The following is a 72,089-nucleotide window of genomic DNA, read 5'->3' as shown; positions in this document are numbered from 1 at the left end:
TAACTGCAATCATATGTCTTCAGGTGCAGTCAGTTCGTGAGATGAATCAATGATGATTCATCAAAGTGATGCCTCTACCTCTAAGTGCTCGGGTTATAGATGCACTACTTGCCACCAATGACCCCTGGGTCACTCAGACATTCCAGAATACTCATAAATCTGTTTTTAAAAAAATTCATTTTCCCATCTTTCCTATAGCTCAGCTCATCTCATCTCCACATCAAAACATGGACAAGTCCTAGTAAGATGTATGCTCCTATAATTTCCTGTCATGTGTGCAGTAAGACTGTAGCAGAAAAGCTTCTCCTCTTCCAGCTTCTTCAACCCTGTTACCAAATCCATTTCCTCCCTTGGACAATATGCTCTTTCCTGATTTGGATGGGCTTTGCACACTCTCAAATACAAGTTCTAGCTGTAGTATCAATACTTCTGATTTTTCTGCTGCTTATCTTTCAAATGAATATTCCAGTCCTGCAGTATTGCATTTCCTTGCAATGCCAGTGGAGATATTGAAATTACTCACAGGGGAGGTGTTACAAGGGATTCTTACCTTCCTTTTCTCTTTTATATACAAACTTGAGGCTGATCTAATTTTCAGATTATCTTTCACCACTGGAGAGTAGAACTATAAAATTAATGTCTTTAATAGTGCAAAAATATTAAGTAAAAATTGTAGACCCACTGAGATTCATTATTGATAAACACACAGGGTAACTGAAAATATTTATTTTTTCTTTTTTTGTGGCTGAAATCCTGTTTGGATGAGACTAGGAGGGATGCTGTAAAATGGTATACAGGTAGTGGCTAGCACAAACAAGGATGCTGGGCCACCAAATGAGGTTGGGTTTGTTTGGTTGGGCTTAAACAAGGATAACTGCTTTTTCTCATCAGAGCTGGAATTCCTTTACCTCAGCATGCAGATCTATGAAGCACATAGCTGAAGATAAAATAATCCACTGTTCAATTCCCCTGTAGTCAGTGGAAATGAGGAGTCACTTTCAGAATGTGACCCATCTCACCTACTTTGGCTGTCTGCTTTGGGTGAGACACTTTCAAAGTGCTTGTCCCTCTCCTTGCACTTCAAAGCCAACCTGAGTGACCATCTCTGATCCAATTGTCTGTAGGTTGTTCAGATGGCTCCTATTGCAGGTATCTTACTTCAAACCACTGTCCTGCTTCATGATCTTCTACCAGGAAAAGCATGACTTGCAAATTTATTTTAACTGACTGATATGGCAGCATCAGAGAATGACATATAATAACTGCTCAGAAATATATATCTTCTTCTATGAACATTTTTAAAAAATTGCTCTCTGTATTTTCTTTTTTTCACAAGTTTAAAAAATCCTATTTGTATATTAAGTACCATATTATATATTTTAACTATTTATGTTATTTTAAAATGTAATGTCTACACTTTTTGTGGAAATAATGAGGGGATAATGGGGATGAGTTATTTTTATTGAACTTTCTCAGTATAGCAGTTTTCTCTCAGAAGTTATTTTAAAATAACTGCATAGTACTTCGATAGTATTTTACATGGTAAACTACAAAGCAAGAAAAATATCAAATGAAATTTCATACACAGAAATTAATGATGATAATCCTACATCCAGTCAGTTAGACAGGACTTTATCCTCAGCTCATAATGAAGCACTTATGCTGAAAAAATACACCTCTAAGTATGAAACTGCATCATCACAGCAGACTCCTTAACCTCCTCCTAATTATGAAATGACTCTCAAATTTTACTTGTGACACCCAAATTTTACTTAGCAGCCTTTTGCTGAACATGATGAATAAGATTGTTTTTGCTTTCTGACTTTTCAGTATAAAATTTACTACATGTTTTATTAGGTTTGAGAAGCTTTTTGAAATTAAATTATTAATGAATTGAACTTAGACTAATGCAGGCTAGAATAAGAAAAAAAAATCATTTCACCTGGTAAACTGAAGTAAAAAAGACCTTATGAAAAGATAGGATTTGTGGTTAAGATTTTTTTAGATGCTCACATGTATAGTGATACACACTAACCTATAAGGAGTTTGGCTTATGTTCTCAGTAGATTTGTTCTCATCTTTACTGTATATTTCTTGAAATTCAGAGAAAATCTGGAAATGGATAAATGGATAATCCTTCAGCTATCTAGGAACAGATAACAGATGTTATCCAACCAGTTATAGCCCCACACAGCCCCCAGCAGACTCATTTAGCTGAGAGCTTATTTCAAATAAGTAAAGAGACTAAAAAAATAATGCTTGGTTAAAAGGCATTATTTAAATTATTTTTTATTCTGATTTCATCAATCAGAAGTAGTCTCTCGCTAAAAATATTCCTAATGGAAAATAAATGGTGTTCAGCTTTGTTCATAAGTATGTTCCAATAAAAGTAAGGAAATTATATATTCAAGTCAATTGGAGATGATCACAGCATCACAGAACTGATGATAAATCTAAAGAGTGGGAATTGCTCAGCGGGCCAGTTTCAGGAACACATCTATGAGTATGCCAAATAATATGTACAACTGCTTTCAATGATACACTAAATTTATTGTTTTATTAGTCATTGTTCTTTTATATCAGAATTTTTTAACACTTTATTTACTACTTAAGTATTCAAAATATGCATTTTTGTGAATTTTTGTTGATGATTTTCACAGTTGGTTTCATTTTTTTTACAGGGGTGGGGGACAGTTTGTAATAGGTTCTATAAAAATCTCAGTACAGAAATAAATTGTATGTCTACAGTCTGCCAGATTAACACAACAACATATTTTAAACTGGATTTACTGGGAAAATCTATAAAATTGTGGGTTTAATATTTGCTCTACTTCAGATAAAATCTGAAAGGGGATAAAGCATGACTTTGAGTCTATTAGATTTAGATCAGTTTAAGGGTGATTTTACCCCATTAAGGTTGCCAAGACAGAGGTCAGTTGTCCTTTGGTTTATGAGAAATAAGGAAAAGCATGGCCTGTTAGATAGATAAAACTAAGTTGCAAGCACTGGGAGAAAGAGTTGCTTTGCATGATCTCAGGCTGTGAGTAGTGTCTCTCCTCTTCACTGTCCTTGCTGAAGATAACTCCTGGATACTGACAGTCCCAACATCTGTAAAATGTTAGATGCTGCACAGCTTTGAAAAGGGGAACATCAGTAACTCAGATCCCTCAGCTACTAACTCAGGCTGGGAAAGTGGTTTCACCATGCTTTCCTTATTCTTTTATTTATTTTTTTTTTTTTAATTTTTACACATACAAATCTTGGTAAGGTCTTGAATGAGCAATGTTACAACTCTTACAGTTTTAGAAAAGAAACTATTTGTCTTATTACTTCTAGTCACCTTGAATCCAGGACTATACTTTGAGTGGAAGCACAGGGCATATTTTCAGAGAGTTTCACAAGTGGACACCTTAATCCCATGTGTTGTCAGTACCATGGGTTTAGCAAATAAGCCCTGAGGCTCCTTCTGCACTTGTTCCATGACGAGCTGATACATCCTAATGGCTTGTCTCATCATCTCCCATCTGGTATGTATTTTCTTGGCTAGCTGAGACAGCATGTGGTTTACTTTTGCACATGTTCCTTGTTCTTTTTATATCAATAATGACAGAGTGTCATAATAATAGAAAAAAAAAATAACAGCAATTTGCCCAAAAGTGAGAGCACCGATCTCTTTGCTAATAGACTGTATTGGCTTAATTTAAGACTTTCTGTGGTTTGGTCATGATCACAGTGGTGAAGATTTTCCAGATGCACAGGATTATGAAGCATTAGACAACATTGACATTTCCTGCAGTTTTTACTAGGAAATTTACAGAGCTGGCATCACTAAACAGCACTGGTCTCACAGTCACGTGAAAATCCAGTATTCCATTTCAAAAACTAGTTTCAGCTTTGGAGTAAACATGCAGCACCTTTTAGGGAATGATACGACTTATGTTAAGTTGGCTCAACAACATTTCTTCTTCCCTTTGATTTCTTTTAATAGAAATCAAAAAAACCTGCCTGTAAAAATTAGTTCCACTTTCCAGGTTCAGCACTGCTCAGTGTTACAGTTAACTGGGCAGTGATTTAGTTTCTGACATCTCTTAAAAAAAACCCCAACCAAACAAAAAGCAACCAATGAACAAAAGGCCCCAAAATAATAACCACATAAAATATTTTTTCTTTAAAAATATTGGAGGCTTCACTCAAAATATCATAATTATTTTTTTAGACTTTCTGAAAGTCATGAACTCATGTCACATTGAGTCACCAGGGGAAAACAAAAGTACCAAAGAACAACTTTGTTAAAAGAATGAGTGATGAACAGAAAAAAAAATAAAAATTTAATGTTCATCTTGCTAAATGAAATTCCTATAGATTTTTGTTAGTTTGTACCTCATTCCAGAGGAAGAGACAAAGAATCCTGAAGCTAGGTTTGGGTCTATTAGCCCTTAAAGCATGATGGCTCCAGTTTTCAGTAAGTTCTGAAGTCAGAATTGCATCTGGTGAACACTTTTTTCTCTTCAGTCTTGGAAATATAAATAAAAAAATAACAAACTGCTTGGCTAAACCCTCAAATGCCAAGCAAGGATGGCAGACACTACAAAGCAGTATTTACAATACTAATGAGGCATCAATGACTAATAGCTCAAGGAAGCTTATTTAAGAATCAGTTCACAGCTGGTAATGAATGATTCTACAAAAACAATTATGAACATTGAAATCAAAATTTAGTAGAAATCTTATATTCATGTTTTACAAGCTTCTCGGGAATTACTCTCTTTTTAATTATTTTTCTTAGTGTTCGAGCTTGAGGGCTGATTTTTGTGTTTGTTTAGATTTTGGGGCTTTTTTGCACTGGGTTTCTTGGGCTTCCAGATTCATCTAAACCAAAAATCAGATCTTAATTTGATGTTAAAATAGAGCAAATAAGAATCATATCATGAAATGTTGAAAGTACAGAAATATAGTGCAAGATGAATAGATCTTACTTCTTTTTTTTTTTTTTTGGGGGGGGGTTTTCAAAAGTTGAAGTTCATCTCATAATTATAAAAAAATTCTTTGTCACCTACTCATAGTTAGCTCCTTCATGTTATATTTGCAATTTCTTTTCAAGAAATCACACTAACATAATCATGTCCAGTAAATAACAACTAAAAGGAAGCACGCATAATGAGCTTCCAATCTCACTGTAGCTCAAGTGGAAATGGTTTTAGTCGGGATATTTAAATAATCTGGGAGGAGATAAACTGGAGATAAAGTTGAAACTTTCAATAAAACCTTTACAGATCCACTTTGGTGCCTCTTAAACAGCTGAGATAGTCTCTTTTCCTCTCTTCCTGCTATGTCTTTCACCATTATTGCTGTAAAATAATATTTGATATGTGAGAAATAAACTATTTTCTTCTGTGCTTGAGAAGAAAGGGTGAGAATGATGCCAGAAGAACATCCATGGAAACGAATACCTTAATACCTGCTTATTAATCCACATAGCAGATGCAGACAGGCTGAAATAGGAAACTTAATTCAGTCTCTTACTGTTCCTTTCAAGGGATTAATGCAAAACAACTCAAAAGCCCCTATAAACATAATGTATCAAACTCAAAAAAACCCAAGAATATCTTATTCAGCCATTTACACTTTTAAGAATGTGCAAAAGTTTATGATTTTTTGTTTTTGTTTTAGGTTTTTTGTTTTGTTGGTTTCGGTTTTTTGTTGTTGCTGTTGTTTTTTGTTTTGTTTTGAAGCTCTTTTGACTGGTTCGACAATAAACCTGAGCAGAATTCTTCGGAGCAGCCAGTCTTAGTTGATATTCTCTTTCAGACACATTAAAACCATTATAATTCTACCTTTTAAGGAGTCAAGCTGTGAGCAATATAATTTTCAAAATGGGAAAGAATGGTATACAATGGTTATGGGCAATCTGTTCTCATAAGTTCTATAATCAGCCAAGATGATGATCTATGGCCTTCCTCATTATAACAGAGAATCAGATTTACCTCTGCAAAAAGAAATGGCAACACTTAGCATTTATATAGCCTTTTATCTCTTAAAGCTCTTTAGAAATATTAACTAATTACAGGCAGATAGGCAGAGTTTTGATGCTTACTGAAAAAACTACCACAACCTAAAATTCTATGAAGGGAAATAAAATTCCTACAGGGAAAAGAATCCTGGACATGCATCTCATTTATACTTAGAAAACTACTTGAAGAGAAAAAAAATTAAAAAGAAAAGTATTTCAACAGCATTAAAATCAATTCTTTTACAATAGTGTATTTAATGTTTTTAATTGTTCTTTAATTATTTCCAATGAAAAGAGTTTGGCCATGAAGTTATCAAAAGTGATACCTGACATGGGTAGTTTTACTGTAATCTAATTTGGTCACTTGAGATGTTTTTTCCCCTAAGTCTGTGTTGCATTATTTATGTGTGAGCCATTTTGTTTAGTGAAGAACTACATCTTAACTAGTAAAGCTTAAGGGTGTAACTGCTCTTTTAAATCATTGGTGTGATTTAATATGCTAGGTTGGACAATCCTTTCTAGGAGAAGTGTTAAAGACAGGAGTGAAAATATTAGGGTAGTACCACAATAAAAATTTGCAAGATTTTTAATGTATTTGAACTATTTTCCAGATGACAAGTGTCACCTGTCAGAAATTCTTGAAACGATCAAAAATGTGGAAATGTATTTTACAAAGAAATTCTTGGGTTGGAAGGAAATTTGTTGTGATTACTCTTCCTTTTACACATTGGTAGATTTATATTTCTTATCAGGTCTTTTATCCAGCAATATGTCCTATCTGCCTGCTAAGGGATTGTAATGAGGCAGCTGTCATTTCTCTTCTGTTTGTATAGTGGAGTGATATAAATCTTTTATTTTTTTAATTATTTATACCCTTATGCCTGCTTGAATTCAGGCCAAAGAAATACCACTTACATTTTTACTTCCTCCTCAACTCTCCCACTACAGTATTCTTGTGTTTATATTAAAAATGTGTCTATGTGTAAATTTAAAAAAAAAAATTTAAATCCATTTATTGGACTTTTTAATCATAATTTTCTTCCTGGGGCTTCAGCTGGCTGGAAATTTTGTACTAGAAGTAAGTTCTTCAATTTTTTACTAGATTCAGCAGGTACAGAATGTTTAAATCCAGTACTGCTGAAGCTCACATGCCTGGGAATAGCAGTGTTTATGGCTTGGGTCAGGCTAGCATCCAGTAGAAGGAAGTAATTTTCTACCCTGACAGATGTCTTAATCTTATATGTCGCTATATAAGACAGCAGCATCTGTATCCAGAAACATTTCCAAGACATTAATTCATTGCAAGCCTGTGTCTTCAGCCAAAATAAACTATTATTTTTTGGAAATATCCTTTGCTTGTCACATTAATCTCTCACTTGCTTAGATTAACCCAAATACTCTTTGCTTATGAATCAATCCCATTTTAGCACTACCTCATCCTGGCAATGATGGTAGGGCTGTATCTGGCAGAAGACTGGGAGTCACTTTGCCTTATATATGTCCTTCTGGTATGTTTGTCCATGCATTCAAGGAGATATTTGGTTCATTTTCATAAAGCCAGTGAAAGTCTAGCTAACCTTAGATACTGCAAGAATGAAACTTATGAAACTTTACCATCAGTAGAAGCAACCATACCAAAGTTAAACAAATCCCAGTGTACAATCTATTGGCTTCTTTTCCAGGAATCAAGAAAAAAGAGCCAATCAAAAAAACCATAATGTGTTAATGATAAAATGTCAATATAATTGCTATCCAGATAAAAGGAAGGAAAGGTCTTAGGAAATAAGGGAAGGTTTTTTCCCCCTTTTACTTTATTTCTTAGATAAGAAGTCTGGACAGGAAACTACGCAAATTCTTGGATATTAGATGCTGACAGAGTTTCTGAACATCTTGCAGATGTCAGTAGTTCATATGTTTCCAAAGATACTCATGAAATGAAACTCCCTTTCATCTACTCTGATTTATATTTCTATAATCCTACAGATTATAACTCTGTGTAAATGGAAAATAAAAATTGTGACCAATGTAAAAAAAGCTCTTTAAACTTGCAGACGAGTTACCTTACTGCAGGCCTATGGTTTTCTTTTGTATCATATAAATCTTTCTCAACGATTACTCCTTTACAGAGAATGAAGTAGTTTTGTTTTGGTTTGGTTTTTTTCACTCAGAAAGGCTTAAATTTATCCTCAAGCCATTGACACATTTGCTCAGAGTTGAATCTACACCAAGGAAACACAATATAAGGATATGGAACAGCTGCACCAGGCTTTATTTGGTCTTGATTTTGTAATTGCAGCGGTCAAAAGTGCTACTGGAAACCAAAAAACACTGAATTGGACTGCAAGTTGCAGGAATTATCCCAGCATGAAGCCTGACAGATGCTTCATCTCTTGGTCAGAAGCAGATCTATGGTCTTCAGTGTGAGAAACACTATGTTTTGGCACCATCTAAGTGTTATTCCCATACTCTCAACAGCAAGCTGCACTGGCAGAGAGCTGCAATGTGTTTTATCATGCTTTCTTTGCTACTGCTCTTAATGCTAAAATACCTTATATATCACATGAAATATTTATCCATTGTAATAATTTGGGGAAACATACTTTAAAACTAAAAACATTAGCCAAACCCCATATTTACCTCACAATTTTCCAGTTTGAACACAAAAGAACAAAATAATATATTTCTCAGTGTAAAATTTTCTTCAGAAAATTTATGCATGCAGAAAAATGAGGAAAAAGTGGTTATTTTCATTAATTCCATGGTGCCATGAATATCATTAATTAAATGGTACAAGTTTTCGACTCTAAGTAGCTGTTAATTAGTGGTTTCCAGTTTCTGGCAAAGCTCAAAGCCATTTCTCTTTCTCTAATCTGCTTGTATGATATAGAGGGAAAAGAGTAAAAATCAGAAGACAGTATGCGAATGAACAAGATATGCCATACAGACGACTTTCCCAATCCGATTTAACAACTTCTGTCATAATGTTAATCAGGCCACGTTAGTGCCACTGAAGATAATATCCTTGGGGGTGTTGAGTGTAGAATCCTCCTCCTTTTTCCAGTCTGCTCTTTGCACAGCCTTGCTTTGACTTTGCTGAACACAAAAAAAGAGAGCTAATAATCTGTAAAATAGTTAAAATTCACTGTTATGTAGTTAGCGTCAGATCTCCTAGGACTCAAAGCCGGTTTCACTGAAGTTGCGTGTTCTCTAATCTAGGATGACAGAGAACTTTTGGCGGCATGATCCCGTATGACTCAACTCAGTGGGAGTTTTCAGCGCTGATTTAAATGGGATGGGATCCATGAAAGCAAGTTAGAAACTCACTTTTGAGTGAGTACACCTTTGCCTTTCTTTGGGTAGGAAACAATGCAATTAAAAACTGTTCTTCCTTTTGCGAGGGCAGCTGTCCTGATTTAGGGTGGGTACGTTCACACCAGTACTGACATAAGAAAAGAAACTCCCATGAGTCCATGTCACATTATATTGAGTGTTCAATAAACACATAAGAAATGAACAAAAGCAAACCCACACACCCCGTGCCTGTCCTCAGAGTTTTACAGGATTTCTCCTCATGTTGTAGGTTCTATTGTACAATGTCTCCAGCACATTACTGATGTTAGAGATTGAGGGCACAGACACCTATGAGAGTTCTCAACCTACAAATGCCTATATTTAATTTTCTTTTTCCACTGGTGCTAGGAGCAAAGCTTATCATGATTTGAACAATGAAAACCTACAGAATAAGCTGCCAGGAAAATCAATTTAAATCCCCAAAGTCTGAACAGACTACAACACACAGAAAAGGAAAGAAAAAAGGGAGAAAAATAAAGAAGCCCTAGTCTGGCTTATTTTGTCTGTTTGGTAATGCTGCTATCCAGGTACCATATTCTTCACACAGTTTCAAAAACCTACTGATTATTAGGGAAAGAGACATTTTACAGAAATAACATAATCTAACCCTGTCACATGGGTGTTCTGCTGCACTTATCTGTTTCCAAAAAATACACTTCACTGAACAACTTCCATAAAAATTAAATTACTATTTCTGTTCCCATCCAATTTCACTTCTTCTTCCTTATGTTTTGTTATGTCACGCTATGTTCTGTTATGTCCTGTTACGTTGCTGTGTTACATTATTTTCTATGCTTGCAGCCCTTAAGGGATGTACAATGAGACTACCAGCACAAATGAGAAAGCAGAAAATACAAAGCAGTAAGTGTATATTTAGGTAAAGTGACAGCTGCCATTAAAGATAAGGTAATTCTCCTGACAGACTCCAGCAGAGATTTAAAAACTAGCCCACACTGCCAAGCTGACAAAGAAAGAAAAGGGCTTGTTTCCAGGTATTTTACTATGTTGTTCTTTATTTACCGTTTTGTTTTTTTTTTTAAGGGAAGATTGGTGAAATTCACCAAGTATTTATCCTCATCTTTCACTTACACCTTTCTATAAATAGCTGGGGGAGGAAGGGAAGAAAAATTCTCTTTTACTTTAAGGACTATAGTTTATTATTCCTATAGATCCTCCAAGCCCAACCTGCTCTTACCTCTTCTTGTCACGCTCCACAGAAAAAGAAGGCACAAGGAAGAAATGTGCCCAAACGTGGTGAAGTTGAAAATACACATACAGCCTTCTATGAACATCAGTAACAAAATGACTGGAGTCAATTAAGGTCCACATAAACATAAAAAAAAATATAGTATTAAAGTAAACTAGGAATGGGGAGAATTTAGAAAAGACTTCATCAAAATTTCAGGGGTCACTCAACAGGCTGAACCTGCCTTCTCCCCTGTGGGCGCCTATTGGGTAAGAACCACATTCTGTGGATACTGAATTCTCTCACTGGGGATTAGAACTTGTCTGTGCATTGCTTTGAATGTGTTTTTGCAGTGAGATACTATCACTGACAATTCTTGAACCTTAACCCGTCACAATTTTATGGTAATAAAGAGCCTTATTCCGTAAACTGTTGGTATGAGTCCTTCACATGTGCCAGCCATTGCAGACTCAAAAAAGTGGGGAGACCCACTGAGGGGTCCCAAAGTTCAGTGAAGTGAAGTGTCCCCATAACGGGATGCTAATGGGTTGATGGCACACAAGAGTCTTGTCTTTCCTCTGGGCTCAAAGACTAGTCAAGCTCTAGGGGTTTGAGGAAATCTCCCTTTTTTGTGACACATTCTTATCATGGATTAATAGCCTAGAACTATAAGCTGCAGCAGATAAACATGAAGAAAATAACAAACTGATTAAGTAAATCAGAGCTGATCTACCTATCAGCGCAATTGGCTAGGATTTTCACTTGAAAGGTGGAAAGTTTAAGCAGTCATCTTAAAAGACCAAATTACCTTGGAATAATAATTACTATGAATGCTTCAAACACAATGAAATCCAGCTTTGATCCGATTTGAATACTGTGAAGTTTGATATGAAGGAGCAATTAATACACACTCTAAGGGGCAAACTCGAGGCAACAAAGATGACTGTGCTGCCTGGAATCCTCTTAATTTTAAATCTCTATATATTATTACCTCATAAAGCTCTTGGTTTTGTTTTGTTGGTTCTTTTTTCCTGTGTTTTTCAACTATTCAGACATTTTAGTATTATCTTAGCTTTTATTTATGCTCTGGTATACTTCTGACAATGATGTTCATGTGCTTTGTCTCCCCATCAAAGATGAATGCCACAACTGTGAAATTAATGTGCTTTTTTGTCATTTTTTTAATGCATACTTGGGTTACAAGAAATGTGTATGCATGTGACCATATGGCTCATCCACAGAGAGAACCAACCTGGAGTTCTCCTCAGATGTAAATTTTGACCCATTAGCCAAATAAGCGCGTCCTTTGCATATTCCATGCAGTGTTGGCTAAGGCAGCTATCACATACATCTATACACACTCCCCCCCACAGGGATAGGTGAATTAAAGGTAATTGTAAAAGATAATTTTTTGGTGATGCAAACAGAAAAACAAAATTCAAGGAAATGGAGCTCTTAACTGAAGAGACCAACTTAGCACTCTTGCACTTCAGGAAATCAGCCACTCTACTGCAGCCACTGGAGTAGTTTTCAACTGGACAAACACCTGGCTGGCATGTTTGGAAGGCAAATTTAATTAATATGGCTATCACCTCTCTAAATCCAAGAAAAACACAAACATTTTCCACTTTTTTTATTTATTTTTTCTTAAATACCTGAGTACATTCCTGAAACAACCTGTATGCCTACCTTTGTGTAATAATTCATCTAATGTCAGAGTCACTGTATTATGGTACAAGCTTGTGCTTAGAAGAATTTTATGTCAAAATACAACCTTATGTATTATGCATATGTGATAGTAATATTCTACATTAAATAATGTAGGTACATATACATGTATGTATACATGATTTAATCTGATTCCTAAAATCACAGCTCAGAATCATGCATTTGGTGATAGGACAGTCTCTTCTTTCAAACTTTAGAGAAATTTAGAAGATAGAGAAAAAAGCTGCTGTGGGCAATATCATGGGCAATGTCATCTGCTGAGACACATGATTAGACATCTGACAGACTTGAACTAGAATAGTACCACCAGGCAACCAAACCTATTAACCTTTTTCCAGCAGCTGGCTAAATCTAAAAAGCTCAGCAGTATCAATTTATACGTTTGTACAGTCCTCAATGAAATGGAAGTAGAGTGATTCAAAAGGAAAATCGTGTGCTGATCTACAATAGAATATTAATAGCCAAGCTTGGGAGAAAATTTTGCAGAAATGCCAGCATGAAGCTCCTGAACTAGGAATTTGAAGATAATTAGACAAAAATAGTATTTACATATTGTCAGACATCCTCTCAGATTATGTGAGTGTGTATAGATGGTGGTAGTATGACAAAGGAAAAAAAGATTTAACCTGATGTTTCAGGAATGGAAACACAAAATAGCTAAGAAAATAAGCCAGTGTCACTATATATAAAAAATATGGAGTTAAGAAGTTCTAGACCATTAGATTTAATGACGTAGGAGTAAGCACTTTTAAAATGCTTTACATACTCCAGTGACATGACCATACTTGAGGAAAAAGGTGACTCATGTGTTAAAGGACAAAACCTGGTCCAAATTTTTAATATTACCCTTGTGCCACACCTCACACACAAAAGGAAATACCAGTGAAATGAATCACATGTACTCAAAATTGTACGGTGGTTTAATACTAAGCTTTTTTTTTTCCTGCATACAATTAACTGCTGAAAAGAGACAAATCTATAAATGGTTTTGTTTTCCTTCCTTGTCCAACTTTTCCTTTTCCTTTCCCTTCTTCATTAGTTTCATATCCCTCTGAAAATGAACAGTAAAGTTGAATAAATCCAGCAAAAAGAAAACAATAGTCTTACTCACAATGACAGTCAAACTACTCATGCTTCTGGTATTTTTTGGCAGACTTTTATTGGTCTTTTTCATTATTTTTTTTTTTTTATATGACAGGTGATTATCAGCTCTGATTATCATCTATATTCTTTGCTGTTAGCAGCTGTCAGGCTTCTTATTCTCAGTATGGATGACCTCAAATATATAGAAAAGACCTATGAAATCAGTTTTTGAAGTCTGAAGAGCAAGAGATCTGCATGTGGAACTCACATCTGCAGATATCTGAATAGAGAAATTGATATTTTTCAGAATGTGAGCATGCTGACAGCCAAACCTGAGCAGACAGTATGTTTACCACTGAGCGAGGACTTTCTATCTTTCCACCCCACTGCCAGGACACCAGCCCAATTTTTATTTTTTTTTTTTTACTCTTGAGCAGCCATAAGTACTGCAGCAAAATACAAAGTTTATTCAACTCTGCAATCTGCAGCATCTAGAAACACTGTAAGGAGTCTATCTGAGCTTTAGTTCCTTCAGAGAGAAAAACCTGGGGAAAAGATTCAGGACAAAATGGCTTGGGGAAAATGAATTCCCTTCCAGCCGTCTTACTGTTCACAGGAAAATAATGAGATGTACTGCTGCTGTTGTAGCAAGTCTGTTACATGTTAACAGATACAGCATCACTAGAAGTGCAGTTTGTTCAGCCTGGAAAGAGAAGGCTTTGGGGACACTGCAGACTGCCAGTAAACTTTAGCTAAAGGGGACCTAAAAGATCACTTGAGAGGGGCTTTTCAAGAGGACATGTGGTGATAGCACAAGGAATGGCCGTGAGCTGAAGGTAACTAGGTTTACATTAGACATTAGGAAGAAATTCTTTCCTGTGAGAGTGGTGAGGCTCTGGCACAGATTGCCCAGAGAAGCTGTGGCTGCCCCATCCCTGATAGTGTTTGAGGACTTGTTTGAAGGGCCTTGGAGCAGCCTGGTCTGGTGGAATGCACCCTTGCCCATGGCAGGGCAATTGGAACTAGATGGTCTTTAAAGTCCTTTCCAAACCAAACCATTCTGTGATTCTTGGGTTCTAAGCAGTGCAGAGACCACAGAGATGCTCTGTGTTGTGCAGCTGGTGAAATCCCTACTCTGTCTTGCCATTAGTGTCCTTCAGCAGCACTGTGCACACCTAAGTCTCTGTTGGGTCCCTGCTCACTGTGCACAGCAGTGCAGGTACACTGATGGGTTATTTGTGCAGAGATGCTCTGGCCAGCTCTGCCCCTTCCAGCTCTTCAAGAACATCTGCTTTAAAGCACTTTAAAGTGAAGCTGTCCTAGGTTACAAAGTCTGTTATATTACATATTCATGAAACAGATCAGTACTTTTACACACAACAGTAAGAAAACTAAGTATGAATTTAAGGTGTAAACATTATGTAATATATAAATATTAGATTTAGATTAGCAATATCTTGGCAACTGTACTGATGTTTATAGCTTTGGGTGAAAATGGACTATCACATTTTACCTTTCCTCTGTACTTTGAGTGTTGAATATTTATAATAGATCTAGCAAGCAGCTTAGACTTACATGCTCGCATTCCCTCTAATAATTCCCAGAAGTGACCTCGTACAAGTGATGTATATGAGGTCCTACAGCAAATCAAAACCAATATCAGATGTCAGGTGTTTTCTGTCACTGTTCCCACGTCTAACCCAGTAGATCACTGTGACCTTAGACAAATCATTTAATCTCTGTTTCTATTTCATGTTCACACATTAATGGACCTGAATGAAACTGCAGTGAAACAGAAAATAGTTTGCTATTATTCTGAAATATTCCTGCATTAAAAACATTTAACATAATGATGCTATAAAAGAACTGATGTAGGACTGCTGCAAAGCTGGAACACAGATTTTTGTGATCACATTGCCTGTAGTAGATGATACCTTGAGGGTGCTTCCTGTTTATGAGGTGATAACCATTTCCTAAGCCATATAACTTTCAGGTTTATTATGCAAGGACACAAATATTCCAGCGTTAACAGCAAGAGCTCTTAAGGCATTACATAAAAAATTGGTTCTTCTTTTCATAATCAATCATACCCTTCTTGATGCCAGCATCACTACAACAGGCACTGTGTCCCTATTGTTCAGAGAAGTTAAGCAACACGGACAGGAACAGACAGATTTTATTTTGCATTTGATCTAAGAGGCCCGTGGAACAAGATGCATACTGCTACAGCATGTACAGCATACAAGGTCTGCTAGCAGAAGAAAACCTGTGAATAAAGTCTTATATTATTGAATACAGGCACACTCTAATCCTGAAATAAAAGGATTTGATCCTTTAATGGTGTGAGGGATATTTGCAAAAAAACAACTTTTATGCAGTCTAAGTAGGTAGGACTGATTATAAATTTCCACTTCAAATTTGAGTGTAATTTGATGTAACTTTGATGAATCAAAATTACATTTAATGTTTTAAAAAAAAATTCTATTTGTCTGTGGAGACTATGATGATTTTGGTCTGGAGAAAAAAATGCCTTCCAGAGAGCAATCTATCTTTCCAAAGCATTCAGCTCTTTCCTGTGGCCAACTCTTTTTCTGCTGAGACCAGAAAGTAAGGAAAACCGTCAGTATGATAGAAGGGAAAGAATTCTAAACAGAGGTGTTATAGTGAAACTCCCTTGCTTAGTTTTAAAAAAAGACAGTTTGTACACTTTCTGTCAAAAAAGTTCAAATTGAGATTACTTCAGAATTTCCAAGAAATGTTTTAAACATTCTTTGCCTTTATATATTTAGCTGCCTTCCAGGCTGTAGTTTCAGTGTGCCTATTTTTTATTTTTTAAAAAGTATTTTACTGTTCAGTTTCAGGTGGGAACATTGAAACTAACATGCTGGACAATGCCAATATTGAGTAAATCCGTACTGGACTCCAAACAAAGTACCTTAAAACATCACAGAATATTTGTTATCGCTCCTGGTAGGAAATTCTGAAGGCTGAGGACTCACAAGGTGACATCATCCCATGTCCTCTGTTGTCTTTCTGCTCACAGAAAGGTCTAAACAGGAGACTCATGCTTTATTTGTAAAGCCATTGCACGTCAAATGCCATTCTTATTTTGGAGGTTGTGGTGTAGCTCTGCCTTAGACAAGCACAATATAAGATACAGAGCTCAGCTGCAGCCTGTCAGTTCATTTTAGTACTTAATGTCAAGAGCTTATACAGTGTTTTTCATGTCTAGTACCATGTATAATTATTCAGGCTTTCACTGTGACTATTATACAGGAAAAAAAAAATCCTCCTTCACCATAGTACTGTAGATTCATAGAATGGTTTGGGTTGAAGAGGACCTTAAAGAACATTTAGTTCCAAATCCTTGCCATGGGCTGGGACACGTTCCACTACACCAGATTGCTCAGAGCCCCAGTGAATTGATCTTGAGCACTTCCAGGGATGGGGCATCAACAACTGCTCTGGGCAATATGTATGTATTGCAGTATTTTAAGTTACATCTGTCCACAAAACATTTTTTCTCTTTCCTTCTTTCTTTGAGAACACAGGAGCTAATGTTAAATCTTCTCACCATTTTAGGTTGAAGGACGCGAAAATTTAGTGCGGATATTTGTTCCCATGATAGGCTTCCTTCTCAGCATGCAGTAATGTGAAACCAAACACTCATTTGGTTATAAATCCACTCGGAGGATTTGCAGAAGTAATTCCCCCCAGCAAATGTATGGAAAGCTCAAGATGGCTGAAATTGAAACCTAAATTATTCTCTGTTAACATTAGTATTCCCCTAAGAAATACATCTGCCAGGTTAGCCTGTGTGTGTGTGTGGATCAGCACCAACAGTCACACTCAGCTGCACCACATGCTCTGCTCCTTCGCTTCCTAAGCAGACTGTCAAGACACTTCAGCATCAGAGACAGGATCTGAATCTAAGGCAGACGGGCAAATTTCTATTCCAATTGTCAAAGCCAGTAAAGAAAAACAGAATGGAAAAAATATGTGGAAAGAATGCATAAAAATATTGACATAGTGGAAAAGAATCATAGGATAGTTTGGGTTGGAGGGGACAATAAAGATCATCTAGTTCCACTCCCCTGACATGGGCAGGGATGACACCCATCTAGACCAAGTAGTCTGGGGTCCCATCCAACCTTGCCTCTAACATTTTCAGGGATATGCCATTACAACGTGAACTTGTCCTGATAAAATATGAACTTATCCCTCTCACCTTCTGTTTTATGTTTAAGATTTTTTGGCAAATTTGAAAGAAAGGATAGTGTTCCAAATTTCCTTTATAGAACATTGATACTGTATCTACTAAAATGATTTAAAATAAGAAGGAAGGAGTTTAAATCCTGAAGGTTTTGTAATGTAAGACATCTGAGTTCTGTCTCAGCCAGCTCTGAGTACCATTACACTGAAAAGAACAGGGGAAAAATATTCTTTATTTATAGCATCCAATCTGAGAATTTAGTAGTAAAGAAACCTAGATGTTCATGTTATGCCAGACAAGACAGTCACAAGTCTGTTCTTGTGAACTGGATTAATGAAGAAGACAGAGAGAAGGAAGAAATCTTCATAGAGAGATAAATAATTCCTGTGCTGACATTCTAAATTATAATTGAGCCTGGACAAGAGGATAAAGTAAAATAGAGTTTACATATCCACAGAAATAAGGTGGAATTATGTAATGAGTTGATGACTAATGCAGAAAGTTTTAAGCTGTGATTCATCTAATCATCATATATGCATGTTTACAATAGGTCAGAAAAAATCCCCTAAAGAGTCCAGTTTTCTCCAGAAAATACAACCTAATGGGATTACCACAGATGTAATAATCTCCAGGAAATATAATGAAGATGGCTATTGGTATCTGCCCTGCAAGATGATTTACAGTTTTGGTTTACAGGTATTTGGGGAATTTTTTTCTTCACTTTCCAAAAATTTTATTAGATTCCTTAAGAACAATTTTATTCATAGACTCATGACATAAAATTCCTCAAACAGCTAAATAAAAATATATTTGGGTTTGTGAATGAAAAATTAGTATGAATTACTTCACAAATCTAAAGTAGATTCATTTAAAATAAGAAAATACCTGTCATAGTTATCAGAGGACTACACCACCCAATATAATAAAAAATAAAGACAAAAATATACTTCCTAGCTACGATTGCAAAGACTCTAAAGACATATTAAGGAAATAAGAAAGAGTGTGCAGTTAGTCTCAGAACAGCCATGACTGAAGAAATGCAAAAGTATACAAAAGAATGTCACTTAGAGAAACTGCATATAGGTGTTTTGTGGTTTAGGGTTTTTTTTTTTTTTTTTTTTTTTTTTTTTCCCTTAGTAACAAAAAATAACACCCAAGGTCAAAATCAGGTGAACAGTAGCATCAGATAATAACCATATCCCCTAATAATTTTTGACTATTCTGGACATAGCATGGACCATTCCTATTTTCCTGTCCCTTTCCTTCCTCACACACTAGGAATTCAAATGAGACCTGGATATATCAAGAATATATTCACCCAGTGTATTCACCCAGGCAGCAACAGGAAGGTGATTATAAATCAAAGCATCTTCTGGCAAGTCAGAACACACTTTGGCAAAAGAAATAAGGAAGTTCTAATGCTGCAAAAGGAGGCAGATATGTTCATTGCTGTGACACCAGAGAAATCAACTGTCTATAGATATTGTTATATCACACAGCAGTCAAAGAGGTTCAGTGGCTGGATTAACCTTGACCCAGATTAGTCTGGGTTAATGTCAACTGCAGCAAGGTCTAAGGCTTCAGATTCTCTTTGAAATACCACTCCTGCTCTTGGGGTGTTACAAGAGAATATTGGTGTGAAGTATTTCTGAGGAAATACCAGCTGAAGGTCCCCTGATAGCTCTCAGAGGGCTCACAACCCCTCCTGACCTGCACACAGGCAGCAAGACTATGATTAGCTGCTCCTTTTCCCCAGAGTGCCCCTCTGGATCAGCAGACTAAAACCCCTTCTCACAGCTGATGTCTACAAAACTGAGCACAGACCTGGGATTTCTCTGCCAGCTCTTTCCCTCACCTCGATACAAGTCAGAGTCACAGTAAGCACAAAGCCACAGCTCTGAGTCTGCATCTTGTGGTGTTTCAGTTGAGGGCCAATTGTGTCAGCAGGGGAATTATATTGGGACATTGCCTTTATTGGAAGCAGCAGCCTTGCCCCTGATAAGCTTGAAGCATATAGAAAGGTGCTCTTGTAGGGTGATGCAGATGTATTGGTACTTGAAGGCCTGAATGCTAATTCTTCATACGTGCTGAGCAGATCTACAAGATGAAGAGGTGCCAGCAATGTTCTGTACAGCTTGGGAAGAGATGCAGAGGTTTTAGGGTGCCTGAAAGTGATAAATTAACTACACGGAGGAAATGTCTCTTTCCTTCCAGTTTGTACATGAAGCCATAGGTGACCACATCACAGAAATCTAAAATTTTACTGTATTTATTCCACATCAGCAGTTTTTGAAAGCAGAGCTCCAGATTTTCTTTTTCCTACATGAATTGAAAATATAAACATGGCACTACAACTTAGATTATTTTCTTTCTAGTGACTTTCATTTTCTGAAATGCAAATTCAAATGAATTTATGTCATTAGATCTTTAGAGTAAATATATCTGCGGAAAGTAATTATTCATTGTTAATACAACACATATATGATCACTCTTTTGCTTAAATTAGATTTTAAATTATTTGCTAACAGACCAATTGCACAATATTTCTGGCTAATGGCCTTAAACAACACAGGTTTCTGCTTCAAGGGACAAAATCACAGGCAGTTAGAGTTAAGACAGCAGAGAAGATGGATATCTTCCTCCAAAATAGGGCCAAAGGTAAACCTATAAGCACTAGTCAATGTACTATTGATTAATATTAGGACTTGTTTGAATTTGTGCTGAAACCATGTGTATTGGATTAGTGCAGCAAGGTTTTGGTAGGAGGGGGTCTAAAAAGGGTGGCTGGTGTGAGAAGCTGCCAGAAACTTCCCCTGTGTTTAACGTAGCCAGTGCCAGACGACCCCAAGGCAGACCCAAAGCTGGGCCCAGCAGTGACTGGTAGTGCCCCAGGGGTAAAATATTGAAGTCAAACATTAGAAGTGCTCAATGCAAAGACTCAGGGACAGGTCACTCAGAACAAAGAGTCTGATCAAGTGTGCATGGGTGGGGTTAGGAAAATATGGTGAGGGATTTTTAGGGCAACAGGGAGGACCTTGTAGGTATTTCTGGAAGAAAGGGAAAAAGAATGAAATACGTGCTCATTACTGAGTATGGCACGGGGCCTGGTGGCCTCCCATTGCTGAGGGCCAATGTCATTAAAAGGGCACTCTGGACTGTCTTTGTAGAGGTACCAATCAGAACTTCCTGAGGATGGAACAAAGCAAATAAATCTGAGCAGTAGTTTCAAAACAGAAGTAATTTCTGATGTTGAATTCTAATCCACAATAGCAGGCACCTGTGAATCTGCAAAATGCTGAGCAGGCATTTCAAACATTTTGAGTATATTTTTTGACATGACTCAGTAAAGTTTGTTGAGATATTCTTAGACACTTCTGAAGCTTTGCTTAGAAAGAGAACAAATGACCCAGAGAAGTTCCCACACTGATTGTCACCAAGCTGCTTTCCCAACGTGGTTCAAAGACAGAAAAAGCAGGAGAACCTATCATGTGACATACATTAACAAACTACACTTTTTTTGTACCTGCAAGCTACCAAAATGATTGCAGTCACCAGGTATTTTCACAGTTCAGAAGCTGCAAAAGTCTGGAACCGCTTACTTTTATTGAGAAAACTAGTCATCTTTATAAGATTGCTTCCATAAATAATGTAAATAAATTGGTGGATTTTCACAGCTTTTGAAAGGGAATAAGAAAATCATAAATATTTGCCTTAAGAAATTGTATTTTTGTATTTATATTAGTATATTTGTTGTCCCACTCTTCTTTTCCCCTAGAAACCAATTTTTTTCAGTTAATCACAAAATATATTCCCAGAAGCAGTGCTAAAGGCTGGTTCCTTCATTATATGTGTTCAAACTCACTTAAAAAAAACAAAACAACATTTCTAGTGATTTTTCTTCTTATTTTTGAGTTTGTCTTACATAATATGGTGCATGACACTAAAGCAGCAATTTAAATTTAAACTACAATTCAGAAAATATGTTCAGCATATTTTAGCAACTAAGAACCTAATCTGGACCTGATCATTGGAATCTAATGGAATGAATAATATTTAGCATGGCTGGTTTTCTTCTAACAGAAGTAGGCATTGCAAAATAAGGAACAAAAATTTACCTGGTACAAGGCTCATTTATTATCTAAGTGATATAAACATATATTTTTCTTCTCTCACCTTCTGCCTTTGATTTAAAAGGAAACAGAAGTGAATGAATGAGGTAAAGAAAATGCAGTGTGTATCAGCTTACATTCTGATGTGTGTACTTAGTGAATTGCTCAGAGAATAACCCTGTTTATTCATATAAGAATACTTAGAGAATAAGAAAACATCATGACAAGGATGGAAGAGGGTGTCTTACAATGGACAAACAAGAAATACCAGCATATTTTTTTCTGCATAAAGTCATCTCTGAAGCTTCCTTTATGAAGCACCTGTCAATACCCATTCTCTTCCATGCAGTTCACTTGGAATTATTTTTTGAATACAAGGTTATTCTGTTACCACTAACTATTTCATCTTCTGTACTGAAAATATGTTCTTTTCACACAATTGAACCTCATTGTTACCAAGGCTTACTGCATAGTCCTACATAACAAAAGGTTATTTCAGTTAATGGTAGCCAAGTCTGCTCCTCTGACTGAAGAACCCTTAATTCCTATTTATTTTGAGTGTCAGATATTTTCAGCTGGGCATTTAGAAATACAAGCCATCCTTAACTCAATAATCGTGTTAGGATCATAAAACAGTGTTTTGAAAGTGCATCAAAAGCATGATAAATTCTCTGTTCAGCTGATTGGGTTGCATACAACAAGTCACTCAAATAATAAAGTTTGGGATGAAAACATGTTGCAACACTAAAAAAGTTCTGTCTTCCACCAAGCTGGAAATTTCAGCTCATGTCCTAAATTCTCAAGAGTAGCAAAATCAATTTCAAGATGTTGATTCTGCATATCTGCCATTGTAATCATCTACTGATCGATCTTTTCTCTCCCTTACAGCTTTCCTGGGCTTTCATTTCCGAAATCAAGTATTTTTTTTTGAGGCTATTTAACTCACAGTTCCATTTATTTGGAAAATATTTTCTTTCCCAATTTCTGTAAGATGATGTTTGTTTCAGAATGCACTCAGTAGAAATGTTTCTTGTTGGTTATTTGATAGATTGCTCTGTGATGACACTAAGGAGAGCAGTGGGGATGGGTACGGCTGACAGCTTACCTAAATACAAATAAAATACCATGCAGTGTAATATAGGTTATTAGACAAAGCAATTTAGGAATTCTGAAATTAGTAGCAATAAAAAGCACTAGGACAGAGTAGATAGAGTCCAAACAACATTTTTTTTCCAGCAGACCTCACCACTCACACTAACATATTACACCAGAGCCTTTGAGTCTTGTGTGGTGTTGGCTGGGATTGAGCTCATTTTCTTTATCTGGTGTGGGGATGTGCTTTGGATTTGTGTTGAAAACAGTGTTGATAACACAGGCATGTTCATGTGAGGAGTGTCAAGGCCCTTGCTGCTACTCACCCATCCCTCCAGCAAGGGTGCTGCAGGTGCACAAGTAGCTGGGAAAGGGCGCAGCTGGGATGGCTGACCCTGGCTGACCCAAGGAATATTTCAGATCATATGGCATCATGCAAAGAATATAAAGTTAGGAAGGAGGGGGGGAACGTACAGACTCTTTCCAGATCACTGTTACATGTGATGGAAACCTGCTTTTGTGGGGAAGGCTGAATACCTGCATGCTGGTGGGAATTAGGGAATGAATCCCTTGTTTTGCTCTGCTTGTGCATGACTCTATCTCAACCCGTGAGTTTTCTCACTTTTACTTTGCTGATTCTCTCCTTTTTCCCTATTGCAGGGAGTGAGCAAGAAACTCTGTGGGACTGGACTGCCATCTGGGCTTAAATTACAACAATCTCCATTAAAATTTCTTGTAATTTTAAATTTGACCTGAATTTTATATTTGAAACATTTTCTTATTTCAGTACTATTTCTTACTAAATTCCTTCGTCACTTAGATCAGCAGCGGTCACTCCTATATTAATAGCAGTTGGGGATGAAAGTTTTGAAATGTGTCTGAGGAAAAAAAATGAAAGGATTTTATAAAACTGAAAACCACTATAAAATTTCATGAAGAAAACTATGAATCAGAAGAGGTATCTTTAATTTAATCACAAGCATTAAAAGATAATCAAATAGAAAGTCCAGCCTGATTTTTAACTGGGCAGCTGCAGGTTTTTCTATGGAAAAGGCTAGATCATACTTTTAGTTCATAACAATAGACCTGGTTGTGTGGTTAAGATTTCAAATTGTCTTTTCTCTTCTGATGTCAATGGAACCCTTGGGGAATAAAAAGATAAAAAGAAAAGGTAAAATAAGGCATTTTGCTGTTTTTCAATTGTAGAACTGCTTTCAGTGCTAGGAAAGGCCTTTTATGGTTCTTCAGCCAGGCTGCTTGAAGAACACAGATTATAGAATTTAATACACTAAATGGAGACTAGTGATTATACAGAGCTTTCTGTTGTTATCTGCTTTTATTCATCACTCTTTTAATGTCTTCTCTAATTTTCTCTTTCCTTCCTTCTGCTACCCCCGTGACTTCTCATTCCATCTACTTATTTCAGTACTTCAGATGGAAACTACACCAAACAAAAATGATCAGCATTTCAGTAATAAATGATAACATTTGAGTGAAAGTGCCAACCAGAATTAGCACACAAAGGACAATGCAGGGTCAAGGAGAAGCATAGGTAGTGGGGGAATAGCTCCTGGCTGCTGGTAGACTAAGGATGACAGCATTGAGGTGACTACATTAATTTTCCTTAAATTCATCAAGATTGGAATGTTTTCAATTTATTGGTTTTTAAAATTTATTTACTTTATTTTAATGTGATGAAAACTGTATATGTTATTTGGGCCACTGGAAAAGACCATTTATCTTTAATGCCTGACCTTTCTGTTTTGCAGTGTTGAATTAGAACAAGTGTATTTCATGTTCAGCTCATTTGAATCTCTGTGACAGTATTGATTAAGTTATGCACATCAAAATTTGCCAATAATCAGATGTATTCTTCCTAAGACATCATAGCTTCATCCAGTGATATCAATATCCCCAAACACTAATACATTCCTCAGCAAATAACATTCTGCTGGAGGCACAATAAATTTTTGACCAAATATGCTTATATGAAACAAGCTAGACTGTTTTTTCTTTTTCCTGATCATTTTTTGGCAATTATATGTCCTATTACATTTAAATATATCTTATTAATGACAAGAGAGTGGTGATCTCATCCTCTTGCTTGTACTTGTGTGTCTGGGTCTTATAAGAGAAGTGTAATATTCTTCTAAGAAAGGAGAAAGGTTGGTACAGAAAGGTATAGATAGACAAATAAATCAATAGAAATGTTGACAAAAAAATAAAAATATCCCAATCCCCAAAAACAATTAAAAAGCACATGCTTCCCCCCAAAAGTCCCAAACCAAAAGTACATATTTTACCTCGTCTTCACCCTCCCAAACTACTGACAAATATCACCTGGTTATGTCAGTTCTGCCTTTCTTAGCCAGGAAAAATGGTTATAGCAAGATAGGGGTGATTAGATGCTTAAAAACTTCAAATTCAAATCACAGCTTGGACGATGGTTTTGTTTTGCAAACTCTGTTTGGTATTAATATCCAAGATGTCTTGTCTTCCTTTCAATGACTGTTATAGGAAAAGAAATAGACTAAAGAGAAACACCCAAACCCACAAATCTCATGCAGACTACAAGTGCAGTAAGAAGTCTGCAATCTTCTGATACCAAAGCAAAGAACATAATTGTGAGAAATGACTGTAATGAGGGTGTGCACACAGAACACTCTGTACAAAAGATACAAGCACAAATGGCTAAATAACAGGATTCGTACAAACAACCTGGAAATGGCTCCCTGTGTATTTGAGATGATCCCATGTGAGGAGAATAAAAGCCATCGAGACAGGAAAGAAATAGCAAAGAAAAATAAGAACAAAATGAGATTTTTTTCCTTTTAATTGGATAAGTGTGTCTCAGGAAATACAGATACATTCTCCAGGGGTAGGGAAAAATAAAAAAAAAGTAAAGATTAAAAAAAAATAAAACACTCTGGCAGAAGAAATACAATGGTTACAAATCTTTATGATCCTTAAAACAGCCACCATTACCTGCAATATTTGCCTGTCCTGTCCTTAGAACTAGAATACTATTTAAACTTAAGTAATTTAGTGCTTGCTTTCAGAACAGGGGGAACTGTGGAGATATTTTCAATAGTATATATAGATATCCAGAACCTAGAAATACTGATGTGCAGAAAAAAAATAAAATAAGAAACCCCTGATTTTTCTGTAAAAAACAAGTTTCCTGTTGGAATCTTCATTCTCAGTCTATTTAAAGGTCTCTGGAGCTTTCAAGTGTTAAAGAATCTATTTGTAAGTTTTTTTTTGGTTTGTGCTTTTTGTCTGCTTTGTGTGATTGTATCTGAATAACTCATTCAAAAGCCAATTTGTCTACATGTCTTCTCTCTTTACTATCACAGTGTGTCAAAGGATACTTCTTTTTAGTTATTTTCAATGTTTTATTGATAACATCCCAAACTCAGAATTAACTGGAAATGGAAATAATAGAAAACTGTGATGAAAACTTTGATATTTGCTGTAAAAGATACTTAAAATCTGCAAAATCACTAGGGTGGTAGGGAATCCAAGCACTTTTTACTAACGATGTCAGCAGAAAACCATAATGTTTCTTTACTAGCAACAGAGACATAAATCATCATATGCTTGCTCTAGTTAGACAACATTAGGCCTACAAACATGGCATGGATTTGCTGGATGATTTAGGATATAGCCTGACCCTGAAAAACCACTTATAGTCTGAACACCAGGTGTCATCTGGGTGCTTATCTGTGCTAGCAAATTTACTCTGAAACACCTATGGATTTACAGGTCTGTGTCAACATAACCTCAGCGTCTGCTGTAAATATGTTCATTACCTCCAAAATCAAGCAAACCAAACTATTTTTATGTTTCTGACTCGTTTCAGCCTGTTTGGAAAATGACTGTGAAAAATCAAAGAGTTTAACTGTTCAATTGTTAGATGCTTTCCTGACATGATTGCCCTCCTTCTAAAGAGTTTCCAGACAGCTCAGGAACTAGAATCGGCTAGGGACCATTCCCAAGAGGTAGTCTGCAAGCAGTTTTGGAATACAAAGACACACTTAATATGCAAGTACAGATGTAATTTATTTGATCCTGGTCAAGTCCCTTGTTCCTTCCATTTTCCAACCTGCAAAATGGAATAAGAGAATTCTTCCAGCTCTCCAAAATGTACAGATGCATCCCTGCGCAGCTGGCTGATACATAGCTGTGAGGGTTGAAATGGGAAAATAAGTGTGATTTGTATCAGTTAAACATATGGGTTTTCAAATTAACTGCTTGAAAATGCACATTTGAATGCAGGGAAGAGCTAAGCACTTCTGAAGTTTGCATCCTATTTCATGTTTGCCAGTCTTCTAACATCAACAGAGACACAGTGGCACCAACATTTCTCTCTGTATCAGCTACTTCCACTAGCAGAGCTGTGAATCAAGAGCTGGAGAAGTCTGTGGACGTTTTGGAAGGCTCAGAGGAATCCCAGACTCAGCTATGAATGATGGAGAACTATTCACACTTAGCATGCTGCTGGCTTCTTTGAGGTCTGGGAATAATATTTTCCTAATGAGATTAAAAAGGACAGGTTGTTTATGAAATAAGCTTGTCCCACATGACAGGTTCTCAACCAGCAGGGCTAAACAGAAACAGCCTGGGCTCAATCTAGACAAAATAATCCCCCCAAAACGTGTTTCCTTAAGGTCCCTTGCACAGCTGCCCAACACTCTCCTTACATATGCCACAGGAAAACCCAGAAAAAAGAGCAAACCCAGAGATACTTCTGGGTAGCCCCAACACATGTAATGCAACACATTATAAAAGTATAGGCTTGAATACTTCTGGATATCTCTAGATTGCCATTAATTGTCAATAATTGAAATACCTATTTTAAATAAATACACAAATTCCCTTGCACACTCCATCTTAGTCATTGCCCATCTGGATATAAGCTTTTAGAAGAGTGGCTGATGGTCACTTTGATGCCCAATCCTGACTCCAGGACTCTCCTGATCATTTCTGATATTGCCTTAACGGCTAGTGGCTAATAAAAGCACACTATCTATCACCTCTTAACACACTGAGCAAGAGGCAGTGTGTGATGGTGTTGGCAGCCTTTTTCAAATTTATATTGTACAAGTTACACACGCTTCTGGGTTATTACAAGCTCCCTGTTGCCATCAACAACAGTAATTGCAAGATATTTCTGTAACGTCCATTGAATTGGTACATTTCAATAATGCCCCAGAAAGAAGGCTACTCCAGCTACTGTATATATTTCTGTGGTTTATGAGTCAACTTTATGATTTTAATTTTGGAACTGTTATTAAAGAGACAGATTGCATTTAATAACAATTTTAGTATTGCCTGATGCTCTAACCAGCAAGCAATAAAGCAAACTAAAATTAAAACAGGAATCCACTGCTAGGAGGAAAACACATACAGAAGGTAGTGGATTGTTGTTCTAACCTTCATAAAATATCAGCAGACACAGGATTTCTGTCACCGTGGGGCTTATTCCCATGGTTGCAAAATCAAGCTATGTATGTACTGGGAATCATTTTTCCAATTTAAAAAAAAACACCTTTCCATGGCTCTTATGTTTAGGTTTATCCTGAACACTAGCTGCACAAATTTTGTGCACTGAAGTCCATTCATGCCCAAAGTGTCTGTTATTTTTACATGTGCGTTTTGCTCATTCTTTAGCACAAATGCAGAATTTATAATAACATAATCAATTTATGAGCCGTTGGTGCCATACATAGGGATTATTTGTCAATCACAAAGGTTCTGAATTAGCACTTCTGAATTGACAATAATTCAGCATTAAATTATATAGTGGAAAAAAGTTTTTCAGGTAAAATTCTTCTGTAAACATTACTTAATTCCTCCCATCTTTATGCACTTATTAGAAAGAAAACACTGATAATATTTATCTTTACATGGCAAAACACTTTATATTCCTCAAGGGTCTTGGCTCACCTGGAATACATTAGGATTCAGGGACCTCTTGTATGAAAAAATTTAAGATGAAAGATCTGATGGAAACAGACTCCCTCAAGATTACAGCTATGCTGCCATCAGGCCAAGAGTTAGAATCAGGAGGTCCAGTTCACGTGATCTTATGTTTGGCTTCACACCAGAGCCAAACTGAGCAATGACACTGTTTTGGAAAAAGTCAGCTTATAACCTCCAAAGCATGGGAGGGGAGTTGGGAGTTGGGGAGTTAAAATGGCTGGGGACTTAACATGGGTAAGGACCAAATTCCAAAAGTCAAATTAATGTCTTGTTTAGAGTGTGAAAAATATTTCATGGTACAGAGAATGGTTATTCTGTGTGTACTAGTTACTGTACAGAGGATAGTCTTGAGATTTTTTAAATAGTTAAAAAGCCTTTTACATTGTATTGTCACATTAAAGCCTCATTCACACATGGAAGTTGTAAAAAGGTCAGTTTGTAATTTCAAGGGAAAGAAGAACTGATTCTTGCTAGGAGCTGTATTAAGCAGAGTCTAAAAGGTGAGTTAAGAAACATAGTTCCCTGTTGTTCCTTAATCCCTACAGAAACCTAATCATCCCTGCCCTGTGAGCAGCTCTGTTAATGACCTAATGCACTACAGAAAGCCTCAAGATTAACTTCCTATTCAGTGCTACACAGATCTATAGGAAATTAGAACTTTCTAGACAGGGCGCTACTGGATCTCCATGGCTGGGGGTCACTGCAATGGAGGTGAGGAAACCTGATCTTCACATTATTTCAATCAGATGAGTTCCTCAAGCCTCAAAAGGATTTAGGGTGAAAGGGAAACTTGTACGTAAGTGATACAGCTAAAATTGATCAGAGGACTTCTCTTTGTAGTCAGAGAAAAGATTGGCAGAAAGGTGCAGCTGAAGTTAATCAGATTCTTCTTTCCTCATTTGTGACCTTGATCCCGTTTTACTTAGGAGAGAGATTGTTCTTCATAACTGCTACCTCAATGGAGAGCTCCTAAACTTGAGCTGCAATGTTAGGAATGCTTCATGCAAGAAAGGATTTCTTTAGAGCAACACACTGATCTCCAGTGCTTTTGTACATGCATATATATTACTTTTAATTTCTCAGTTTCTGTTTGCCTATAATAAAATTTCAATTAGAGAAAAAGGGAGAAAGCTTCTGTTTGCATTCATACTCAGCTAATTAGTGACAATGAGAAGGGGATGCAAGATAGTTTAATTGGGGTTTTAGCAAAATATTGTTTTCACTCAGTTTGCCTAAGAATGACAATAAATCTTTAAGTAAATATGAATTATGATAGGTGAATCATTTGTGTAAAAATTTCTTTGTGAATCAGGATTAAAATATGTAAATAATCTACATGTCACTCTTCAGGAGAGTAACTTGCATTCAGAGAAACCCTTTATTCTGTTGGAAATTGAGATGACAATATAGCACAATAATAGGAAATTGCAGTGCTGCAGTTGCTTAAAACTGAAAGGTAAAAAAAAAAGTGCTTTTGAATTCTTAGGTTGCTTTGGTTTTTCCTGATAACAATGCATTTTTCCTTTGTGTGGAGAAAGCTAGGGTGGCTCTGGTGTCCTGCTTGGCACCCCTCTGTTCAGGGGCTTATGCCACTCTCAGGGCAAAGGTAATTTCAAAAAGGAAGAGATGGATGGACTGAAATTAATGGAAGTCCTTTAAATTGACATCTGTGGGAGCTGGATCAAATCCTATTTTAGAAGAGTGGCTGAGCCATTGCCAAGAAAATCCTGGAATCAATGGATTGTAGTACAAAGCCAGCTTTGCAGTGTCTTGGAGAGGTGCATCTTCTGGGGTCAGCAGGTCAGATCTCCACATGCCAAATTTGGCAGCTGGCAGAATGCACTTGGTTGAGTGAACATGGAAATGTCCAGCAGAATAGCATAGAGAAAATTAGATTTGTTGGAGAACCTTAAAAGCAAAGGTTTTCCAAAGGTGTTTTTCATTCATGTTTTCCAGTACAGCTGATGAGACTCCTACCAAAGTCCATATAGAAGTAAAGAAAGGACTGCAATATTTAATTATTACTGACAGCAGCAAAACATCTCCAAATTTTAGCAATAAAGATGCATTACATGGAAACTGAAAAGAAATTTTCAGTCAAGTACTCCAGCAGTCCTGATTGTGCATTCCACTTCCCTGTCTGTCTGCATGGTGGGGTTCACTACAAAAAGGAACTGGTCTGGAAGGACATGATACAGGTTACCTGATATATGTTGCTTACACAGGCTGTACTTCCAGAACCAACAAATGCTTCCAGCTCCAGCACCGTAAATATGACAGTAACATGTCTCTTATCCAGCCATGGGCAGTCAAAAAGTGGTATAGGGAATATCCCTTCCTTTTCAACTATTTTCTGGGCTGGATATGATACTGTGCATTAATCAGCTCAATCCACCACTGAGTGCTTCAGTGAATACTTCAGAAAAAGAATGATAATATATGTTCTTCAGTCAGTAAACCACAATGATAACTTGGACCATGACTGCAAACAAAATCCTTAAATTACAGACAAGTCTCACCCCAGCATTGTAAAGGAAGATGGATGCACATGTATTCAATGCTAAATTAAATTAGCAGGATAAAAGAGAGTTCCCTAGTGATTGCAGTAGAGTACCAATAAAATACTGGGTTGGGTGGTCTATGTTTTTGGAGATTCACCATTATAAATATACTTCTTCTGTTTAATTTTCCAGAAGACTTATACAGAATTTGTTGCAAACATTGTATAAATGAAATGGAAACATGAAAGGTATACTTTAGGACTTGAAATGGTAAAAACACTACAGTTTTTAGATGGACAGCTTCGCTGATGTTGATTTGACAAAGGAGACATAAAACACTTAGGAGTTTCAAAGAACCCTGACAAAAAGAGACAATAATTTCCAGAAATCTGGATCTTTAAGCCTTAAAATTTTATCATTGTCTCTGCATAGTGCCCAAAATATAAAAAATAGATACCCTGCAGGTCATGTAAAACTTGATCTCCAGGGCCCCACCTCCTACACTGCTGGAGGAAACAAAGTAAAAAGAGTCTAACAGAAGTTATAAAAGAGACAAAACACTCTGCAGAAAAAACCCAAACTACAAATCACTAAGATGCAGACTATAAACAATGATAAATACAGTGTACCAGGAAGACAAGCAGGAAAAACACAACAGTCATGACACCTGCTAGGAGAATCACTGGAGACAAACCTGAGATGACAATACAAGCCATTCTCTTTTCCCAGTTACAGCTAGGAGATTTGCAGAGCTCTTTGGAGCAAATAGTTGAGAAGACCTCTCCCCCATCCTCACGTTCCTTTCCCATGCAATATTTATTGCTTTACAACCAGATCATTGCAGTCTCTATCTCCGTGGCTTCAAGAAGAGCTCCTCTCATTTAGGAATATTTGCTTTTCAGCAAAAGCAAGAAGGTTCTATTGTAGTCATGGAAATGTTATATTTGTCTTCTTATTCATTCAGGTCTTTCCTCCTATTAAAAGCACTTATTCCAAACGCATTTTAACATTTTAACATTAAACAGAACTAAATATCTTAAACTCAGGTTCATCCCTGTAACAGTGAACTCAAGGCTGCAGTGACCTCTGTGAAAAGCCTGGAAAAGAAACCATGTAATGTGAAAAATATGTTGAAAACAGGACACTTTTTCATCAGGACATTGGAGTTGCAATAAAGAAATTCTGATCAAAAAAGGTCTTCAACAGAAATGTTTGAAGGGAAGACAGAAGGAGCTCAATGTATTAACAAAGACTAACTGAAATCTAACTCATGATACTGCCTTTAGCAGGGTAGTTCCAGGGTGCTTTTTCCATCAAGGACCAAAGACCCACTTGTCATGAAGGAGATTTGTGGACATAACTGCTAGGTGTCCCCAACAGCTTGAAAAGGCATTTAGACGGTGACTTTTAAAAAACAGGATAGTTGTCAGTGATCTGAAGTCTTTCTGTATTGCCCACATAATGTGAAAATGATCCCTCCTTCTTGCTTTGTTCCTCCACATCTTCAGGTTAGAGTCTGAAGGGAGATAATCCAGCCCTGATGGGTGGAGATACTAGAGCACAGAGAATAGGAGATTCTAAGATACTTACAGTACACAAAACTGGTATAGACTGTGCAGTTAAAAGTAAGCAATATAATTTTTTTCTATTTCTTTTTCCCCATAGTGGAACTAAAAATGGAGAATATTTTCTGGAGCATGAGAACTGACATGAAACATTATACTAATTGTATAGACTGCTTCTCTGGAGACCTCTCAGGGATCTCTGGGGTGTCTTGTCAGTGCACTCGTGCTGACACCTGGTGGCAAAAAATTAATTCAGAAGAACTTGAATAAAGATGGCAGAAAATTTGTTTTCTTTGGGCTTGTAAGATTAACCAGTCCCCAGATTAATTTAACACATCCATGCTGAAAATTATACTGACCGAATGCCTTCTGGCATCTGTTCCTGACTCTTGTGTTAACTTCCTTAAAAGATCATTTTGCAAAACAATCACATATTTTTTTTGAGCTGAGTCCTAAGAATGGTAGTTATGTTGTTCATCTTCCATATCAAGAAGTTATAAATGATTGTGTTTCAGGTGTAATAAATTGCAACGATACTGATCAACAGACTCAATATTAAATTTTTCTGCTGCTGCTATACTTAGAAGCATAGAACCATAGAGAAGGGTTGGAAGAGATCTTCAAATTATCTAGTTCCAACCCTCCTGCCATGGGAAGGAATGCCATCCACTAGATCAGATTGCTCAAAGCTCCTGTTTGACCTGACTTTGAACATTTGCAGGGATGGAGCACCCACAGGGTATCTGGGCTTAGCGGGATTTAATAAGACCTTTGTTGAACAAGGTTGCTGAAATATTTTCATGGTTTTCCAGGGGCTGGATCTCAAATCTTGGCTATGGATTACAAATTACATTCTCTCTATTTTTTTTCTTTCTTGTAATTAGATTTAAAGCCAGCTCAGGATTTCAGGATTGATTGTTTCGTTCTCATGGGAAAGGAAGAAAAGTCATACCTAAGAGTATGCTAAGGATAATTTTATATTGGCTCTGGAGCTGGAACAAACCCATTGCTAAAATGCTTACAAATTCTCCAATGTTTTCAGAAATCTCACATGCCCACCATTGTTTCCAAGGAAGTTATTTCATCCTAAAACCTAAGTCCACGTGTAAAAGAATAAAGCCTGCTGCCCATGAGATCCTGTAACTGGGAGTCATAGAGCAAAACTGACCGCCTTTCTTCTCTCAGATATGAAAGATATGCCCCATTCAGTAACTTCTGTCACCATTACAGAAGCCTCTAACTCTTGTTTACTAATTTACTTCAATTTGCCCCCACAGTGGCTATTTAATTTAACACATTGTGTGCTAAGCATAAAAAATGAGATCAATCTATTTGGAAACAAAATCTAGCATAATTAACAATTTATCGGACTTTCATCTGCCCCATCAGCATTCAAGGAAAAGCATGAATTTGAACCTCCCTGAATCTGGACTCCCTAGCAATTTATGTTTCTGAGCTGAGATATATTCTAGAATGTACGTGTGCAAGTTCTGTGCAGAAAGGATTATTTCCTGAATGAAGATTGTGAAATAGTTGTTTACTTGGTGTCTGATCAGCGTAAGGCATTATTACTGAACATGTAAATAAAATTTAGCAAACTGAGTTCTGTCCCAGGCAAGAGCAGAGTCCATTTCAAATAACCTTATTTTTTGCTATATAGATCATCCAAGCCTATAAAGAATTGGGTCTGTCAGGTATTCTAATGAATTGAAATTGTATTTGCTTAGATCTACTTAGTGTCTTTCCCAAGAAATCTATGCACCTAAAATGTTAAAGGAAACAAATAAACACATCTCTCATTGCGAACGAATGAACAATCTCAAGCCATCTTTTGACCAAGGAATCACAAAACAGATTATATTTTCCAACTGAAACCCTTATCACAAAGACTCTTTGCAGCTATTTTCTTGTTTACTGTCTGTTTCCCCAAGGAAAATGAAGGATGATAAGCAGTGATGTGACCCAAATGACAAGAAAGCTCAGCTAACAGATTTACCTTGTTTTGCTTCTCCCCATCCCAACCACTTTCAGACTACAAGAACATCAAACAATAAAGGACTTTTTGTCCCAGATTAAATGCTGACATTAAATATAATAATTTTTTGTTTCATGTAATTTTTGCTTTTGGATTTAACTACTTCTTAACAAACACAAAGCAGCGAAAGTTATGATTACAAAACATCTGATGACTAAGAATTTGTTCACGTTTGTAGTTGTACATGTAGGCAGATGAAATTTCTTTCATGGAAACAATACAAGCAGAAAATGTGAATACCACATATTGCAAACCTCGATCACACATGAGCCTCCCTTACAGCCCTGTTGATAATCTTCATCAGCAACAGTGTTAGCTGTTCGTAACTCTGCAGAGCCAGTGATCTGAGTCACTGCTCCATCTGTACCATCCTAGTGGAAATGTCAGTGGCAGCTGCTGCTAGTTAAACAGGATTTAAGATAAAAGAGACAGAACAAGACATCAAAACACTCAACTGAGATTTCAGCTGGCTCCTACTCCTCTTAGAGTATCATATTTTGGAATTATCCCAGAATGCACTTTTACTTATGCCACCTGTAGGAATCGCAAGGCTCCTGCCAATCCTTGTAGGATAAAAGGCTGACCCTTGGAGAGGTTTGCATACTTGCTGGTCTGTTCACAGTGTTAGTGCTTCAGTCATTGCACATTAAACATGATATGACCTTTTCCAATACTTGAAAAGTGACTCCTAGAGAGAAGAGGTGGTTCTTTTTTGGACAGAAACACTGCAGAGTGATAGCACTGCCTTGTGAGCAAACCTGGGTGAGGATGTAACCTCTAGGTCTATAGCCCTGAATAACACCGGGGAGATCCCCACAGCCTGTCTCAACCAGCAGAGACACTGAAGAACCCCTCCAAAATTCCTCTAACAATGTTGAGATTTAGTGAAGGTTTTTCCTCTTGCTGAGAGAGAGAAAGATATTGCTTTATGCTGGTTTTTATGGTTTGAGTCAAGCTCATCTAGCTATAAATTTGACCTGAAATCCTTAAATAACTTCACTTCAACAAACATTGAATGAAAGGAAGAATAAGAAATTCTGAAAGAGTTAATTTTTGTATTTCCCAGAATGAAATACTTTTATTTTGTAGAATGTTTGACTTAGATTATGATATAGGTACCCTTCATTGGAAAAGAGCTGATGGTCATTATGCCTTTTCCTTTGAGTCCCACTGGAAAAATCACTCTCCTTACCACCATCTCTGTAGTGTTTTTTTCTGTAGTGGAATCCAGAAACCCTACTCTTGCACAGGACATATTGTACATCAGTGGGCACAAAACCCACTCTCTTCTTTGTGATCCTCCAAGTATTGAACTAGCCTAGCTCTGTATTCCCAGATTGCTCTAAAACTATATTTGTTCAGTGATGCATAAGTGAAGAAGACTGCTTATGGGGAAAAGTTTAAGGAACTTCACACAGCTGCCAGAAAGAAAAAGATAAAATGCGATTAAAAAATATCACTCTGTAGATTTTACTTTCAGCCCCATTCTGAACATACATAGTGTTGTACTAAAGTCTGAGGGCAGAGTTACAGACTGCAATTCAGTTATTTTAATTGGCTGTCCCATTGCTGAGAGCAATGTTGGATCACCAGGACCTTTCACTACACACATTTGCCTAAAGAGATGGAAATTTCTTTACAAAAATCCAGAAGCTTCTTGTAGATCAACGCAGATTGCATAGTTGTGTTGTTTTGGGTCTTTGACCAGGGTACGGGTACTTGGATGAGATATTCCCTAAAGAGTCAAGTGTGAATTAGCACAAGACTGGGAGCCAAGGACCTGAAGAGGTTATTTTAAATCTTAGCAATAGTTTTGCATCTGAAAAATTATTACAAAGATGTCTCTTTCAAAAGTCTTAAGCATTTTTCTAGAAAGTACATTGCATTCTGTTTCAGTTTTAATGGTTTCTCTTTCACTTTTCCAGAGCCTAAACACTCTGCACCTTTCCTTTGGGCTCTAACCCGGTGTCTTTAAATCTGCAATGCTTTAGAACTATGGACTTAATTCTTTCAGGAAAAAAGGATTTTTGGAAAGTGGTGAGACACTTGTAGAAATTAATTATTTTTTCAACTATAGCAGAGTTCCTTGTGTTTCAGAGTGATAAGATGTACTTTCTTTGATATTCCCTTGGTATGACTCTGTGTTTTTATCTGCTGAAAGTGCTGCAAGCCAGAGCTCTCCAGAAAGAGAGCTGAATGTCAGGTTATTTATACTATGATGGAAGTAACAAGGATCTTTTCTCTACTAAATGTAACTACATTATTCCCCTCACTAATAAAAATTACACAAACACATCAAGGAGCAGAATAAGGGCTTCAAACCTTAATATGACCTTCTATAAAGAGATTTTACCCATAAAGAATCCCTAAAGATTTACACAATCCCCAAATCATTAATTCAACAGTCATTATTGATAGAACAGGCAGGAAATTCAGGCAATATTTAATTACTCCTGCTAGGATTTGACAAAGTTGTCAGAGCTTTGAACATTCTGCTCTAGTGGGAGGTTTCCCTGACCATAGGGCATTGCAAATAAATGATCTTTAAGGTCCCTTCCAGACGTAGCCACTCTGTGATTCTATGATTCTATGGCTGTGGCATGAGGTAAGACATAATTAGCAACATGAAGAAGACCATAGGAAACAGAAATGTCTGTGAGCATCATAGGACTCTGAGTTCAAGGGAAACTCAGACATCATTCTTAGGAGTTTAGGGACTTACTCTTCTGAAATGTAAGATAAGCAAAACTTCCTCACAAAAATCTTATTTGTGTATCCAGCCACAATTGTTCAAAACTGGATTTTCAACTCAAAGAAGGACCAAAGACAGAGGTTTTGGATGTGAAGACAAAGAAATCTTATCCGATTTAGCTGATCTTACAGGGTAAAGGCAGTGCTTGATATAGCCTTACAGAAGTTCAGGGAGTGGATATTTTTAAAGCCAGTACAAATAACTGCATTGCCTTGACTACGGTCTGGAGATTTCTGCTTCAGCAACTAAAGACCACTCAGCTGTTAATTCAAAGCTAATTCAAACAGCCAGAGCCCTGGTTGTTTACTGAAAGGGGGCTGAAATATTTGGAGCAGGACTGAGATTTTTCTCACAGCTTTGCACCACTCATGACATGCACTGCACATGACAGCCATGTTACACAAGCTTAGATGCATCTCAGAAAAGATCAGAAGCCATTTTTCTGTTTGTCTTTTCTTATAGAAATGTCATTTTCTGACTGGAGACTTATGCTTAAGTATGAAAAAAATTAAATAAAATAAATAAAATTAAATTAAAATAAAATACAAAATAAATAACTAAAAGAATGTCCACTTTTTAAATTTCAATAAGCTTTGTTTACAACTGTGGATGGTTTTTCAAATAACATTTATAGTATCATTGGCTATTTACAGTACTTTCTGAGCAAATTCAATTAATTTTTTTTGTTTTAATTGTATGTGTTTTGCAAATTAACAATTACGGTTGACATTTTCAAATTTATGGTGATAAATTTTAATAAAATAGTCCTGTAGTTTATGTGACATTTTGCTATAGTCTTAAATGTTTAAGAGGGCTTTTGTGCCTTTTCAAAAGGCACAAAAGGTTTGTGAGAATTTTCCCAAATATATAATCAATTTAGTAACAGATCACAGAATTTTGTTTTAGAACCATATAGATTGAAGAGACCTGTGCAGATCATCTCTAATCCAGTGCACAAAGGGCCAGCCAGACCAGGTTGCTCAGGGTTGGGTGCAATAGGGTTTTGAATATCTCCAGGAGTGAAACATTCATAACCTCTCAAGGACTTTTTTTGCAACTCTCATAATAAGATTCTTTCTTATATTTTGTAGGAGTTTCAGTTCTGTTTCATTTTGTACCCATTGATTCTTGTCCTGACACTGGAGACCCCCAAGAAGAGCTCGGTTCTGTCTTTGCTACTCCCTCCATTAGGTATCTATATACATTGATAAGATCCCATCAAGACATTTTTTCTCCAGACTGAACAGTCCCAACCTTCTCAACCCCTCCATGTGTGCCAGGTACTACAGTCAGTCATCTAACATTCTTCAGATCCTTGGCTGTCCTGTCTCCAGATGTGTCTCACTAGGGATGAGTAGAGAGGAAGGATCATCCCCTTTGGACTGCCACCTGCACCCCCAAACAATGCTGCCTGACACTGCCCATCACTTCCATTCATCATCTCCTCCCTTGCTCCTAATTCAATCCGCACTCACAAGCATGGCAAGAGTGTTCGCAAAGGTGCTCTTGCCCTGCTCAATAATGTGGCTCCCTCCTTAGTTTTCCACTCCTCTAAGTGCAGTGCTGGACATACAATTCAGAGAATATTTTCTTGAAAGACAAAGCTGAGTGAATCTAAAGCATAAACTAATCTGAGGCACAAGAGGATGGCAGGGTAATAGTTATGCATAACTAACAGAAGACCAGTAGGAGGGATTTTTAATGAATGTGTAAATTCAGGGAGTTATACCCTGCCTGACAAATGGCAAACATAATAGGCTACATGAAAAAGGAAAATAAAGGTGATCTCTGCAATTATAGGACTCTAAATTTGACTTAAATGCTTTGCAATGTATTACAACCATCCTTGAAAAAAAACAGTAACTGAGGACCCAAAGACAAAGGGAAGTTAATAAATGATCCATGTGGTTTTATCAAAGGTGGTACCCTAATCTAATACCTGTATTTTTTTAAGGACTGGTATTTTAGATTATGTGAAACAGTGGATTTAATAAATGCAGATTTAAAAAAACAACCAAAAAGCAAAAACACAAGCCAAAAAAAAAAAAAAGCACCATAAAACCACTTGAAAGACTAGATGCAGTTTTCCATAGGGAATTACTGCTCAAGGAAAGGATGGTGAACATGGATATAAGAATAGTAGGCTCATAAAGAGCTGACTAATGAAGGGACTGCAATGGCTTATGTTAAAAGAGATTAATTGTATTGGAAAAAAGCTCCTATTTGTATTCTCCTGTAATCAGTCTGAGACTGGTTCCACTTAATTTGCCCGTGACCTAGAGATGAGAAATAGATAAGTGTTCATCCAAACTTTTGGCTGGAAAAACTGGAAGATGCTGCCAATACTAATGAGGACTGAATCATCATTTAAAGAAAATTTTTGAAATTAAGTTAAAAAGTCTAGATGTGCGTTGACATTTAAAAATGCAGAGAGGAAAGCAATGAGCTTTCATATAAACGGGGAAGACATTACTTGAAGGCAGAAATAAACTACCTGCAGGTGGATTCCCTGCCCTGTCCTTGTCCTGTACTCATCCCCATGGCCTGATGCCCATGGCTGCCCTCCTGCTGACTGTGTTGCGACACTGTGGTGCAATAGGTCCTGACTGTGAGGCTCCATTCTGTCCAAAACCCACCCCCTAGGGAAGCCACTGATCTTCATGGTACTTTGTCACTTGTAGTATTGTGTGTAATTCCAGATGACTATGATCATTGCACTAACTTTATCAGAAAACTATATATTTACATCTTTTTGCAAGTTTTGTAACTTCCTAAGCACGCAAAATTACAACAAACATTGTATCCTTGGTTCCCTAAAGCTGATTTAAAAATTTGTGAAGACAAATTAGAGTAGTTTTTTTTTAGTATAGATTCAGGTTTAAATTTTCTCCCCATTCCATCCCTTTTCTTTAATGAGAAGGGCTAATTCTGCATTTGAAAACTAATCTTGAGCTCTCAAGCACATTATCTACAGTCCACTTCCCATGATTCCAACAAAAAGAAGAGAGAAATATCACAAAACTCAAGACCCATAGGAATGGGTCACATAACGTTTTCACTTTAATCTGAGACCCAATCCTCAGCTGGGTCAGACCCACCTAGTACAACACTGAAAGGTGTCTGCATAACAGCGAATAGCATCTGGATGATAATTTCAGGATCTTATTTGGAATTTATGAATTTGGCTATGCAATCATGCCCAGTCTCTGAAGAAATGTGAGATGAAATTTAAAATTGCTATACAGGTAAACCATGGGAGACAAGCTGCCAATTTACACATCAGAAGCCATCAGAGGGAAATTTTGCACAACTTCCCATTTTTCATTTCTAGGCAAAAGATCAAGAGTGAAGGATCCAAATCACCTTGAGATTCCAGCCATCTTTCATAAGCATCTCAGCCAATTTTTTAACACTCAAGACATTTCAATAATGGCAGAGATGTTTACCCTGCAGAATCATTTTGAGCTGTATCTTGCTTTTTCCTTTAGTTCAAACTTCATTCCTGCTGCCATTAGGGATCAGAGTTTTTGTTGCTAATGAAGCCTGTTTGTTAAAAGCACAAGTAGAGGTGGGCACCAGTGAAAATTATGTAAATGTATTACAGTTTGGATACTCATCCTCTAAAGCCTGCTTTGCATATGCCAAATTCATTTTTTTTTCTCTAAAGAATCACTGGATTTTAATCAAATGTCACTCCTTCATCCTCAGTTGGATTTGAACCATGAAACTAAGTTGCAAGGCTTTGTATCTTGCATTAAACCCCAGCACATATCCAGTCCAAGGCATTCTCTCCTGTCAAAACATGGAATTTTGTAGTGGGATCAGGAAATGGCATGACATTCTTTATTCACCAACCAAATTTGACATTCAAATTATAACATACCTCCATGCTACACTGGTTTAAGTTTTGTGTTGCTCTGTGTGTCAATCTTGTTTCTTCTTTTTCATTTACATCTCTCTCTTTCAAGTCGGAGAGCATGGAGGGCTAGGGTGGGCTCAGAAATCACCTTACTGACAAGGTCTGCTTTGCAGATTTGTACATTACCTTCTGCTAAATATATATGAGATTTAAATTGTGGCATCTAATTCTAGTGAAATGCAAAAACAAAATGAACAATATCAATTTTTTATCATCAAAAGGACAATAATGAGACCAAAAAATATTACAAATATACTATAGCACCATTAAAATTTTAAATCTCCAGTCTTATGGTCTGCAAAAGTTGTGCTACTGGTGAGCATGGAATTTTATGAAGTCCATTTAATTTGCTTTAGAATAAAAATCAACAATTCAGAATTTAATTCAAATTCTGAAGGAATACTTGACTCTTGATTACAATTTCAATTACCTACAATTCCTAAATGTTGAGTTGTACTTATTACTACCAAGTTCCTTGCTTTTCTATTCGTTACATATAATTGCTACTTCCACTTCTTCTCCTATTATGTTTTTTTTGCCTGTATTTCTACAGAAAAGAAAGCTTCTGTAATCACTCTGTGATTGTGTGTTTGTGGAGAGGATATGTTTAATGCATTTCCTAGGAAAAAAAGTAGGTTTAGCCTATTGGCTATTCTGAAAGAAATTTGACATCTACATAAGCTATTATAGAGTTACTAAGTTCCTATAACTTTTATGAAATAGAAATTTGCACAGAGGCTTGGAGCTCATTAAGAGAAAAACTTCCTTATGAATTCATTTATTCCTAAAATCTCCATTGGTGAACTTTTCTGAAAGACCTGGGAGAGCAGCTTCAATTAGAGATCACACTGCGCTTGATACGATGCCATTGAAAAGCAAAGTTCCATCAGGTCAACTGATTTTAGCTGAGGAAAAACTTCTTTTGGAGTGCAGAAACTTGAAGGCTTCTTATAATGTATGTAGAAGAAAAATTTTCAATAAATCTTCCACATTTTAGAAAAGTTTTGTCTTGTTTGTTTATATATCATTCCATGCAATTTTCATGGAAAAATGTATTTATGACTGCAAATCATTTTAAAAACAATGAAGAAATAGAAATGGGAAATGAAAGAACAAAAGCTAACAGATTAATTGATAAGAAATGTCAAATCTATTTTTATATTATTGTTCCTAGTAATGGAGAAAAAGAAGAGAAATGGTGAAAAACTATATTTGAAGAGAATTACTTCTGAGGGGTCTTTAAAACCTAAACTAGAAACACAAAATAAGTTTTAAAATTGCCGTAATGAGTATTACTTGTTTTGCCAAGTATAATTATGATCTTATCACTGAACTCAGAAGATGAACAAATACAGAAGAAAGAGACATAGAATGTATAATAAGAGAGATTGTAAACACAAAATACACTTTTTAAAAATCTTGTTTGAAGATGATACTTGATTACATGCAGAATGCAATTACTTCCCTTCTTGAAAATTGCTAATGGTCTTTTCTCAGCAGGCTGTGCCTCACGAAGAAACAGGAATTATAAATTATTTTGTTCTCATGACTTCAAAAGAGTAAAATAGGCAGTAGACATATAGATTGACATCTGCACTCTGTGAATCAAGTGATTAAACCTTCTTCATGTTATTCCTTTTATCACAGAGATTCATATTCTGTGCCAGAAAAGAGAATATAGCCCCTAGTGTTGCCTGGATTTATATTATTAGCTGAATAGTGGGCTTCAAATATCATTCAGAAGCTTTCCTTGATTTTGTTGGGGATGCATAGGTGTTCTGGAATGTTCCAAGTTGCTCATCCTATCAATCTTCTCATGTTCTATGGAAATAAGATTCAGGGATATGGAAGTGATATTTTTACAACTGCATCTAAATATCTGTGCTCCCAGAACTGGTGCACCATAAAGAAACTAGTCAGGCTCCTGGGAACTGCTAGCCACACCTGCACTAGGATACACAAAGGAGGAAATATGATGAGAGAAAGAACAAATACTGGGGGCATTCCGTTGATATGAGTATCTTTACTGTTCACTCATGACACTGCAAATACAGGGTAAATGAGCCTGTGGTCCTCCTGCTTTTTTGGAGAATATTGATTGAGCCAGAGGAAAACTATTTACCCTGTATTTGCTTCCAAGCAATCAACATGAACCAGCCAAGCACTACAAATTATGTAAGAATATTTTCTCAGAATCGATGCTTTTAGAATGGAATAATGAGTTTTCCAAATCTCTTAAGTAAACCAGCAGATTAGAAAGCAGTTGTCTTGCTACAAAGGCATGAGCATGGATCCTCCACTCCTTTCTCCAAGAGCAGATATTGAGCAGAGGATAAGTGGGTTTCACTGCATGAAGGAGCAAAAAAGATGGAATATAACATCAGTGTAAGCTGATACTCCAGTCCCTTGTTGCAGTCTGCAATCAAGAGAATTTTGTGGCAACCAAGAGGCTATTTTAACTAGGGGAACATAACCATCACACCTTGGAGGGACACACAAGAGCGTCTGTAACTATACTCCTCTTACTTCTTATGCTATTATTTTTCCCCAAACTTTCAATAAACAAAACAGTCCTTCTTACCTCTTACCTATTAAAACCAGGTAAAAAGTTTCATTTAAGATAAGCAAGAGAGTCAAACACACTATAGCCTCAACAATTAATCAAAAACCCGAGCAAAATGCAATTTAGTGCAAAATTAAACATTTTACATTTGCAGACCAGGTTCCTTACATTTGAAGATCCTAACTCCCTACTGTGTTTACACAGCACCACTGCTGTCAAACAGCAGGAGCACAGCTGAGAGTCATTCTCTAGGTGTTGTGCTAGCTCCATAAAACATGTCTTAACAGCTCAGTCCCTAATGATTTCCAACACTGTGTGCTACAAAGGGAAGGCACTGGGAGCCAGCAGGTCAGCATTAATCATTTCCTCACTGACAGCACTATGAAGGGACACCACTGATATTAGTTTAATAGCTCACAAAAATAACCAGTATAACCAGAGGAATCTCCCCAGAATCCAATCAGGACTTTAATGGAACTGTCAAACACTTTGTCTGACTCTGCTGCCTGGCACCTGGATTTTGTATTTATGCTTATGCTTAGGGACCACGAGCAGCCCTGAAATCAGACCTTACCATTTATATGGGGTTAACACTGTTATCAGTAGCTTCAGTGGGAAGAGATGCAGATTCAGATGTTACAAGCTTATACAATCTTTTTCTTTTACCTACAATTGGAAGAATAGAGCAGAACAATTTGTGTTTGGTCATGTCGGAGCCACTGTGGCCCTCTGGTGATTTAACTCCTCCCTTCAAAGCAATGGTGCTGAACATATGCTAAAACTGCAACATCACTGATGCCATACTTGTCTTCTCTGTCTCTAAAAGATCTCTTTACGAGCATTTCTGTGCTGTATAAGGACTCAGACTCAAGTCCCATGCTGGTCTATTCCACTACCTGTTTATTACATGTAATTAGAGAATGTAATGCTGGAATGCCTTGAAAAGCACAATTATATTATTTCCTTGTTTCTGAGGACATAGGCAGTAAGCTTTACAATTTTCCTAATTGCCCAAGACCTTTTACATTTTTGTTTCCTTTTTTCCCACCAAATAAATATGAACCTAGTACAGAATAAAAGAAATGCTGGCTTTATGCTTGAGCTTTCATTTATTTTCTGAAAGAAAAAAATGAAAAGGTAGAAAGCTAGCAGGAAAACACCATTCTTGTGAGAATAAGTGTACAAAAGCATGCATATATTCCTGTATTTTATTTTGTACAGGGAAAACAATGAGGAACAGATATGTAATAGAATATAAAGAATTATCCACGATTGCAGGGTTTGTCAGAACATTTTTCTTTTTAATTTTATATTGTCTATAGATAAGTTTAAAATTTGGAAAACGTACAGACCTGCAAGAACTCCAAAAGACTCTTAATATAAAATCCAGGCTTATACACTTGGGTTTGAGAGTGTAGGCCTAGAGATGGATGGAGAGGTACAGCAGATGATTTTACCATCCACTTGGATTTTCCTCAGTGTAAAGGACGTTTAGTGTACATGATAGTCAATCTCTGAGACATGTACCTACATTTATGTGGGTGCATGTAAAGACATTGTTGTGGAATTATGCAGTAGGATAAGGATACATCCAATGGAATGATACCCCCAACAGGATTAGCCTACATAAAGATGCATCATTTAGAATGCAGAAATGCAGAAAAGTGAAGTGAAATGCAGAAAAGAAAGGAGAGATTAATGTCACAGGCATTACGAATGGCTGAAAAGAACAAGTGGTTACTCACTTATAAATGGATGCAATCTTTCAGATTTTTCAGATGTTAGGAGAACAATCGTAAAAACAGCCCTGATAAGGCATCAAAAGAGTGTTGCTCCAAGTTGTGGTAAATTTTAAATTTTTTTATTTTTTCCCCTAGTGTGAAGAGTTCATGCACATGCATGACTTACTGATACCTTTCCCTACTTTCCATCCCAAGTATCAACCTGCCAAATAGAGTCTCTGTGTTCTCTGGGCATCAGGGCATCAGTATTTGCCCTCTGCTTGATAGCAGTGATGGAGTCCTAATGTCATGAGACAAATGTTGGAGAGGGTTCTTTCAGATTGTAACAATGCAATGGCAATTCACCATGCTACACATCAAACTCCATTAGAAACCTAAGCTGGCAGAAATAAATCATGTCCAAATCAAACTTTACAAGGACATGGAGCCACATTCTCCTTACACAAGTGATGCATATGATACTACTACAAGGCAGGAGACCTAAAAATGTTACGCTTCAGTAAAAATATCTTAGCTCTAGAAAAGAGAGACCATCTCTGCCACAGAAGCTCTGTTCAAATCCAAACTCTTCTGTCCCTCTCATATCAAAAGAGATTCACAGGTGTATAAAATGGAAGAATTCCACATTTGCTATCAGTAAGAAGTAATATCTTCTTACTGTGCACAGTTTTGGGCATCACAATATAGGACATTAAAGCTAGTAGAGAGCATTCAGAGGAGAGTTAAAAACATAGTGAAGGCTCTGGAGGGGAAGATTTATGAGGCACAGTTGAGGTCACTTGGTTTGTTCAGTCTAAAGAAGAGGAGACTGACAGGAGACCTCATGGCAGTCTGCAGCTTCCTCATGAGGGGAAGAGGAGGGGCAGGCACTGATCTTTCTGTGTGGCAATCAATGAGAGGACCCCAGGGAATGGCTTGAAACTGTGTCAACAGCAGTTTAGGTTGGATATTGGGAAAAGGTTCTTCACCCAGAGGGTGTTTGGGCACTGGAAGAGGCTCCCCAGGGAAGTGGTCACAGCACCAAGCCTGACAGAGTTCAAGAAGCATTTGGAAAATGCTCTCAGGCACATGGTGTGGTTGAGAGTTGTCCTGTTCAGGGCCAGGATTTGTATTCAATGATTCTTTTAGGTCTCTTCCACCTCAGAATATTCTACAATTCCATGACCTTCGTTAGCAGAATCTTGATGCCAAATTTAAAGAATTACATGGACAGGTAGAATATCAAATAAAAAACAAATTCTGCAGCTGTTTCCTTCTTTTTGCTATGCCTTTATATTGTCTATATAGACATTTCAACTTCATATCTCCTGTGAAAGAGTCACCCCATACAACTTCATCTCATACGTCCAAGTTCCCAACAAATCACAACCCCTCACCCAGTTTTGATTCTGTTTTCTGCTCATCACTGTGCAGTCTGAGGACTGAAGGGGTAAATTATGCCATCTGTTTTTTCCACAAACAACTGCATTACAGCTTTCCATGTTCCTGCTGCTCAATCCTCATAACTGAATAACTACTTTAAATGAGAATCAGATTTTAGACTAATGCAAACACCTTCTATCACTGAACATTTAGATACAGTCCTGCCTAATGTTTAACAGAAAATAAGAGAAAATGGAATGATTTCACCATGCTTGGCCCCTTCATGCTAGTGGAATGATATTATTTCTGTTATGTGCTTTTTCTCTATTACATAACTGGTACTTGAAGAATCTATAAAATCAGGAGGATACAGAAAACACCCTACAGTTGTATGAAGATGCCAAACAGAGAATATATAGTATATATAGAATATATACTATATATATATATATATACTATTTTTTTCAATTGTTTAAATTTTTCTTTAGGATTATCAACAAGTTGGTTAAAGAAATAAACTTTTCACAGGCACCCACCCCATCAAAAGAAACAGCCTTCTTGCTCCCAAGGATAAAGATCCATATTGATTAACACGACATCTCTTTTTCCAATCAGCTCCAAGAAAATGTTTTCAAAATTAAGATATTTAGTTTAGGGTCTGGTCCTTTGCCTCACCATACCTAACTTCCCCTTTTTCAATGCAGAGGTACTAAATGTGTTTAATTTTAAAAACTGGGGCAAAAACCCCATCAAAGCCAGGCAAAAGGTACCCTAGTGTGCATCTCATTAGTGTCTAAACACAAGCCAAATTTTCAAAGTAAGTGACGTTTAGGAAGAAAAAGGCTAAATTAAGTTCAACACTGAATCTAAGCTAAAAGTCTAGTTTTTCTGGATTTCAGGCAGAGCAAAGAAAAAAAATTGACAGTTTCAGATGCATTTTTCTTTATGTTTTAGCACCTTAAAGTTCATATCATATAGATGACTAAGTGGCGGAAAGTTGATTTGCAATCCTTTCAGTTGCCAGTTTTTTTCCCACAAGAGGTTTTCTCTCTCTTTCTTTCCTTCTTTCTTTTCATTTTTCTTTTATTTTTTTCCTGCCAGATCGTACAAATCAATGCTTATTCCAAACATGAAAAGCACTGTTTTGAAAACCAGTTAAGGTTGCCAAGGAAACTACAGTGTTGTCACTCTCACATAATTTACAAAACCTATGCACTTTATGGCAAGGAAATGAATAGTTAAAGGCATTATAAATCTTATACTGACAAAACAATGAACACATGCACTATTTTCTTTGGGAATATTGAAATGAAAGACAAAACCTCTGATCCTAAGAATCCAAGAACATGCGGGTTTCCCTTGAAAGCTAACAGTAAATTCCTTTTAGCTATAAGCAATGAATAGATGTTTTTTCTAAGTTTTAGCCAGCCAGAAATATGTTCAGAAGAACTTATAAACTTAATGTTTTAATAAAATGACCACCCAACTAGAAAGAGGTCATCTTTGCTTTGTACAGGAATGCTGAGAATATGCTTTGATTATGAAAATTAAGCCGAAGGCATCTCAAGCTGTGCAGCCAAACTGGGCTGCCCATGTTTGGATTAAATTAGAACCCACACTTGAAAATATTGATTATTTTGCCTCATTTTGTTTCCACTCAAGTAGATGGTCAGAGAAAAATCTGGCTGACTTCAAAGAGGGAAATGTTATGTCCGCACTTCCTACCAAAATGTGTTACAACAGAATTAATTCAAAATGCAACAGCATTTTCCATTGCTGTGGGGAAGTATTTAATGAGTTTGATTATTTAAAACAATGTTATAAGAGAAGAATAAAATCCCATTTTGAAAATAACTGGAGTTATGGAAGGGCTAATGCTTTTTCCATTATAGTTCTGAAGTACTGCAGAACTCTCAAAGTCTTTATTACACTCTTTGCCATGTTTTCCAGATATTTGCTGAGAATAAAAAAAAGAGTATTTATACAAACTCCTCCTTGACACTTATCCACATTTCATTCTTTACCCCAACCTTAGCTCCCTTTCAGCTTTAAAACTTTCCTTAAAAACCTTACTAGAAAGGAGGTTCAGTCCATCTTTTGCCAGACCAAACATCCTGCTTCTTGAACTGTTTGACATGACTGGCAATTTGTGCAATGGCATGACCATGTGCAGCTTGTACACGGTGACCTGATGTGAGATGTAGTGACACCTGTGCAAACCTAAACATAAGCTGCACTTTGCCACTATGTCTATTTCCATCCTTAAATTTCTACTTTGGTTTACCTTCATACCTGACTTTCTTAGGAATTCCTTAATTTCTTCCAAACAGTACAAATATTTCTATCCAAGCAGAGGCAGGAACATCTGTTTATTATGCTGATGGAGTCTTACCAATATGCATCAGCAGGATGGGTGGGCAAACATACACAACAGCTCCTGGGAGCTTGCTTTTCTCCTGCATTGGAGGTCAACAGCAGAGCCCTCCATGGAATCATAGAATTATAAAATCATTAACATCATAAAGGACCTCTAATATCCTCAGGTCCATTACAGTGTTGTATCATAATTTATTTATGACTCTGCTTCTCTCATCTTTTTTCAAAATCCACTATTGTATGTCTTGTGCTAGGGAGTTGCTGAGTGGTTGCAGCCTGCAGAGGAAGGACTTCCTGGAGTCAGAAGTGCTGAGGCCATTTGTCTTTGTAGTGACTTAATGATCTTCTTTGTGCTTAACCTCCTCCACCCCAAACAGCCAAACATAAGTGAAATTTATGCTTACTGTTGGTTCAGCTCTTCAACAGTTAGTGGAAGGAAATAGCACATCTCTGCAGGAAGATGCTTAGCAGTGATCTCCATCCTGTGCTAATATACATAACCCTTAGATTGCAATAATTAAGATAAAATAACCTGTTGATGATGGACTTTTCTATAAGGCAATAAAGATTACAGAATACAATAATTGATTTCTGGTGAGATAATAGAATGAATATATAAACCAGGATAACTAACAGCAAATGTTGTTGAAAGAGGATCTGGAAAAATAAAACAATTAAGATTACTAGATGCAAAGCATTATATAGGAATTAAACTGTAAATACACTGTGAAATGTTAGAATCACAGAAACATTTGGGTTGGAAGTAATATTCAAAGGCCATTTAGTCCAACCCCCTCTGCAATGAAGAGGCACAACTTCAACACATAGAGAACTGTGCTCTGAATTAGCTGTTGGAATTATTTTGAAAGCTTCTAACTAAGCACAATTCCAAGCATCAACCCTGCATTTCCCACCAGAATCCTCTATGTTCTGCCAGCTGTCTGTAAGATTGCTGCAGAAAGAGGGTAAGATTTTTGGTTCTTATTTGTGGAATGGAAAACATTATATTTTGTAATATCTTGTGAGTAACCTAGAATAAATTATAATGCTGCCCACCTACAGAGTTTGTATACAAAAAATGATTCTTGGAGAAGCTGTTTCATCCAGCCTAAGTCTTTGACTGATGGAATAAGTTGTGTTGCTTCTTCCCACTGAGTAATGGGTGAGTCTGGGCAGCTGCCTTAAAGCAGATATCTAAAGATGTATGGGAAGGCTCCTGTAATGAAAGAGTTTATTAGTAGTAGAACTTCAATATATTTCATTTATTACTAGTGAAAGGGGAATATAATGGTCTCAGTGCCTATGAAAAATATTTAAATATCTCTAAGGGTAAGGGACAGCTGTTGAAAATTATGAAAGGAATTATGAGAATATGTGTGAACTTCTTATTATACATGGTTTTAAATACAATATTATTACTAGTAGCATGAGTTCTGTATTTTCATCCAAAATACACTTCAAAATTTTCAACAATTTAAGTTCCTTCATACCACTTTTTCTTATGAACTTAAGTCTAAGGAAATTAAAATGCAATAAATTACATATATTTCTCAAGAGAAGATGAATAAGAATGCAGGAGAAAATGTCATAGGGTGAGATAAATGCTGTGTGAGCCAACATCGTGTCATAAAAATCAGCATTATGAATACAAACAAGTTTTGCAATGCCTGCTATATCTGTTGTAGCAACAGATGTGATTTTACTGAAGGAATTTAGGGTGACTGATCTTTCAGATTCTCCCATCTTCTCTGGTGTTGTGGTGCTCACTTCCAGACAAGTGATGAAAAAACACCTGCATGCTGCTGCAGCAGGAGATGCACCTGGAGTTTTGATCTTCTCTGTAGGTAACATAACACCCACCCTTAAATTAAAATCAGTACAATGATAAGACAAAGGGTAATGGTTTTAAAGTGAAGGAAGATAGATTAAAATAAGATATTAAGAAGAAATTCTTCCCAGTGGGGGTGGTGAGGCACTGTCACAGGTTGCCCAGAGAAACTGTGGATGCTCCATATCTGCAAGTGTTCAAGGCCAGGTTGGATGGGGCTCTGAGCAGCCTGGTCTAGTGGAAGGTGTCCCTGCCATGGGGACATAGATGATCTTTAAGGACTCTTTCAAACCAAATGATGCTGTAATTCTTTGATCTTACCTGATAGAAAGCATATTAAAGCTTGTGGAAGCTCACTGGTAATGTAAATATTTGTCTACTAAGCTTTGATGAACCAGTCTACTTCCATGAAGAGTTAAAGAAATGCTGCTACTATGCACAATATTAGAGAATTTCATCCCATGTCAGCTTTAGCAGAATGTCAGATATTCTAGCTATACTCAGGCTCTTCAGTGCAACCCAGTTAAACACACATTTGACACGGTATCCATTAATCTTACAAAGCACATCTTGAGTTACTCAATCTTGTGATATAATGGATTCCTCTCCTACACCTTGGATGAGCAATCAAACAGAGATTGACTTTCTTCATTTAGTCAAATAGATTTATCTAAGCTGTGTTTCAAATGACTAGATTAAGTAGGGCAATGTGGGCTTTTTATGTCTGAAGAAAAATCCATTTAATAGAACTGTTCCTTTGATTTTAGAGAGAGAATTACTATCAAAACACTGGACTCTTTCCTCTGTAGTTTTTTGTTATAATGATCTAGACAGTCTTATCTTCCTGTAGAGCAATTGAGGGTATTAATACTCCCATGACACGTCTGCAATAAAGTATGTTCTTGGACAGAGGAGACAAAGAGAGTCCCCACATGAGGACACTTCTGAACTATGGTGTGCGTGGTGATGAGGACAGCGAACAAATGTCCTTTTGTTATTGTGTCACAGAAATTATTTTCATGAAGGATTAATTCATTAAAAGCAACAAAAGGGCATTTTTTTTCCTTACTCATAATTAATTATGGGAAGACAAGTGTTCGGTGCAATAGAGAAGTGTAATTAGCTTGCAGCAGGGAATTTAACCACTCCATTGCACCGTGGAGGTGATGAAGACAGAAACTCCCCAGCTTGTTAATATTCTGAAGACCTCTGCTGAACTGAAGGAAAACCTCCCAACTCCTTGTCAAGGCCATATCATGGTGACAGAGAACTCAATGACATTTTATCAGGAGAAAAGATCTCAAGGGCAAGAGAAAAAAAAATTCCTTGAGATTTCCCCAGAGCCATTCTCAAAAGTATAGGGAAATTTATATTTTTAATTCAATATGAGTCTAATATGTTTCATTTCAGTTTATAGGTGAATTTTGATTTGAAATATGATCACTAGAGATATTCTACATTGTATAAAGGAATCTATTACAAACTTATCTAATATAATTTGAACACTAACAGTTGTCACTTTTTCTAATATTATAACTTTTCTTTGAATTCAGAATTCCAAGCAGACAATATGAACATATTTTGGGTTTTCTTTTGTTTGCAATATTCATAATGTTAAAACAGAGGAAAACTATTTTGTTTCTTAGCAAACATTACACAGTGACCTCAGAGTAGTAAAATAGAGTATTCAGCTGAGAGTTTAGTGTTTCCTGAGATCTGCTGGTGAATCTTTGGTTTGTGCAGGAAGTGTATTCCCAAATCACATTCTCACCTTGTGTGGATTTCTAGTCCATCTTTTAGCTCAGTGTCATAGGCATGTGGTAGACATGAGAACACTGTTGAGTCATAAAATTGGGATTTTAGGTGATGAGATGAGAACATTGGAAATGCCAAATATATTTGCATCATAATCCTTATGATTTTATCCCACCTTTCTTGAGCTGTGAGCTCAAAAGAAGACTTTCTATCTTGTGTAAGGAAGGTAGTTGGCAGATTCTTGTAATCACACAGGGTGAGAAAATACAGAAAAGAGTGGTAAATCCATGACCATCTAGATGAGTGGACTCTGAAAGAATTCTGAATCAAGAGACCACAAATAATCACCTATTCTGACATAACATGTACCTTTAACTGAATCAATAAAATGTGTCAGTGCTGTGCCCCCACCCAAAAATGTTTAGTGGAGTTCCTGCTCTTTCTGACTGAGCAGATATCACATTTCTGCAACTTCTAGAATGTTCCATATATTCATGACAAACACCAATTCTGCATCAGGAATGGTAATATTGGTGTGCCTTCATTCCAAAAAGAAAGTCACCATAAATTCCAGGGAACTCACAAAACAAAGGACTTTTTTCTAAAACTGGTGTGTTCTGTTTACAACTTCTTGAACTACATTAATATCTTGATGTAGTGTAAGTCAGATTTTAAGAATCATTAAGTCAGATAGTAAATCCTATTCACAGTCTCTAAGAAGGAACCTATCTTTACACTACCATATTCTAAAAAAGAAAACAAAAAACCCCACAAAAAATATTCTCTTGTAATATTTTACTCAAAATTAAGAAAATGTTATTTACTAGTAGAATACAAAGCACAAAATGACAACTATTTCTCTTAAAATCTTACAAAATTAAAATAAAGATAGATAAAGATATATAAAGAATAAATTGAATAGATTGTTTATGTTTCCAATAAAGACTCTAGTTAATTAAGAAACCATAATTTCTTCAAGTGTGCATCCACATTACCATCGGGCTCTCTTTTTAAATCTTTTCCAGTACTGACAAGATCTAAACCTAGGTGATTAATAAAATCTGATAGGACTATATATTTCCTGAAAACCTAGTATTTGGAAATAATGGACAAAACAGCTATCATAGTCAGGAAGGCTTAATAATATCTGAAAGACATTCAAAATACTAAATCTAAAGGCAGTTGTGAAACTAATCTAAAAGTGCCTCCAATATAATACTGTGGTGTCACAACTCAAAACTATTTCTCAGTGTCAAATGACATGAACTCCATATTGCTAGTTCTTATTTGGTATGTCATTAAATAGCACCAGCACAGCACTAGTTATAGTGATTTACATCCAGTGATGTTCTGACCCACATAATCAAATGAAATTGTAATGTTAGCAATGGAAAAGGAACAGTAAAGCTGAAGATCAAGAAAACTGAAAATTATTAATTTAAACTTAAACCTTGTCTTGGAAATTAGCAATACGGTGTGCATATATATTTTTTTCTTTCCCCAGCAGCAGCATCTTATATTAACTTTGATGAGCAATAAATAGCTGGTTAGCATATCAGCCAAGGCGCAGCTAATATTATTTTGGTTAATGACACTTGTGATTTGGAAGAAAAAGACACTTTGGACTTGACTGACCATGAAGGTGTCCTTACAGCTGCAAAAGTAGGTCAAAGTAGGCAGATTTGTCTTGTTCACATATTTATTTTCTGTATTCCACAACCCTTTTCTTATTTACACTTGGAAGTGAATTCAGATGATTAGGGTTAAAAAAACCCCAACAACCCTACAGAGTAATTCTGAACTAACCTTAAAGCCTTTGAAAAACTCCACTAGTTACCCAAGCTGCTTTCATTACCCAGATCAGCAATATGAAGGGATTTCACTAGTCCAGCAATATCACAATCTTTTGTCAGACCCATACAGCTGCTTCACAAGGCCTTGTAAAATAAAAAAAAAATAAAATAATCCAACGACACTGCTTGATAAAAGCTTTCATACTGTTGACCTCAATAAAATATATTTTTCTTTTTTAAAGGGTCTACAGCAGTCCTTAAGACTTATTGCTCAGCACTTTCCTGTTCTAAGGTAAACCTAAAACATAAGAGACCACCAGAATCAGATGCTAAACAGTTGGTGTCTCTTCTAGTAGCCTTCCAACAAAATTGGAACAGGAAAGAAAGTAAAAAAAGTAAAATTTGAAGTCACAACTTTCTAGGAAATCAAAAGATAACTTATTTTTATGTCCACATCTCTAAAGAGTGCTTCAGATTTTGAGGAAGATATATTGGCCTTGAAAGTTTTTCTCTTCCACCACTGATTGCACAGCTTGCAAAACCTCAATTCTTGCAGATACTCAACACTCACTGGAAAAGTCTACAACAGCACAATCTAGTTTCAAACTGAGACCCAGCTCTGAAAGAAGAGGAACTTCTCTGACTGCCTTTGGAAGCAGTGATTTCAAGATAACCTTTCCAATTTAAGTTTTGATTTTATTTTCCTTTCTTTGGCACTTGCATCAGTATGCAAAGATAGGCAGGCTGAACCTGTGACTATGAGTAGAAAACATAGATCAGAAACCTAAACCTGCAGGAAAAGGAAGAACGTAATTTGTTTTTTCCTAACTGGCAATACTTTATTACTGTCACATAGCTGTAGTTAGGGGTAAAAGTCTTTCAATCATGCAATAAAGTGCTCTTAGCATCACAATAGGATATGTGGTCAGAAATATCATGTACTACCTTTCCTTTACAATGGTAATGAAAATTCTTTTTCAAAGAACACTGTTGTCCATATAAATTATTCAACATCAGAATAGGCTGTATATAGATTTTTTTTAAAAGGAATATTTCATTAACATGACAAATTACATCTTTAGTCATGAAATGCTTAGTTACCTCCATGAATTATTTGGGAAAGACACGCAATTTTGTATTTCACACTGTGGCAATTTATTCAGTAGAACTAGTTAAATAACATTGGATCCAAGTATCTGTGGATTCACACATCTATATTTCAAGGATTAATTAATTTAAAGTTTATTATTTTTATTCTCATGAAATAAATACATATTAATACCAGTTGGCTTCACTAAATTTCCTTTCCCTTTTTTATTTAAATGGACTTAGCTCTGATGCTTAAATCAGAACTATAGAATCAAAGAATATTTTGGAAGGGACCTTAGAGATAACCTAATTTGAATCTCCTTGCCATGGGCAGGATCCCTTCCTGTGTGCTCAGAGAGCCATCCAGCCTGGCCTTGAATATTGCCAGGGATGGGACATCCACAGCTTCTCTGGGCAACCTGTGCCAGGATCTCACCAACCTCACAGTAAAGAATTTCTTACTAATATCCAAACCCACTCTCAGTCTAAAGCTATTCCCAGGTCAGGGAATGACCTGGGTAGGGATCATTGATTTACTTATCACTTTGATATTACCTTGACATGAATATTTTAGTGGCCTGCTTGTAATACCAGCTGTGGATGGAAAAGTGACATTCTTGGAATCTTGTTCGCATTAATTATTCAGTAATCAAATAGTCTCTCTTTCTTTGTTTTTTTGTTTTTGTTTTTTTTCCTGATTAATATATTTTAAATTGCATGTAGTTTAAATATCCACAAACTAACAGGGTTATGGCAATTTGTCACATATGTATACTTGGGTTCTCCAAATGTGAAGGAAACCATGAACATTTTTGGTGGGTTTTTTTGACTTTTAAGAAAGAATTTTTGGGAAAGAGAGTGGTTTAGATTATATACATCAGCACATAGGTCAGTTTCAGTGGCTTAAGTAAAAAATGGTAGCTGTGTACACTATATTCAGCCTGCATGCAGGCCTGTGCTCATCACCTCAATTTATATCAGTGCAGCAGTATACTGACAGTTTCCTAAAGTTTAATCAAGCAATGCTTTCTACACATTTGCAGTTGTTAGACGAAACATGTAACACTAATGGAAAAAGATTTTACTACTACTACTAAATTAAGTTTCATTTAAAGGCATTTTAAGTGTTACATATATTTTGGTTTAAGGAGAACTCAGTGCTCAAGTGTTTTTATCATACTACTTTTGTGAAAAGGTTTTGCAGTCTTTTTGAAAAGGTTTTTTGCTCCTAATTTACTGCAGCATTGTTCATTTGTATCTGACATGCTGCTGATTTAAATATTTTAACCATGAGATGCAGGTCAAGGTGTACTGTTAATTATAAATATTCTACTGTTGTTTTCTCCTTTGTAAAAGCTCTGTAATAGAAAAAAGATGAAAGGCAGCACAGCTGGCAATGAACTAGCATAAAAACACTGCTTTCCTTCTTCAAAGGCCTTGTTTACAAAATGTAAGGTCATTTTGGTTGGAATTGAAAATACAAGCTCAATAGGGTAGCTCCAAGGAATCACTCTGAAGGCAAACTAGACTTCAATTAAATGCCTTTTTTCATTCCTTTTTATTTTTCTTGGAATGAGAGCAATTGGAAAACTTATGGAACAAAACTAAAATTCACATCCTCTTTCAAGGTGTTTTATGTAGATACATACACAATGAATTGCAGTTATTGGTTAGGAACAAAATAGTGACAGGTTTTTACCATGACTTTCACCTCACATACCTGCTTCAAACCCAATGGCATAATAATCTGAAAACCTTCAGAACTGTTTGCTTCTATCGGGTGATCTCTAGAAGTATATCAGTATTCTGATTATACAGGCAGGTTAAATTACCTGTTTGAGCTAAGCACTCACCAAATAATCAACCTGTTTTTGTTTTGATTGGCCATAGCAGCAGATTAGGCTGCTAATATAGAAAAAGACAGATGTCAATCACTGCAGCATTTTAGCAATCTGCTAATGACTAATCTTATGCACTTTAATAATCCTGCTTATTTTAATGGTAAGGGATAGAAAACCTGAAAGAAAAACTGATTAGAGCAATGAATTGCTTATTTTAAAAAAATGTGATTTTAGCATAAATCTATTTTTTAAACCAGCTTGTGCTTGATTGCATGCATTTTTTTTAGCGGTGTGGTATTAGTAGTAATTTTACTCAGAAGAAAAAAAACAATAAAAGAACACAGAAGAAGCAACAAAATAAAACACACAGAAAACAACTGAAAAGGAATTTTAAAAAATGTATTAAAACTCAGCTCTTTAAAGAAGTATAGTTGTCTCCTTTACTTAGTAAGGATTGCACAGTAAAGAGATGTAATGGGGTAAAGTCAAGATTTTTGCTTTTGACAATCAGCATAAGAGTTTTAGTAGCAAAAGGGAATACAAGCCCCTAGAAGCATGATTATTTTGGATGCCACTTAGGTAGCTAGGTTTTTTACATATGTGATGGGCACATCAAATTGGGAAAGACAATTTAACAAGGTATCAATTTTTAATTTTTTTTTTTAATTTTATTTTTTGCTTTTGGTTTTTTGATTGCAGATCAAATAGAGCAGTCAGGTTGTTGGAAGCAGTGATGTCATTAATTCCATTCCTTCATAACAGAGTTACAGAAAGAGTAAGCCATTAGTCACCTCCTCCTGTACATATTTCAGTTTGACTGCTCTGCTGCTGCATGCTGTCCAAACATGTAATTTGGATGAGCCACCATGCCTGGAGGTATTTAAAAGATGTCCAGATGGGGCATGGGGGAACATAGTGCAGTGGTGGATTGGCAGTGTTTGGCTGATGGCTGGACTCACCTTAAAGGTGTTTCCTCACCTAAATGACTCTGTGATTAATAGAGACTTTTCCTGCAGTACCACAAAAACTCAGGTGTTTATAGATGACCACATTACACATGAGTATTTATTTAGACATGGGTACACTGGTGTTATGCAGGGCTGTGCAGCCAGTTAGTGGGAAATATCACCTGTCAGAGGGAGGTCTGAACCTTGCTCTGCTGGAGGCTGAGTGTGGGCTAGCTGTGTCTGCTCTTAGCCCAGAGAGCCATCTCCACTTCTGAGGACGTGTGCTGAACTGAACTAACTACGTTGGCTAGCCTGGAGGTCATTCACCTACTCTGCAAAAGGCAGAAGGCCTTTAAAATCTCTGATCTGATGATTTATGCTGTGAAATGACCTCCAAATAAAACCCATGAATTATCCTAAGCAGATGGATCAGTACAATGGGCTCCTACTCGCAGCTGAGTGACTTAATAACTTCATAATGTGGTCTCCTGCTTGAACAGAAATTCAGAGGAGGGTCGCTGACATAGTGTTTTGATTCATAGGTCTAACTTCCACTCCAGACTCCTTTCAGTAACTAGAATCACTCCTTATAAGTAATCTATATGGAGTATCTATCTCTCTATATATGTAGTCTTAAATATTTCTATATATGTAGTCTTAAATATTTATATGGCTTCAACTAATTGTAGGCAGAAAGAGAAAAGCAATATACTAAACTTAAAGGAATTACTTATGTACTTCTAAACATAGACTTTTCCAAGCTCAGGGGATCTGAAGTATTAGAAAAGTGTTGAAAATTACTCTAAAAATGTGAATGTTATGACTCACCTTCCTGTGGTTATAGAAGAGTATACAACAAAGTAGGAAATTGTACACAAAGGAGCCATGTAATAACCCATATGTGTTCTTATTGCTGTTTTCTCCCTGTTCCCAGACTTTTGCAATTAAGAAAGGTAAAACCACAGACATGTCACTTAACTCTACTGGAGTGCATTAAACCCGCGGGTTTGCTTTCTCTTCCTAGTGAACCAGACAGATTAACAAACTTGCTGTCTTGGACCAGCTGCTAGCTGAGGAGAGTCTGGGGTTTGTAATGTCCTAGTTTTCCTTTCTCTAAGCTCATGACCCCCCTCTACTGTCTTATTCCTCTTTCCACAGTCTCATCATGCAACAATAGGATAAATTTTGATTTTCACACAGTTAAACACTGTCTGAGGCACCCCAAAATTATTAACCCATGTACTATGAAATAAAGACTTTGAAGCAAAATTTGACCAGATATACCATTGGATATATGTGTATCCAATTATCCATACCCATTCTATACACAAATCAGTATATCTATGTGTGGGAGTAGTCTTTCCACAGGAAAATTCAAAACTTCAAGTATTTACACGATTTACCAAAACTCATAAAAAATATTTCAGAAAGAGGAACAAAACAGATGTGGTTTTTTTTCCCCTCTGTCCTGGCCCAACACAGAAGTGAAAATATCTTGCTTTCTTTTTGTCTGGGATGAAGCAGCTACACATTTGCTGTTTGCCTCACAAAGAATGAGCCAATTGCTTTTCAGGTGACTGTAAATAGCAGATTGTGGCAGAGAGTTTCAGATGAAGGAAGACATGAATTTGTCTAGAAATGCCTTTTAGACAGACAGGGATGTAGGAAAGTCAAAATAACAACAGCATATTATCAGAAGGTGGGAAGAGCAGCGTTTGAACGGAAAGACCTGACAAACATGAGATTAGCCTGGCAACACATTTCCCAAGATAATAGAATCATCAGACCTGGAAAGGCAATTTCAAGGCATCAGGGTGGGTTTTTTTGTTGCTGTTATTTTTCACCTAGGTGAAGTATAGTAGCTAGAAGGAGGTTGGAAGCAATGATGCCATTAACTCCAGATTTCTTTAAGGCAGAAATAGAAACCAATTAGTCCCTTCATTCTGTACAATTTACCCCACAGTACCACAGATGCTCAGATGTTCATATATCAAGTTCCTCATGAGTATTTAGACAGATGTTTATTGTTATTGAATCTCCCAGACATTGCCTACAGCCCCAGCTGCCACCAGGTCACTCCACAGCTTGAGCTTGTCTATTTGCTCACTGCCCTCCCAGATTGGTGTCACCTGCAGACTTACTGGCAATTGAATTGCCACAGGAGGAACAACCGTGACAAAGAGCAGCATGAAAGAAGGTTGTCTTAATGAGAAGTGCTGGTCTAGATGTCAGAGAGTACCACCAGTTTACTTCAACCTCTTTTATTTTTTTTATTTTTTTTTTTGTGCTAAGAGCATTTCCTTTTAAATAGTGATAAACTCCCTGATGAAAAGGATCTCTCAGTTATTGCCAACTGCACAGCCTCATTCACACCTGTGCTGTGTTCTTGCCTCAGCATGAATCAAGGATGTTTTCAGCCATAAAAAAATGAAGCAAGGTGAGAAACAGAGAGCCCTCTGACTTTTTTAGATTGTGTTGTACTGTTCTGTCTCTTAATTACTAGTTAAGTGGAAGCTGATTAATGCTATGAGATCTGAGGCTTAATAGAGATAAAACAAATGTTCTTCATATAACAGAAAAACAGTGAAAGCTTGGAAATGCTGTAAATTTTCTTGGCTAGCAATAAGTAACCCCAAACCCCATGTGATCATTAAGTGTCCCTAAGGATTCCAGCACTAATTTGTTTCACTTTTATTTAAAATTAGGCAATAAATTTCTTCCCCTAGGTAGTTGCTTAAGGCCACTTACATTGTACATTCAATTTGCTCAACTCCTCTGAAGAGGAGTTTAGCATAATGCCATGAGTTAGATGTTAGGCATGTTAGATTTGGAAATTACAGGTCTGCTTTTTCGCTTCTTTACTCTGAATTTACTTACTCCAGATGAACATATCAGTGTTTCATGTCTGCATGTGTTTATTTTATTCTTTACAAAATGAAATATTTATTGGGTTTAAAGCAAGATTAAGTTGCTTGTGTCATCTAGCTTTAGCTATACAGAAAATCAAATTAGTTTATGGCAAATTTTATCTTTATAAGCTATGAATATTTGGAATATCTTCCCAATAAACATCTCAGAAACTATTACCAAATGTCTGCAAACATAATTCCTTCCATTTAAAGAATGATGCAAGCAAAACTAATTCAGGTTCCTCATGCCTTTTTAAACACTCCTACCTGGGAAACTGGAGTTCTTCAATTTATGCCAATATTTATACTTATTTGTATGTTTTCTCAGACACAGAACTCAGAAATAAGTAAGCAATTAGAGTAGATAACATTCATTCCTTGAATATGCAAGCTTATATTCATTTCCAGGAAAGGTTTAGCTGAATACAGGTAAAATATTGACTGTGAAGAATTCGGGGTCAAACTCTAATGCTGTTTAGCTGACATTCATTTTTCTTATTTCTAAGCTCACATTAATTTGTTAACTGCTTAAATAATTGCTTGATTCAAACACATTTTAATATTAATCGATTCAGACATTTCTAAGAAATATAGTACTCAAAATGAGATTCAAACCTGGCATCAAAGCAATTTATTAAGTAATTAAAACTACTACTAGATGTGACAAATTGCACACTTTAAATAATTAAATTAAAATGTGATTACCTCCTCAGTCTAAAACTTTGAACTATTCTAGACAGTCTACCATTAAGAACTAAATAAACAAAACCCCAGAAGATGACCACAAATGTTTGGGTTCTTTTTTCCTTTTGCCATTGTCATTAAGTGTTTGAGGATTTACTTTACAATCATGGGTTTCACTTTGAGACAGCAAGTTTTTCTGCTGATTAACAACAGGCAAAGCAAGCAGCGTTTCAAATGGGAAATAGTGAGATGCTCCAATGGATCTCTTGGCTACAGCTTGTTTTTCCCTTAATGGGACCCTTAATAGTGGTGGTGTAGATTACAAAATGGACTGGTACCCAAATCACTGATTCCACAAGTTAGAGCCTCTAGGAAACGAGGAGCACTAGGAGACCATAAGGAGCAAGAACAAAACTTCATATATCTTTATTTATGGCTACTAAAATGAGCTGTATTTGGTTTGTGTGAGTAACAGAGATGAGAAGCAGTGGTGGGGATACTTGCAGCAGAAAGGTAAACTTTCCAATAAGCACTTTCTGCAGCATCTCCACTCCTGGATGTACTGCTGGGAGGTTAATGACCTGGAGACTGAGCCTCTTCCTCAGCTGCTAGCTGAACTGATTACAGCTGAGCTGCACAAGCAGGTAGATTTGGCTGGAGAGAGGTTTTCATAACAGCTGCTATGCGTGCAAACACACTGGGTGGGATTAAGATCACTGAACTTCAGCCACTGAAAAAAATACTGTCTTTAAAACTATTGTATGTGTTTTCTCTATACTCAGAAGACTGGACAAGGACACCTGGGGTTTGATTTGTCTCATCCTGCAATAGATGCAAATACAGCTACAGATACAGCCATGATGCTAAACCAAGCACATCTCTAGTTTGCTCCTTGATTGTACACTGTATTTGAAACTGCATTCCTACTGTTATTATTATTATTATTATTATTATTATTTTAGACAAAGTAAGTAATTCTACCAAAAAAGAGGCCTGGATATCATTCTATGGAAGGTTTTCCATAAGTCTTGCATCCTAGAGGTAGCTAAGCCGTGATTGCCTTTTGCACTCAGCTGGTTCCTCAACACTGGTTCAATAGCCCACACACAGCTATTTCCAAGTCAACACAGTTCAAAGGCATGTAACACAAACCTGAGCATGAGGCTATAGAAACATCACTCTGGCAGATTAAAAAATATCCCTCCTTGTTCTTCAGGCACACACATGCTTTGGGGGTGGAGGGTTTACAGTTTCAAGGGAGACCCAAGTCCTAGGGAAGTCACCAGTCTGTTAGTTAGCCCAAGCCAGTGTAAATACCAGGTTTGGAAACACTTGGCCCAGAGGACTTACCCCCTCTGGATAATGGGGAATAGATTCAGAGAGAATAGAGGTCTTTCTCTGAAAAGAGTTCAGAAAACAAAGTTAGGTTTGATGCCCAACCACAAAATAGTGCCATTAAAAGCAGTGTTTCTCACTTTAGCATCCAGAGAAAACTAAATAATAAACCTCAGAATTTCCCCCCCATCTAAACTAGCTCACAAAGGACAAGAAAATAATTCCCACAAATGTTGTTAGCTCAGTCACAGCATGGAGGTCAGGAATCATTTAGTGCTAAAGTGGCCAACAGTGTTCTGCTGCATTTGTTGTCTGACCAGTAGCTGCTTAGAACTGCACAAAATGAAGCACTACAAAAAGTTAAGTGCAGCTCAATTTGCATTTTCATCTGCAGTTTTAAAAGCAAGCCAGTACTTCAGATTTTGAGATGAACAATACAGACTTTGTGCATGTTAATGAAGGTATATATGAATACTTAAATAGTTTAAATTCTACACATGTACATACCTGTATGTATATGCATACATATATATTCCAATATATTTTAGTAAATACAATTTTATATAAATATATTTTTGGGGGGTTTGTTGTTTTATTTAGGTTTTCTTCAGGGTAGTTCTGAAAACATCTAAAATGTCTTAGATTACCCTACAGCTAGTATTGGTGTCTACTTTCTGGCCATCTAGAATAAGAGGAAACATGGGGAGTATTTTGTTCTACAGAAAATTCTATGGGAAATTATATTAGATAAAATCATCAAATTCTTTGAAATATATAGATTTCAGCTGATTTCCAAGGTTGCCTGATTTTACATGAAGTACCACATGTAGTTGTGATTTCAGCATTTCAAGAGATCTCAGAATTGGATACATTGTCTTCCATCTACCTTCCTTTTCAAATGCTTTTAATAAGATATACATAAATTAAGAAGTCTCAAAGTGCTCTGAAACAGCAGACAAGATATAAAAATACAATTCTTAGTAGTGAAAAGAAAAAGACAATTTGAAAGGGTCTTGTCAGGTGAAGAATATCTTTGTTTATTGCACAGGTAACATCACATTAAAAGATATAGTGGCTTTCCTCAAAGCTTGATAAGATAAATATTTCTCCAAAAGGTACATATATATTCTTTCTGAGGAAAAGAACTATGAAAAAGACAGACAGTTATTGCTTTGCGGAAATCCTGTATTCAAGTAATTGCTATTTTCATAGACACCAAACTTGTGGTGCTCCTTTTCCCTGACAGCCTTCCATTTGATTTCATGACTGTGTGTCAACACCTTTAGGAATTTCTAAATAGCTTTATTTTCACCTAACAACTGTCATTTCTTTCTCTTAGGCTCTGCTTCTCATGTGCATCCATTGAATTTCATCCAATGTCCTATGTTGAATGATGTAAATAAAGGAGAAATTGTTATGAAATTACTATTTTTATGTCCTGATTGCAATTAAATAAATATCAAAATTCCTATCTCCTGCAGCATAAGTCATATCAGGGCGAGTCCACCATATCAGTCATAATATGCTGTATTTTCTCCCAAAACTTTTGTTAAGTTTGGAAATGTAGCAATAAATAAACATTTCTAGAGTGTATATTAAGAATATAATTCTAGTAAAATATTTATGTAACAATAATAATTCTGACTGCAGCCCAACCTTGGAGTTAATTTATTGCTGAAGAAAGAATGATGTGGTATCTGAGCTATGATGCTGGAATAGTTAGAACATCATAATTGTAACATCGGTGAAGCATGAATTGCCGTCTAATTATCATAATCAAAGCTCTTGCAATTATGCTGTCATTTCACTTATATTTACACATTTGGTTGAGGTATCAAGGTATCCTATTTTTATAGGTTAAATCAAATTTGCTGTTCTGTGTTCAGTTTGATAGACCATACTTGAGACTGAATTGTGATCAGTGAGTATCTTGCATTGGCAGGAGGGATCCTTCAGGAATGGTTAAAACAACTATTTGAAATTTACACAGATCCTCATTCTCTGAGATATAACAGTAGGTGTTGAAGTTGCTTTCCCACCCCTTTGGTTTATGTCCTTTTGCTTGCACACTGTAGAAATTCAAAAACATATAAAACTTGTTTATACCAGTAGCAACCAAAATTTACTGTTATCTCAGTGATGATTGCTATGAAATAAGTGTGTTATTTACAGCTCTAGTTTAGTCCTGTCTCACAAAATAAACACCCCAGAAATTATTAACTTGGTGTGTATTTGATCACCTGTAAATAGGTGGTTTTGCTTTTAATGAAGTAACACTAGTTATTGTGTGCAGTCAAAAATTGAAACTGAAAAGACACAATTTTTAGATCATGTTTTTAGAACTTTTATCCTGAGGTGTTGGAGATGTGACCTTTTCTCGGATGGCTACAAAAGGAAGCTATGCTAATGAGTATTACCTCACTGATTTCTTGTTCTCTAGTCATCCTTTTTCTCTCTGCCTTTGTGGCTTGTATTTGCCTTTTTCTGTTGGCTCTGAACTGGATAATAGCTCTTCATTATAGGTTTTATACAAAGCTGAGCACATAAGGTATCTGATCTCTGACTGCAGCTCCGAGGCAGTAACAGACAAAACACTCTGGCACATGAAAGCATTCATATTTTCAATAGACCTTGTTTCATCTTCAAAATAAGCCTGTGCACCTTTGGAAAGCTGCTCTTAATAGGGTCACAGTGCTTGTTGCTCACCACAGCTACCCAAGCCAAAGTGTAATGCAGTCCTTAAGTATTACTAGGGATCAGGAGGTGCCTACTTAATGGGATTAACCTTGGTAAACTGTATTCTTCAGCTCTAACTTCAGGAATTCTGGGAATGCTGAGGTTGTCTTTATTGTTACACCATTTTTCAGGATGGCCACCTTTGTTTTCTGATGCTGAAGGATGCTATAAATTGTTGCTGGAAATATAGAGCAATTGTTTATGTAGACATAAAAGCTGTGATATCAGGGTGGGGAGGAAGACTGGGCCAGAAGATAAAAGATTCCAGCAAGTGAAGACATTTCAAAGTACTTTAGGATGGAAAAAAAACCTGATCATTGAGTCCAAAGATGCTCTTTTATTACATAAGTTAATTTCTGCTCAGGTGCAAAATATAGGATTGTTGGATTAACACTGCGTAAAAAATCCCCAACTTTTAAGAGAGAAAAACAGAAGTTCCAGAGGTTTTAAGGGAGCTGTGAAGGAGGAAGGAAGCATATGCATATAAGTGATAAAAAGAAAAGAAGAAGAAAAAAATCTCCAAGGTGAAATCACCTGACAGCCAAAAAAGTGTTTCAGTGCAGAAGAGTGTAGATTACTGTCCCTTATATCAGACAGAAAACAGAGGGAATTTAAAGCTTTTGTAAGGAAATATAAGTGTAATGGTTAAAATAGCATTTTCCTGTAGCAAAAGCAAGGGAAGATGCAGGAATTCACTGTTCCTTAAAAGCACTAGTATCCATTAATTCAATGATGACTACACGATGGGAAATAGGCACATTTTTATATCTATGGTTTGCAAGTGTTAAACAACTGAGTCTGTGAGTAGTACCAGTCAGAACAGTATTCATTTATTAGCTGTCACCACAGGCTACAATCTAACTCTGGTATTTTCTTTCTTTTTTTTTTTTTTTTTGAGAGTGGAGGATTTTTAAGTTTCTTCTCCAGTTGTGTTTTTAAAGATGTCTTAGTTGTTGAATTTTTTATGTCAAATGATCACACAAATTAAATCATGAAATTCAATATGTCTGAAAAGTAAATGATGACACTTTTAAGTAAAAGCACTTTAGATTTTAATTCATGAATATGACATCCAAAAATTAATAGAAGTTTGTTAGTCAAATCAGGGAGCAAAACTCATGCTTAATAATCTGATTTAAGGAAAGCAGAGCATTTATTTAAAATTGGAAATGTCTTCACTGCAGCTGTGTGCAAATATTCAGTTGCCAATAACTATTTTCTCCATAAAAATGTAAGCAAGTGTTACAAAAATGGATATGTTAGAATTTTGAAAAAAATATTCTTGAAGAAATTTAGAGACAGAATGGAACTCCACAAAGTATAAAGATTATTGAGAACTAGGGCTGGAAAAATATCTTGTCTTTTTCTGTTGTTATAGTATGTAAATTCCAGCATGTTCCCATAGAAAAAACAAACAGATAAACAAAAACAAACCCCAACAAAACCCCAAAAACAAAGAAGAAACAAACAAACAAAAACCCCAAAACCAACCAAATAAACCAAACGAGAAAAAAACCCCAAATCCAAAACGAACCAACCAACCCAAAAATCCAAACCCACAACAGCAAAAAAACCCTCCCAAAAACCAAACCAAAAATTAACAACAAAAGTCTGGTTCTCAAAAAATATTACTCTCCTATGTGCTCTGTAAACCTGTAAGTGGGTGGTGTCTTAGGTTTTCCACTCTTCAAGAAAGAGTTTGTTTTCTGCCACTGAAAGGTTAATGTATCAGGTCAATAATTTCTAGAACTCAGGGTATGCAGGTACAGAAAGAAGAGAAAACCATATTTATCTTGGAAGCTGTAGAATCATTATCTTAAGGGATAGTTACAGTATGTGTTGTGTGTGTACATTGCAGCTAGTCCAAAGAGACTGATGCAGGCAGCCATCCACAGCAACAAGGCATGAAATGCTCTGAAAACTGCCTTCTCTTGACTGGCTAAAATATGGGAGAAGAGACAGTAGCATCACTGAATATCCAGGATCTGTTCTAATTTATGGAGCTTACCAATCATCTCCTGGGTAAGGAAAGAGACAGTCTCTGGACTGTCCTGAAGTACATCACTCATATTGTTCTCATCTCAGTTTACAGTCACAGGGCCACTGACCCCCACACAGCCATTTGCTCCCAGTGGGATGGGAGAGTAAATCATAAGTATAAAACTGAGAAAAGTCATGGGCTGACATAAAGACACCTTCCTAGGTAAAGCTAGAGCCATATGTATAAGCAAAGCAAAACAAAGAACTCATTCACCACTTTCCATGGGCAGGCAGGTGTTCCTCCTGCATCAGCAGCCTCCAGGACACCAGGGCTCCACCACATGCAATGATGACTTGGGAAGACAAGCTCCATCACTACAAATATCCCCTACTGCTTTCCTTCTTCCACCACCACCATATATATATACAGTCTGACACATTTGATCAGCTGGGGTCAGAGGTCCCAGCTGTGTCCCCTCCTAGTTTGCACACCCCCAGTCTCCTCACTGGTGCAATGGGATGAGAATCAGGAAAGGGCTTATTGCTGTCTAAGCACTGCTCAGCAGTGAAGAAAACATCCCTGCTATCAACACTGTTTTCAGCATGGATCTAAAACATAGCACTGTAGAAGCTAAGAAAAAAAGGAAAAGGAAAAAAAAAGAAGAAAGAAGGGAACCTTTAGCCTTTCAATTCTGCTCCTCTGAAAGCTTAATAGGATAATAATCATTCCCTGAATTTAGTGAACTGATCAGAATTCTGCAGTAAGTATATGCAGTGAGTCCAGCAATGTCCCAAATTCATAAACTATTATTATGCTATTATATAAATTGATGGCACGTCCTCCCTTGAATCTCGTGCTCAATTCTGGTCATACTATCCCAAAGAAAGAGATAACAGAAATAGAAGACATCTGTAGTAGGGCAGTGAAAATTATTAAGGGCACAAAAATACTGCCATGGGAGGAGAGATGAAACAAATCAAGGCTGTTTAATTTCAGAGTTAAGTAAGAGCTGTTGTCACAGGAGCTTATTAAATCAGAGATGTAATGCAAGTCAAATGAGTGTTTCTGTTTATTCCTTCATGTAATACTAAAGGAACATACAAAGGAAAAAAAAAATATCATCTGAAATGAAATACAATTTGTATACAACACATTTCTGAAACAAACCAAGGAGTTCAATGTAACAAGCTAGCAAATTACTCAGAAACAGCCTCCAGCACTCTGAGAAATTATTATAAAATCTTTAGCTATACTGGATAGAATACAAAACTGGAAAGAATAAGAAGAAATAGAAAAAATACAGGGCTGAGTGAATCATGGCCCTTCCAGCAGTTCACCCATGTTTCATGGTCTGTACTGCACCTGCTCTCACACAATGTCTATGTGAGTTGTTCCTTGTTGTTTATACTTTTCAGATGTTTGCCCACAGTTGGAGGGTGCATCTGGTGAAGATAAACCACAGATGTTTAGTTCTATGATTTTTGCTTCTTAAGTCATTGCCGTCATACTAATAATTCTGTTGCTGCTCTTCACATCACTTCTAACCAGTGTGGTGTAGAAAAAGATAATCAACTTCACATTATCTTCTATATTATATTGACAGGCTGAGACAGTTCTGGATGTTTAGTCTGGAGAAAAGAGGGCGTTGGGTAGAGTTTTTTGCAGCCTTCCAAAACATAAAAGGGGCTACAAGAAGGCTGCAGAGGGACTTTTTACAGGGATAAGGGGTAATGGACCTAAGATGAAGGAGGGTTAATTTAGATTAGATATTACTAACTGAAGTTATTTTGCTTTGAGTGTGTTCATTCTATTCTCTTAGAATAAAGTTATAGCTGTCTATACTAAAAGAGATCTGCAACTGATTAACTCAGTACTTTGCTTCAACTGAGCAAAGTAGAATGAGAGAAGAGAGAATGGTGGTTTGAATATTAGCATTTTGTCTATAACTATAAAATCTATATAAATGTCAGGTATGCATCTTCACATCACTTACCTATATCTTGCAAATGAACTCAAATATTGTCTTTCATATCCATTACAAAAAATTTCCTTTTCAAAATCTTAAGGATACACAGCACTGGGTTTTATAAAGAGACAAAGAGGCAGATCCCTAAGAGGAACAACTCCAAGAAGATTCATATTATTCCCAGATGCAATAGCTTGACTGAATGGTGCACATTCTAACTTTCAGCTTGTTGTTTTACCATATTTTTTCCATATTTTTTTTTTTTTCACTAATAACTAATTTACTTAAATTTTGGAATTAATACATTTGGAAATATGTTTTATAAGGACTAGTTTCTGTGTTTCATATAAACTGTTTAATAGAACATTTTTTCTGCCAGTTGAGAGCACACTGCAAATGTCATAAAGCACGAGGCTTGATTAGTCAGAAGTCAACTGTGTTGTACTAAAGAAAAAGATATATCTCTAATGTGGGACACTATTTAGAATATCTTAGAATAGAACACAAGAAGGGTGAAAAAATAAATTTGTTTTACTTTTCTCTGCTAGAGAAACACTAAGGGCAAGGCCACCCACAGCATGCCATAAGGGAAGTACCCAAACCAGTTCTGACACTGAGAGTAGCCATCCATTCAGTTCAAGTACATCCCAGCATATTCATGGCATCCTACTGTGACTGGTAGATGCTGTCCAGCGGGTTGCTAGCAGCTAGAGCATAGATCCTACATTGCAAGAGAGAACATGTGAGATAGCAGCCTTCCAGTAAACAAGGAAAACCTCCCAAACACCAGTTGGATCCATGGGAGAAAGTTCATTGAACACTACCAACTGACTAAGTTTAGGTTTTTTTACTGGGATAATGGAAGGATGTTGTTTTTCAGTAGCAGTAGCTTTTATATTTAAAGGAAAGTTAGAAGGACTAGAAGAGTTCTCATCAATATATCTTTGCTCTCCCTCAGTAGAATATTATATTCTTAACAGAAAGTAGGGTACAGGCTTTGTTTTAACAAGATTTGGAATTGTTCAGAGCCGTCCATATATATATAAAACACTAATGCTTTTAACAGCCCTGGAACAAAAATATTTCACAACGCCATTGTGGTGTTTGTACAGTACTGAAGTGGGACCCTAAAATAATTTTAGAAATAATTTACTAAGACTTATAATTTAAAATTGCACTCAGTGGTTCAATTTCTGTTAATAGTTTTCTACAGAAAAACATATAAAAGAAATTTCAGCTGATGCAACTATTTGTAGCCAAGCTTCCTACAGAATAAAAGTTCCTTAAAAAATGGATTCTTCCTAGTCAAATGTTCATTTAGTTTTGATACATTCAGAGCCTGTCTACCACTGTCAGACAAAGCTGAGTGAATGGATGAGAAGCCGAGGATAAGCAGGAGCTAAGGGAGATAAAAGAGATACAAAAATGGCCAAGCTGAGACTCAGAAAAAGTTTCTTAGTCTCCAGAGCATCCACTGCAGCACAAATTCTTACAAATACAAAAGCTTCAGATGTTTCTGACTTCTCTACTCACTGAAAAAAAGTCATTTTAAAATGAATCATCAAGCAATGGGACATCAGGCTGCCTTCATGAGATTCAGTAACCATACTGCTACTTGCTTTTTTACTCCTTTTTCTTCTTTTTTGCTGCATT

This window comes from Parus major, chromosome 1, assembly GCF_001522545.3.
Source record: "Parus major isolate Abel chromosome 1, Parus_major1.1, whole genome shotgun sequence".
NCBI lineage: Eukaryota > Metazoa > Chordata > Aves > Passeriformes > Paridae > Parus > Parus major.
This window is presented reverse-complemented; position numbering follows the sequence as displayed.